Source organism: Amphiura filiformis, unplaced genomic scaffold, assembly GCF_039555335.1.
Source record: "Amphiura filiformis unplaced genomic scaffold, Afil_fr2py scaffold_62, whole genome shotgun sequence".
Classification (NCBI taxonomy): Eukaryota; Metazoa; Echinodermata; class Ophiuroidea; order Amphilepidida; family Amphiuridae; genus Amphiura; species Amphiura filiformis.
In genome coordinates, this window is record NW_027305526.1 from 48,016 (window position 1) to 120,104 (window position 72,089).

General features: G+C 37.3%; 2 protein-coding genes across 2 annotated transcripts; one reads left to right on the forward strand and one right to left on the reverse strand.

The window, feature by feature from the left end:
- Positions 1 to 3,163: 3,163 nt before the first annotated feature.
- Positions 3,164 to 9,095, reverse strand: LOC140144534 (uncharacterized; the record flags this gene model as incomplete). Its single annotated transcript, XM_072166355.1, has 4 exons — positions 3,164 to 4,373; positions 5,862 to 5,902; positions 6,589 to 6,891; positions 8,981 to 9,095. Coding segments are annotated over 4 exons (831 nt in total), but the record flags the coding sequence as incomplete, so codon positions are not given.
- Positions 9,096 to 13,654: 4,559 nt separating this feature from the next.
- Positions 13,655 to 57,520, forward strand: LOC140144544 (uncharacterized). Its single transcript, XM_072166365.1, has 12 exons — positions 13,655 to 13,891; positions 40,663 to 40,995; positions 42,313 to 42,539; positions 43,441 to 43,596; positions 44,173 to 44,225; positions 44,838 to 45,117; positions 46,148 to 46,723; positions 47,147 to 47,233; positions 51,016 to 51,192; positions 51,994 to 52,104; positions 52,634 to 52,719; positions 56,439 to 57,520. Exons 3-12 carry the CDS (start codon positions 42,335 to 42,337, stop codon positions 56,952 to 56,954), a joined length of 2,247 nt encoding a protein of 748 aa, XP_072022466.1. The 5' UTR covers positions 13,655 to 13,891; positions 40,663 to 40,995; positions 42,313 to 42,334; the 3' UTR covers positions 56,955 to 57,520.
- Positions 57,521 to 72,089: the final 14,569 nt, after the last annotated feature.

Sequence of the window (72,089 nt, forward strand, 5' to 3'; positions counted from 1 at the left end):
CCCGCAAATTTAACAGTTTTACATTGAATTGTATATATGAATTGCTGGATTAGCAAAATTAAATACCAACAAAAATGGTGGTCATTGGTAATTAGCGAAATTAAATACTTGCAAAATTAAATAGCTTTACCATATCAATCCTTACATGTACCATGCTTACCCCTTTAGCTAAATATACAACTAAACTACCTAATTACAAATTATTTCTTAAAATTACTATGATAGCCTCAAATATTGGCAAGAAATTGATTGGATTGTAATGATCAAAATCATCATCAAAATAAATATTGCACCAATTTAAAATCATCTAATTTCATTTCTGTAATATAATGTAAAGGTGCTCGTTTTCGTGTGTGCAATTTTTCACGCTTTGGCGAATTCGCTTTGTTTTTAAATTCACGATTTTGAGTTTTCTTGCATAGATCTAATACATGAAATAACACATTGGCACGTTTTCATTTTTGTGGTAGCTTTATTGAGCATGAAAATTAATTTTCCACAAAAATTTCCACTTTTACAGTTCTGTATACGCTGTTATTTTCGCAAGGATTTTATTTTTGTGAATGGACATGTAAACTTAAAGCCATATTATAACATTTTCAAACAAAATAGATTAGCATTTCTTTGCCATAAAATGTTAGCTTTTACTGTCAGATATATCCCCTTTTATTTTTGAGCTGAACAACTACGGCAAAGCAAAGAAAATTGGAATTTACTACCAGCGCACATGTCGCCAATACGTACCACTCCTTCGGTCATGTTATGGTACGACCCTTTGTTGTGTAGATCACCGTCCCGCACGCCGTGCACGTACTGTGTGTTATGAACATCGTGTATGTGTTTGACTAATAATTCCATCGTAATAATAAAACGCCGGTTCCATCGTCTTATTCAAAATCTCGGATTTTGACAAAACTACAGCACCTAGAGTCTTGATTTTTGCAGGGTATATTGGTTTAATAAAGTACAATATAATCGTGTAAAAAAAGAATTTTAAAAATTCAGTGAGGGCGTCCTCCTCAGCAAATGTTATAATATGGCTTTAAAGACAACACACAAATATACAGTATATAATAGAGTTACATAGATTCCGCACAATAAACAACATGCAACATTTCTCAAAACATGAAAATCACAATTTTTATAAGCAAAAATAACAGCAAACAGTAATCCAATCAAAAGATATACTTCATGGTAATTTGAAAAAAAAAAATTCTTACAACAAAATGAATAAATAGATGGATGAAACAGATTTTTCTTACAAAAATTACAAACACATACATTTTTTCCCAGTGGTGCAGCCAGGGTTGAGCCAGGGGAAACTGCCCTTCAACAGAAATATTTAGGAATAAAAATGGGGACGGCAAAGAGTAAAGTGTCATTAAAATGACTAAAAATGTCCTAAAAATTTACAAATGAAGACAGATATTTAGCTTTGCCCCCTCAGGCTGGCTACGCTGCTGTTTTGAATGGACACAGCATGTTTGCATAACATGGGTAGCTCTTATGTTATGCAAACATCAAAATGCAAAACTGTTAAATTCTGCTCAAATAAACTTAATGAAATAATATAAAGACTGATTTCAACAACATTTACACCATTGAGTAGGATTTAATCTTTCCTAGAGAATCCATCTTCAGAACGATCATCAGCTCTGAAAATGACACTCGCTAGAGTACCGAAAGCTCAGCCCTCTTAAAAGGACTAGGGAAAGATTAAATCTTACTCATGTTTACCGACCTAAAGTACCAAGTAATTTCAAATTTACACCATTGTTAATGATTTTTAGCATCAGTGGGCAATTCCAGTTGAAATCCATGCAGCCCCTATGGAAATCAATGGGTGTAGATTTCAAATGAAGTCACCCATTCAGGTATAACCCTATTTGACATTCACCCTCCGTGTGTGGAAGATTACATCATGGTTTTGGGGTGTATGGATTTGACAACTGAATAGCCCAATATTGAACTGAAGATGCAATTAATTTGAACTGAACATAGTGACATATTTGCAATAGCTGCCTTCAATGATTTTTATTATCATTGTACTTTATATATTACCGGCGCGTCCAGGATCTTTTCCTGCGGGGGGCTCAGCCGCTCTTTCAGATTTATGCGGGGGCTTAATGGCTAAAATTGCCAAAAAACGGCTGATTTTACATGATTTTTAACAAAGCGTGGGGGAGGGGGGCTTCAGCACCCAAAGACCCCCTGGATGGACATGCCACTGTATAATATTGTTACTTATTATATCACTCATACATAAATTCTAGACAGTTCATTGGTTGATTACCATTTATCATTTTTACTATCACCCTCTCCGTGTGATAGTCTTTACCATCATGTGCTCTGCCGTAGTGCGCCTGCGCCAAATCGTGAGCTGAATCTTTGACTCGCCGATTTAGTTATGGGGTGGACCCCAAAATGTGAAGTATATCACGGCAAAACATGGTGTTATGTTGATGAAAAATGTATTTCCTACCTTAAATAGTATTTTAGTAATAGAATTTATGCATGAGTGATATAAAACAAATATTAACTGTCTTAAATTTGTGTAATGGTCGAAATATAATCACTGGTGAAAGATGTATTGTTCCATTCCACTGCCGTTTACTCGTGGAATGGAACAATCCATTCAACTCGTGATTATACATCGTCCATCACACTCATAGACAGTTAATATTTGTATAATATTACACCATGCTTCTTTCTTTTATGAATGGACATGGGATTGTAATATTGTGATAACACTTTATACAATATTAGATGACAATAATAAAAGGTCACACAAGGCAGCCATTGCAAATACATCAGTATGTGATACAGGTGACATATCTTCATTTGTGGGCAGCAGTACATGTAAGCTAGAAACACTAAGTCAAATGCTCATCTGTGTGCAACATTTTTTTGTGTGAGTATTTGACAAAACATTTTCTTTTTTCAAAACTATAAAAGGTATAGACGTGGAAGTTTTACAAATAAATTGGGGCTGTTCCATTTGAAAACCATATTCCCACTGTGGAAAATTTTGAAATTCCAACCAAATTCAACAGTGTAAATTATTCCAGATCCACTATTTTCATCCATACAAACTGGAAGATTTTGAAATTGTCTAATTTTAGGCCAAATTGTGCAAAATTCAACTGGATGTTACAATTTTCACATAAAACTAGCCAAAATTTTCAGCTGGATTGAACATTATCAACATAAGGTTTAACTGGAATTGAGATGGCAGTGAAATCTTCCACAGGGGGTGTGTGAATATTCAATGGAATTGCCCATTTAAAGGTAACAAAATGATTTGAATACTGATAGATATATATTTTTTTCAAAGTTGCATACAGATCATTTGAACTTGCCCTGTAACAGATAGCACTTGGCAATCCAACCCAATTACCAGAGACCCTGTCAAAACCTACATGCTGTTTGGGCCTTGTTAATTTCTAATTGGACCCATCAATATACCAATTTTTCAAAGAAATTTGGACCCATTGATATATCAAATGTCAAAATTTCCGCCAAATTTAACACAAATTATCTTAGATTTACAACTTTTTCCACAAATTATTGTGAAATTTCAACAATTTTGGCTATAGTGAACAGGCAAAACTGGGCTATTTTCTAATAAAATATCAGAAAGTTTGACAAATGGACCCATCCATATACCAATTTTGACCTAGAAAAAGGGGACATTGATATACAAAAAGGCCGAAAAACGCTACTCATGTTTGCGGCAGGTCCCTGTATATATGGTCATTTGTATACCGAGTACCCCGGTGAGATTTATAATGCTCCATTGTGAAAGGTCACTTTTGACTTTGAGAACCCACCAATTTTTTTAAGGTATCTGTATGTCACACAAACTTCAGGTATGTAGTCTGCTACATGTACATTCCATTGGGTACTCTCATATCTGAATGTGAAATGTCAAATACTGGATAGCTGTAGCTGCTAGCTGGTCGCAAACCATTTCTCACAGAAACCTCTGTTGATCTTCTTTCTCATTCGTTACCTTGAACATCATCCTCACATGGTTCGATTCCAAGGTGAGCATTGATCTTCAGTGCAACGTCACCTCGATCCATCTCATCAAGCGTTTTGGCGAGTTCTTCCAATGACTTGTTCTTTTTCATCCAGCACCATAATACTCCCGACGTCGGACCTTCTTTGTACTCTGATTCTAGATAAGAGATGAAGCGACTTAATTCTAGCCTATCAGCTAGTCTGCGCCAGTCATTACCGAGTACATCAGGAGGATCAAGTGCTATACAAAGTTCCATGAAAAGGTCAAAGGGTATGGTTGGATTTTCTATTTTCTCATAACCTTTCAGTATTTCACCAAGAAAAGGTGGTAGATTGTATAGCTCCAGCAACTGTTTGATTTAAAAAGAACAGGGAAAAAAATAAAGTAAATCAAGACAGTTATATTAATATCCCCAGCAGATCAGGATATCCTTTGAAAAAGGCCTGATTGTTGGTTGATTTCATCAGTGCTACTAGTTTTTACCATATTTTTATCCAATCACAAGAGCTTAAAAGCTTATTATATTCACTGCAATAATTAGTAAACAATATTTTGTTTATTACGTAACGTCAATGGGTCAATACTTTGCTTTGTTGATTGGGTAATCTTATTTGCCTAGTTGAATTGGAGTTCAATGATTTTATGAGTCAGAAGAACATCTGCATCCAGCAATGCTGAGGTTTTCATCAGTGCTTGGGCCCCAGTTTTATAGAGTAGAAATACTCAGAGTCTCATTTCTGACAAGAAAACATTTACACAAACGTGTTTTCTACCTCGTATAATACGGTAACCTACTCATTTGCGCAAATGAAGTCAGTTGCCGATGAACAGGCCCACACTCAAAGCTATAGTTTGTTCAGCTTATAATTGGCGAAAATTATTTGTGTTTTGTACTGCATACATCAATAAAGTCCTAACATGCACTTGCGCAAATTCTCATAAGTGTGCGCCAGTCAGGCATTTTGCAATGCGCATGTAACGTAAATGCAACATCAATTGTTTGAAGAATTTACTATTTTTCGTCAGTGAGCCACTGACTTTTTTAAAGCTTGTTGTTTTGATGATCCAACAGCCGATGACTGGCGGGAAATTATGTCACTTCCGGTAGCAATCTCCAAAAATGGATCATAATTTCCCGCCAGTCATCAGTTGTTGGATCATCACAACAACAAAAAGCTTAGAAAAAGTCAGTGGTTCACTGACGAAACTGTTAGCAAAAAAATAGCAAGTTCTTCAACTGGTTTTGACAAATCAAAAAACTCTTTCACACAAACCCGATGAACCCGTTTCAAGTAAAAGTATCTCAATTGCAATACAATCGTAATTACTCACAGATCTAACCAAGTATTATAATGCCTAGCAACTGTCAATCAAAAAAAATATGCACCTGGCTGTGCTTGGCTAACCAATCACAGGCTGTGGGGAGTTTGATTGACAGAGATGTCAGCAGCCCTCAAATTACGGATCTGAAGGGGCACGGCAACTTTTTTAGGGCAAGTTGATAATTGACTTGGATTTTCACTGAAAAGGCAAGGCAGCACGGCAATTTGTAATATTTCAAGAGGGCATCATGGCAACTGTTGAAAATTTGAGAAGGGCATCAAGGCAATTTCTCAAAAGCAAAGAAAACACACACAAATAGTTTGATAGATGATTTTATAATGAAGGGGCAGGGCTGGGGCACCGACGGCAACTTCATTAGAGGGCACGGCAAGTGACTGCCGTCGGTAAAGGACATATTTTGAGGGCATTACGGCAGCTACGGCACTATGCCATGGGTGCTGTGGGTTCATTCGAGGGCTGGATGTCAGAAATTCTGTGATAACAATCCACTTACATCTCTCTTAATGTCCTGCTTCCTCTTTTCTTCATTATAACCTGTAGAATTAGAAATATAAATCATCAGCATGATAAAGCATGTGTCATAATTATTATCATAAGTAATCAGTTGGTCTTATAACAAAAACCCTAAAAGAATTCAGCAATACCTAAACAATTAAACAAGTAGATAGTAAACTATTCATCTTACATGACCAGTCCCCTTTCCAACTTCATTTGGTGGTGACAACGAGTTAATTGAATTGAACAATTATTCTTGTTACATTAATATTATAATATCACAACAAACTGCAGCAATATTTGTAATTTAGACAAATTATATCTAAAACCACAGGCATAATATTGATATTTTCCAACTTATACCCATTCAAGTAGAACTTGTGAAGTATAGAAAAGAGGGTGTTTTTGCATGTATATTTTTGATGGTTGATATACATGTTCAATTTCAAAGTTTTTAGTTTTAATAATTGTAATTTGTTTTCTGCATTCCTGCATTACGAGTTATGAATAGAAATGAAGAGAATATAACAATGGTGGATTACAATAGATTTGAAGTGTAGACTTCGCGCTAATAAACCTCAGGCGCGTTGCTAAATTTCACTTACTTCTTCTTCATATCATTAACTATCCATTATTTGTTATCTTTTTTTTTTTTCTTTGGAAAACTCGACCGAGATTTTTAATCAGCTTTCCCCTTTTCATTCAATTCTGATCCAATTACTTACCACCCATTTCTCGTATCTCCTCTGCAAGATCCCTCCTTCCGCTGTCTTCCAAAGCTTTGGCCAATGTCTTCACCATGTTGGTGTTCTTGGTCATCCCTCGTTTCCACTGGACCAGCGCTTCAAACACACGGTCTCCAGCAACTATATAACTAAACTTGATCTTGTAAACATCCATGGGTGATAAACCTAGGAATGTTGCAACTTTTTCCCATTCTGCGCCGATCTTCTCACTGAGATCACGGAGTTGTTCTTCCTCTAGAGTTTTGTTTATGTAGCTGTAACTACGTGACAGTTCTGGTCTAGCTGTAATTTGGATGTGAAATTGAGAAAATCATTACTAAAAAGGTTAGCTCTCGTAGGCCCTGCACGCCACACATCGGTAAATATACAATACGCACCCACCCCCGCAACAACACACTGGGAAGGATTAGTAACTAGGTTAAGGTTTAGAGTTAGGGTTGCATACAATTTAAAGTTAATTACAGATTATACATGTAAACAGATCATATTAATTGAGACCTGTTCTATCTCACAAAACCTGGAGCATTTTGGCAGATCTGATTTTGAAATACATACATACAAATCCTGGAGCATTTTGGCAGATCTGATTTTGAGATACATGTATATTGCAGGCCAAAGACACAGAAATGATAAAAATTAGTCACATTTAAGAAAACTGTCCTTTTTAGGGTCAATGGTTGTGATACCGAAAAATTTATCAAAGCACAAAATTATATCAGAAATAGAGGATTATTTATAAATGCCCACTGAATTTTAGTTAATAATCCCTCAGTGACAGGGTTGTTTGATCTAAATCATGCCGATTTAAATCGAGTTAAATCACTTAATTTTTTACTAAATCACTGATTTGAAAACTTTTTTCCATTTTTTACCATTTTTGATAAAAGTTAATTTCTTGCTTAAATTGACTTATTTTACTTCATAAATGCTTCTACAACTTTTGGATACAATTAAAATACCTCTATGATGTCACTTTATCTATTGATAAAAATTCATCTTCAAGGTGCAGAATTCAACAGGTTTGTTCCCCATGATTTTACCAAATTTTTTCTTTGAAAATTTTCACAAGTAAAACCATGTTTTGATTTTTGTAAATACCTGGTAGGATTATGCATATAACTAGCATTCCACTGGTACTCTTTTGACTTTATCATGGGGTACAGCAGTTCTTGGAATCAAAAAAGTCAAAAAAATTGATTTAAATCAAAAAAATCTGATTCAAATAAAAAAATCAACAACCCTGGCTCAGTGGTGTGTATCATTTTGGAAAATTCATAAGTGTGTTTCTCATAAGAAATGCATTGATACTAAATGTCTTTGAAACCTTGACAAATTAGATTATTCCAGTTGGAAAATAAATATACCCCATATGGAAGATATAACCTTAATCTTTCACACACGGAATGTGAATTTCAAATGGGGTTACCTGAATGGGTAACTCCACTTGAAGTCTCTACATCCCCTGTGAGGGAGATTAAGGTCATGTCTTCCATACATTGTAGGAGGTGTATGGATTTCAACTGAAATAATTCCTTGTATATCTTTGGAAGTATACAGCTAAAGTAGTGGGTTCTTTTTTCATTAGATTTGCCAAGTAAAATGTTTAAATTACCGTATTCGTCGGAGTATAGTCCCATGCTCGAGTATAATCCCACCCCCCATTTTTCGAAAAATTTCAGAAATTGTAAAAAACCTAGATGCTAGGATCATTCATGGTTGACCTGAAAGAAAAAAATAAATAAATAAATTTCAAGATATTTTGTATTTTTAATATGAAAATTGATACTTTGTTTTCATGTCATACTCTATTAATGATTTCAAAATGCATATAATTTGAATGCATTTTGAAATCATTAATAGAGTATGACATGAAAACAAAGTATCAATTTTCATATTAAAAATACAAAATATCTTGAAATTTTTTTTTAATTTTTTTTTTAGGTCAACCATGAATGATCCTAGCATCTAGGTCTAGGTCCAGGGACACTCCAAAACCGAAAAAAAAACTTTAAAAAAAAATAATTTTTTTTTTTTTTTTTTTTGAAATTGAGTATAATCCCACCCCCAATTGTGAAAAATTTTCACATAAAAAACGGGTGGGACTATACTCGGACCAATACGGTACTTGCTTTCTATGGAGGCTGGTCGACTGCATATCCGTCTTTACACGCTTTTCAATAAGGAATAAATGCTAACCTCTCGTGACATCATCCAAGCAGCAAAGTTCATTTCCCATTGAAAAGCGTGTAAAGACGGATATGCAGTTTACCGTTCTGTATGACTCAGTATTTTCTTTACATCAAAATAAAAAAAAAGAGGAACATTTTGATATGTTCCAGGTTTGTGGATAAGGGACACATGTTCAACTAACGTGTAGCACTGGAAGGACTAGATGCATCTGGTTCATCTTCATCTACAATGTCCCGTGATTTATGTGGTTCCTCTTTCCAGTCTTCCACTTTACACACCAGATCAACTCTATGGCATTTTCAAGGGCATCACACAAGTCCTTAAACAGATCTAATTTTTGTAGTTCCTTTGTTTCCAATTAACCAGCATGTTAAAAACACAGTCTTCAAAACCTCGGTGGGTCAGGTGTAGTTGGTCCAGCTCGGCTTTCTTGAAACCTAGGAAGGTAGCGAGCTTGTCGCATTCATGTCCTATATCATTTGCCAACTCTCGCAAGTGTACTTCTGAAGGATGGCGCTTCAGCTTTGCTATGGAAAGGAATTGCAGAAAATAAACATGATTTAGATAAAAAATACAGAGATGCAAGATTAAGAACCACATGATCTGGTCATGGTGTCACAGAATCTGATCCAATCAAATGACTTTATTATTATCATCAGCTTGTCTAGCAACAAAGTGTGATATTAAAACTGATTACTGACCCTGACTCCCGAGCATACATTGTTGCAAACGGCTCATTATGATGCCAATTTTCTTATTTTGATGTCTTTTTTCTTCCTATCTTTAAACAAGTATTTTAAAAGCAAACATAAAATATGTTACACACATATGTTTGACAAATTAGGGTGCAGCCCTCGCATTAAGGATCTGAAGGGGGGGGGGGCACGGCAACTTTTTTAGGGCAAGTTGATAATTGCCTTGGATTTTCACTGAAAAGGCAAGGCAGTACGGCAGTTTGTAATATTTCAAGAGGGCATCATGGCAACTGTTGAAAATTTGAGAAGGGCACCAAGGCAATTTCTCAAAATCAAAGAAAACACACAACAGTCTGAAAGATGATTTTATAATGAAGGGACAGGGCTGAGGCACCGACAGCAACTTCATTAGAGGGCACGGCAAGTGACTGCCGTTGGTAAAGGACATATTTTGAGGGCATTACGGCAGTGGGAATGGGCACCCACGGCATTATGCCGTGGGTGCCGTGGGTTAATTCGAGGGCTGGTAGGGTGTCCACTACCAGGCTGGGAAATAAGTGGGGGCCAGGGGCCATTTGGCTCCCATAAAGCCCCAAAAGGCCCCTGGTTCTCTTGAAGTAAATACCTGTGACCAGGGCCACCTATTTTTGTTCAAACTGGCACCTGGCCCTAATGGTCATTTTGACTAATAATTAGAATTGTGCATTTTGTTCATAGAATTTAGGATTATTTCTTGCATTCTCTGCCTGCATGTTTATCTGGTTAATGGTTATTAAGGCATTTATCATAACATTATCGAACATCAGTAATTATGTGCTTTCAAAATAGCCCCTGGTGCATTGTCAATGCACCAGGGGCTTGAAATGATTTTCAATGATTGAAAATAGCCCCTGGTTCCCTGTAAAACACTGTGACCCAGGGGCTATTTTTTTACAAAGTAGCCCCTGGTCCGGCACTTCTTATTTCCCAGCCTGTCCACTCCTGAGTGCGCCAACCTGGTGATATTTAGACATTTCAATACGCTGGCGAAGTTATGTAATAATCGGATTAACTACCATAGCAATAGGTGAGGACAATTTTTGAATATACCGCGCTGCACTGGTATGTTCACGCGGTACCTCTGCATTGAACCATATCATACTGATCACTTGCACCTGTAAAATTAATAATCTATGATTGCAGACATACACATATGATGAGTGCAACCTGCTTGTATTGCAGCGCGATATAATCAAAAAAAATTTTCACCTATATTGCTATGGTAGTTAATCCGATTTATTACGTCATTTCACCAGCCAGTGTCCGAAATAAGGAAAATCTGGAGGTTATCCCGAGGATAACTAAAGCATAAATTCTGCTTGTCCTCAATACATTTTGGTTGTCCCCATAATGTGTCATACTTTTGGAGGTAAAATATAGTGATTGTCCAGGGGATAAGTACATAGCTCAATATGGTTGTCCCCAGTGATTTTTGGAGAGGACAAGAGGATAAGTACTTATTTCGAACACTGTCACCAGCGCATATCCAAGCATAAATCAGCATTGATATGGACATCATAGAGGAATAAGAGGATGTGAATTTTGTGAACTAATTTTGATGAAAAAGAAGTTCTATTGAGATGTGCACATCATTGAAGGCACTATACAAATAATAAATTTACGATTATGAGAAATAGAAAATTGTTGAGAAATTACCTCTTTTCTCAGCTGCCATTTTTCATCTGCAAAAGAAAAACAAACAAATATTATTTAGGGTAAAAGAAAAGTACTGTCATGGTATTGAAAGTGAGCATACAGTGTGGACAAAATGAGTTATTGTAGTATTACTGCTATAATTTGGTCAATTCTAGTCTGAAACAAACAACCTAGATTCATATCTGTTGTAAAACCATAAGTTATTAGGGGTCAAAATTTGCTGATTTTAAGTGCCATTTGTGGCTGAACCACTTTAGGGGGCCCGAAAATTCTGTAGGGGGTCTAGACATTTCTCTTTTTGTTTTGAATTGGTCAAAGACAATTTGCACATTGTTAATCCATTCTGAATATAATTAGGACCTATATAAGTGCACTGTGACATTATCATTGGTCCTTCAAAAAAAAAAGTTGATTTTTAAACAGACTTGCGAAGTGCTGATTTTGACCCCCCCCCAAAAAAAAAAAAAATCCCAACGAAATTCAAAATCTATCTTTTTTGGCATTAGGCATTTCAGACACAGCCAGTGAATGACCATATTCAACACTGAAGAGGGTCATTATGTAAGAAGAAAATGCCCCTCAAAGAGCACACTTTGTCATTTGGACTCACTTAAATTCCCAATTTTCGTCAAGGTCGCCAAACTTTGACAGCCCGACATTCACAAACGAAATGGAATTTGAATTTGTTTTCTTGTGATCTCACTTACATTGTAGGGGTTCATGAAAGGTGCGTTTGATTTGAGCTAAATGAGAACAAAATCCAAGAGGGTGGGTGTATCATGCAATGATGCATGCATGCATGCAGCCATAGGCCTTTAGGTACAAATTCTTGGGAGCAGAAGACACCAAATTGGTGTTTTATGGGGGTTTTATGACCTTTGACATTCTTTTGTGGCGAGTGACATGGATGGTCTTTCAATTTCACGCCGAGTGTCCTTGACAGGTTTGACTATCATATGCTTCAGTGGTCATAAAACAATTCAAAAGATAACAGCTCTGCTCCGATAATTCCAAGCTATTGTCTGAAACTGCTCCTCGGAAGATACAATGTATAAGAACTCAGTCATCAAATGATAGTCATATAACGACCAAAAGATAAAGGACTGACTATCATTGAAGACTGAGTTCCACAGTCTAGCCCCGCGGGGTCACTCGCATACCAAAGTGAAGTGGTATGTATGCATGCTCGTCCCCAAAAACATCGAAAAAGGGTTGATTTTTGGCTTTGTGGCAGCGTCGACGTTTTTAGAAAAAAGGAAACTTTTCAGGTAAAGTTTTGACGTTTATTTATTCACCTGGATTACTACCCATGTCTCTTTAATATTTAATTATTTTATTTATATTTTGGATTTTCTCTTTAAAAATAACTTTTAATGACTACCATTTGCTACTTTCTGACTTTGATCATATCATATATAATGATGAATAAACATAGAACCTAATTGTACCATTACTTATGTATAAAATCAAACATAGTAGTAAAATAATTAAATGCATGCTCCTTGTCAAAATGGCTTGATGTAGGTTGCGACCACTTATTTTAAAATAAAGAAAATAAAAGATAATTAATAATTAATAATTAAAAGTCGCCTCATCCCTGGTTTTCAACCATGAAACAGGAAACTAAGAATTAATTGTGAAGGGCCTTACGGGGGTGTTTCTAGATCTTAGTCTCATGACGATAGCACCTTTTTTTAATGGAACTGCTATCAAAATCTCTCTGAAATACCATGTGCGGGTCTCTCATCACCAAAAAAAATCATATATTTGGGTCATGGTCAAGTGAAGTATAGACAACATATTTATGAAGGTTTCCTTCTTAAAAAGCTTCTTTTTAATTTCAATGTAAATTTGTATTGCCGGTTTAGGCCATTTTGACTGACTAACAAATGTGTTAACTGAGGTTTCCCTGTGATACCTACAATAATTCTATAACCCCCAGTTTGGGTGTTAAAAAAATTTATATAACACACCCCTCTATTTTTGGTCTGAAAATTCTCTGACCCCCGGGGGAGGCCCGAAGAAAATGCCAGCCCTAAGATCTTAGTACCGGTACTAGTAGTATTGGTAGCCCGGGTTGGTAGCATGCATCATCAGGCATCGATCATCATGATCATGATCTAATTCATGAATTCAATTGTAAATTGTAATTGTAAAAATTGTAATTTTAAAATTAAAAACAAATTACTTACCAGTCCATTGAAGTATCTGGAAACCAGGAACATAAAGATGACATTTGAAAATAAACATTAATCATCATTATTTATTATCATTTGTGACATTGTGTAATCCAAGCACGAGATTGGATTACATGCAAGGAAGCAAAGGCAATGAAGGGCAAGGCACTGACAATTCACCAGCTGCAGAATTCGGCTCTTTTCAAGGTCGAGTCTAGTCTTCGCAAAGTCATTGCGAGTGACAGTGTTTGAGCACGCTTTCTTCCACCCAACCCGCGCCAATCGTAAAGTCTGTGTGTAAGACTATTCAGAATGCGGAAGTTCAGTTCATGAAAAGTTGCACCATGCACCAGCAGCGCGGTATTATCATGACATTTGACATTGCATGACTGCAAAATGACATTGACATGAATTCTCTCAGCCAAGCAGTGTGTTTCACAGAAGAATTTGACGTTAATGTTGTTCTCTTCAACTTCAGTTCCATCCAGACTTTTCTAGATCTATATTTTCTAGATCGATGATGAGGTAATGATGATTATTAATATCGCGGGGATTTCCCCCGGGCCACTGGTTATTGACAAGGGGGTATCATGCGTGGCCAAAAAATCACGTAAAAAGGGTCTTTTTTCACGATCAGGCACTGTACGTACGTATCGTGAATAGGGTGTCAAAAACATGGAATTAGAGAAAAAGGTATCTTTTTCACAACAGATTTACGTATTTAGGGTCCGTCCAGACTCCAGTCCTTGTCCTTCATGTTTATCCCTAGACTTGACTGTGTAGTTCTCTGTTTAAGTCCATAAAGATTGCCGACTTCGCCCAGCTGGCCCTGTTAATATTTTCCCATTAACCCATTCAATGCTACACAACCCTACAACATGCAGTACATGTACAATGTACATTGTACATGCACAGCACGTGTATACTCTGATTTTAAGAGTTTTAATTCTCCTTTATAAAGTCCAAAGTTTCTCATTTCATTTTAAAATATTTTTACTATTATTTGAATTTTCTATCTTGTATTATGGATAAAAATAAAGATTTTCAAGCTAATTTTCATGTTGTATACAATTATTTAACCACAAATATCTACGGAAGAGGATTGATTGACTTGACCTGTGACCTATTATACACAAAATAAATAAATAAAACCATGCATGTTATTATCGTCAAAAGCATCAGATTTTTGTCAGAATTTTGTCACAATAAGTGATCTTGATTTTATTTAAAAAACAAATTTAAAAACATCAAATGAATATTAAAAGGTAAGATGGATATGATGCAGTATTAAAATACGTTTTTGGATTGGTATCAAATTCTGCAGTCATACACGAATCCTGCAAGTCTTGGCTGAACTGATTGAGCACCATGCATCTCAGTCGCTATTTACCGACTTATTTTCATCCTAATACTTTATTCAACTTATGAAATAATACCACTATTATTCATCCGATTCCTTCCAGAAGTAGGCCTTAATTGTTGTCATTTTAAGCTTTTAAAATAAATTATTAATAGGGGGCCTATGCACTTTTCATCTTTTCGCAATAAGGCCTAGGTCATAAAAAAATCTGACCACTATTTTATGATTTTTGTCTCACTTTGAAACATGATTTGTAGGTCTATAATAATATTTGGAGGATGGAGAATAAATTGTCGAAACTTTAATAGGGCCTACAAAAATGATATAAAAACATTTCTTGACTTCTTTTTCTCTATTTTTGTTAACTTTCTTCATTGTTGTTTTTTCTTAGAGTTTTGTAAATTTTCTTTTCATTTAATTCCCTCTTACTCTCTCTGATACTATAATTCAGCTTAAAATAATGTAACGTTTATTTTGTAATTTTAAAATAGCCATATTCTGCCCTGGTCATGCTGGTAGCAGAGCCATTCTGAGTTACTATTAAAGAAATCAATGAAAATGGAGCTTCAAGTAGTATTACTTGCTTAGGGTGTCGAAAATATATGTTTTACTTGCTAAGGGGTAAAAAAACGCCAATACTTGTTTAGGGTAGGATATTACACTTATTATACTTATTTAGGGGTGTATTTTCAGTCGTTGCACATACTTGTTTAGGGTGCTTTTTGAAACTCCATGGCCACGCATGATACCCCCTTGTCAATGACCAGTGCCCCCCGGGATTTCCCATCCATGAAACATGTCCAAGCAGCAAGTCATGCATGCAGTGAGTCACACCAATGAATGACACATAAAATTACATAGTACAGGGCAGTCATGGCAGTAGCAGCAGCCATGCAGCTTACATACATACACATGCAGCTTTTTTCTATTAAAGGAGTATTTCGTGATCCTAGCATCCTCTATTTATGTCATTTTTCATTAGATATCCATGAAAAAAACCTATTCCCAAAATTTCAGTTGATTCCGATTTTGCGTTCGCGAGTCATGCATGATTATGTGTATTACACTGCTCCATAGACAATGCGTTGTAATTTCGTTCTGGTGCACCAGAACGAAATTCAAATTTCACGATATCTTTGCTAAATGAATTAATCTGCAAGAAATATTTTGTACATAAACATTATGTAGCAAGAGGTTTCCAGTGATGTAAAAATCTCCCGGGGGGATCACTCACATAAATGGTCTGTATCGCATGCGTGACCAAAAAACAAGTAAAAGGGGTGTTTTTTTTTTCGGCAAGGCAAGGTACGCGAGTGGCGCGTTTAGGGTCTAAAAACAGTGATTTTTAAGAATAAGGGTAGTTTTCTGAAACTGGACAACTTGTTTAGGGCACCTTTTCAAATTTTTGGTAAATTATGAGTCCAAAAAGGGTACATTTTTGTTGCATTTTCACCAGCCAAAAACTCATTAGGGGGTAAATTCTACAATCTACACTAAATTATCTTATTAAGGGGCTAAATTTGCTGGTAGGGTAAAACTCGTTTAGGGGGTGTTTGAAAAAAATTTGGTCACGCATGCGTACACCGTCATATTTGAGTGGCCCCCCCCGGAAAAATCTCAACTTTTTTGAGAAAAGTGGGGGATGAGGCTGTGGATCACGAAATGCCCTTTTAAGTCTTACTATTATGAATAGTACTAGTAGTATCAACTAAATGGCTTGTCGTCGTGGTCGTGGTCGTGGATAGTCTACCTGGGGCAGAGTAGACGTTTGTCGATCTAAATTAAAAAGTAAAATGCAGCTCAATCTCATATAAATCACATGTTTTGGTCAGAAAAGCTTAAAGACCCATTCAGCAAGTGTAAAAAATTAAAATTGTTTATAAATTGCTTAAAAGTGAAGGATAGTTAGGTCATTCAAATTGTCATTTGGTATTTTTGAAATGACAAATTTGGCAAAAACGAAGAAAACAGCAGTACTGACGAAGTTGAAGCCCCATTCAAATACATGTAGCTATAATTTAGATACTGTCAGTATCTAAATTACAGATTTGTGTAAAATGTTTTATTTTGTCTTAAATACGCGGCTTTCGGCTGAACCACCCGCAGGCTAAGACTTAGTTAGCACATCTATGACAATGACAAAGGTACCAAAATCTGAATTTTGAGGATTTTTACGATCGTCCGGATGAGCAAATGAATGCTGGACGGTTCGCACCCTTTCAATTTCGGACCCGTGCACTTTCGCCCCCTTTCTATTTCGCACCCGTGCACTTTCGCCCCCTTTTTATACCGCGGGTATTGTGCTGCTGTCATGCTGTTGATTGATGCTCGATCGATTGGTTGCTTGAACTCCTGGCGATGCGGCGTAGTATGTTTATAGTACTGGGCCGTCGGGCATGCACTTATTAAGTCATGATAAACCCGGGAAGGAAGGAAAGAAAGGATATTTTAAAACAAAATAGAGGAACGATTTTTTTTCTCAGAATATAGGCCTATTACAGGCCAGATATTTTAGCAGCAGGCTTACCCAAAATAATGAAATAATTAGAATTCAATGATAAAAATAGTAATAATAATAAATAGTAAATAATAAATTTATATTTAATTATTAATTATCATATGTATAAAAACAGGGGAAATTTGTTCCAACTGACGCGCGACCAAAGGATGGATCCAAAAGGATACAAGTGTCAACAAGCAATGGATAAAATTAAAAACAATGAAAGTATGACACAAAATCCAATGGGGAGTAACACAAAACATATAAACAAAGTTAATTTAATAATATAATATGATGATAATTAATAATATGATAATAATAATAATAATAACCCCCCTCGCCCGCCAAAAAATCTTTGCCCCCCCCTTACACATGACTTTTGGGATCCCAATTTTCAAACCTTAAATGGTCTAGATATTATGTTGCGAGCGGAGCGAGCAGGATAATTTGCATATTAAAGCGTTTCCGTACTGTTTTCCTGAGCATTTTTAGAGCGTTTTATCCAAAAATTGCTTGCCTCCCCCCCCCCTTTCGGCTCGTCAAAAATTTCTTTCTTAGCGTTTCTGTGTTTAGTTGCAATTCATAATATTTGTAGCTAAGTTCCAAAATAAATACTTTAATGTGTAAGTGTAAGAAAGAAAGAAACAAGAAAGAAAAACAAAGAAAGAAAGAGAGAAAGAAAGAAAGATAAAAAAGAAGAAAAAACAAGAAAAAAAACCAAAGAAATTAAAGGCTTAATGTACGATTTCCTTCAAATTTTAAATTTGTCATTATATACTCAAAATGCTGAAATAATACTAGTAATAATGATCGGGAATGGTTTCTGTCCATTTTAAGCTGAAATAACGAGGTAACGTGAAAGAAACACTGCTTGTTATTTTGACCGTTTAACACGCAGTTCTATGGGCGGACATAAAGTCATAATTTCTTGAATTATGACTTTATGTCGAACTTTGCTCTGTTTTACCTACAAACACAACAAATTTGGCTGATTCCATTTAGGTGCAAGTTGTGACATGTGTAAACATTACAAATATGCAAAAAAAATCAGGTTTGAAAAAATTTAACCAAATTCATATTATAAGATCGTACATTATGACTTTAAGATGAACTGAACAAATCTAATTGATAGAAATAAATTATTATGTGCAGCAAGATCCAAAAACAAGACATGTTTCAAAAGACAAAGCAACTTTCTTGATAAAAAAGAAAAGAAAAAAGGCACTATAAAAAAAAAAAAGAAAGAAAGAAAGTCATCCCCTTTACAAGATCTTCTTTATTAATATAAGAAATACAATGTAGATGCTATTACATTATTGACATCTTCGAGTTCAAACATCCTGCCTTAAAATTGTCGGCATAAAGTATTTAGCGGATTAAGATACCGTGTAAGATATGCCGTGGTGTTAATGAAGCATCGTCATAATGAGTCCGTGATTGACAGGCCGGTAAACAAAATGAATCATGAACATAAATGTCAATCATTTACAATGCAGAATTGGATAGCATTTTTTCCACAAATTTGTTTATTTACTTATGTTATTTATTAAAACCATATTTATACAGGGTTACCCTTCAGATAAATCTGCTATTACAGGGGCCCTGTGTCATGAAAACAATTTGTAGAATTATACATAGGCCCTATGTAAGAATTTTTTTTAACATAAACATCAAAAAAATCATACATCAAATATATCAAAATTCATTAAAAGTATTTACATATTTTTGTTTTATACAATTTACGTAACACTTGTAGAAATATATATATTAAATTAATTAAGAACACAGACAAAATACATCATTCATTAAAAGACATAAAAGTTAAAACATTTGGTTCATTATTTACATTTCTCATTAAAACGAACAGAATACTTTCCTGATTAATAATATTTTATATTTGGCAAAGAATATGGATGCAATTGTAATATTTCTCAATGTGCAATCGTAACATATTGTTCGTAAATAAATATCTTTGTATGCATGTATTTCTTGACAAGTATACCGGCACGCGGCCGCGGGGCCCGGGGGCTTGTCAAGCAATCGATCGTACGTCACTAGGCATATGGCACTTTTGCGTGTCTGTTTACGGTACCATTGATTGAACCCACACCATACCCGGCGCTTTCCCGTAAGTCATTCATTACATAATGGGTTGAAGAAGTCACACCTTATGTATACAGTCACGCGGCCGCGTGGCCCGGAGACTTGTCAAGCAATCGATCCGGTACGGGTATGTTCTGGGACGAATATATGCGTGCTACTGCCTAGTCACCGTAGGCTACCATTGCATTGATTGAACACATGTAACGCCCGGCGCTTTCGCGTACTAGTGGCAGCTAATACTCGCAGTGAAGGAAGGTCACAGGTGGCGAAAGTCAGCACAGCATTATCGCAAAGCTGCTGCCAGGCGTTTGTTTTGCTTGTGCGCATTTGTCTTTGAGAAATTTGCTAAATATTTTTTCCCATTAGTCAGAGAAGATCAATTCGGCAACATAAAGATGGGATAAAATGATAAATTATAAGCCATCAAATTTTTGGCCATATCAATATTAGGCCCTATATAAATTTTATAGGCCATAAATAATTTAACACTAAATTATATAGCTATTAATAAAGTACTAATAAGGTAACATAATTCTAATAATCTTACTATAAATGGGGAATGTTGTGTGTATGTGTGTCCACGCAAAAGCTCCGTCAGTTTCGATCCAAATGTCGCCAAATTCATACGGGAGATCGAGGAATATTCGACAATGTGTCTAAAATTTATTTGGTTGAAAACGGTCAAGAATTGGCCTCAAAATCAGTAAAAAGTGTGGTTTTCGGGCAATTTTATAGCGGTTGTTTCTTTACGGCCTATGCTAACCAACGTGTCTACATGTCTAGCATAAACCGCGCCGTTAGCGCGTCCGCGTACACGACGCGCGCCACTTGACTTGCACGCACGGGTGCGGCGTGGGCATAGCCAACTTGCGCTCGGGGTTATGGGATATGGGATAACGGGATTAGGCCTACGAAGACATAAATATCGTAAGGGTACGGGAGGGGGAAAAGAAAAGAAAGAAGGACATAAATAGGTAGGCCTACTTTGGATGGATTACGGGTACGGGGTTGTGGTTTAACGGGATGGGGTTACGAGATTACCAAGATGATAAAAATCGTAAGGATTCGGAAGGAATGAGGAATTTTCAATGAGTCTACCTGTTCCGGCTACCTGTACAGTAATTCCTCCTGTTTGAGTGAACGCTTCCGTTTACTCATCTAGCGGGGACCTGCGCGAAGCGCGGGTGTCCCGCTAGTAATAATAATAATAATCTTACTATAAATAGGGGAATGTTGTATGTATCTATCTACATGTATTTAACAAAGTGAGTATTTGCTACTTTTGCTTAAATCAAAATACATTATAACGTCTTTACGGAAAAACTTCAATCAAGCACGAACATTAATTAATTTACTCTACAAAATGAACACTGACAACTAAGAAAACAAACAAGTAGCCTAAAGATGACTTCGTATGGGTCTTTAGAAACTTTCATAAATGGGACCAAGTTTAAAAAAGGGTGAAAAGCCACACAGGAAAGATTTTTTAAACTTGGCCCCTTTTTACGTTTTGAAACGTGTTTTGGTACATATTAATTCTTTTTTTTGAGGTAAAAAGATATTGCGCGGTAAGTGGTTCTTTGTAGCCATGCGAGGCGAAGTAGTTGGATATCCATATTTCGTGTTCTTTATGTCCTTTATGAGGAATTTTCAATGAGTCTACCTGTCCCGGCTACCTGTACAGTAATTCCTCCTGTTTGAGTGAACACTTCCGTTTACTCATCTTCCGTTTTCTTACATCTACATGTATGTATCTATCTATGTATGTATGCCTATAAAGGCTCCGTCAGTTTCGATCCAAATGTCGCCAAATTCATACGGGAGATCGATGAATATACGGGAACGTGTTTAAACTTTATTTGGTTGAAAACGGTCAAGAATTGGCTGCAAAAACAGTGAAAATATGGGTAAAAACGGGGTTTTTGTCATGAAAATCGGTTACCAGCCTACGCGTCACTGCAGCTGGCCGTCAGCGCGTCGGCGCCGTGTGCGTAATGCGCATTACGCCAATGCGCGCGTAAACGGCGCAGAGCCACGCGACTTGCGAGCCAAAGACCAGTGGACACGATAATACGGAAAGAAGGAAAAATAAAGGACAAAAAGGTACATAGACGGGTCACAGGATACCGGGTGAACACGTCCGCAGACACGCTATATTATGAGAGGACGTAATAAATACGGGAAAAAGATGTGTGTTGTATAAACAACATGAAGCGGTACTATAAAGAAAAATAAAATTAAAATGAGGACAAAAGGGTACGAGTAATTAGGCCAACGGGTTAAAGTAACTTAATGAAACGGGAACAAAACAAAGAAGGAAAGAAACTAATCAGGAAATGTAAGAAAAAAAGAAGCTAAAATAATGAGAACAGAATTAAGTAAAAAACATGGAAACGGGAAATCACAAGCAGCAAATAAAAAAAAGGGAAATGTAAGAAAGAACAGATTTAGAAAATAATGGGAACGGGTTAAATAAATAAATAACATGGAAACGGAAAATCACAAGCAGAAGAAACTATAAAAGAAAATGTATAGAAGAGACAGATTTAGATAAATAAAAATGTACCTTTTCAATGATTCTATCTGTTCAGTAATTCTTCCTGTTATAGCTATGAACGCTCCCATTTACTCATCTAGCGGGGACCCGCGCTTCGCGCGGGTATCCCGCTAGTCTTACTATAAATAGGGGAATGTTGTATCTATGTATCTACAAACAAACGTCTGTCTATAGCTCACCTGTAATGGGTTTGAGCACTCTAAATTCCAAAGTTAGTCACTTGTAAAGTATACTTGTTATCTATGTATCTGTGTATCTATGTATGTATCACAATAAAGGCTCCGTCAGTTTCGATCCAAATGTCCCCAAATTCATACGGGAGATCGATGAATATACGGGAACGTGTTTAAACTTTATTTGGTTGAAAACGGTCAAGAATTGGCTGCAAAAACAGTGAAAATATGGGTAAAAACGGGTTTTTTGTTATGAAAATCGGTTGTCAGCCTACGCGTCACTGCAGCTGGCCGGCAGCGCGTCGGCGCCTCGTGCGTAACGCACACTACGCCAATGGGCGAGTAAACGGCGCAGAGCCACGCGACTGCGAGCCAGAGACCAGTGGACATGATAATACGGAAAGAAGGAAAAATAAAGGACAAAAAGGTACATGGACGGGTCACGGAATTATGATAACGGGTGAACACGTCCGCAGACACGCTATGAGAGGACGTAATAAATACGGGAAAAAGATGTTTGTTGCACAAACAACATGAAGCGGTACTATTAAGAAAAAGAAAATTAAAATGAGGACAAAAAAGTACGAGTAATAGGCCAACGGGTTAAAGTAACTAAATGAAACGGGAACGAAACAAAGAAGGAAAGAAACTAATCAGGAAATGTAAGAAAAAAGAAGCTAAAATAATGAGAACAGAATTAAATAAAAAAACATGGAAACGGGAAATCACAAGCAGCAAATAAACAAAGAAGCTAAAGTGAAATGTAAGTAAGAACTTAGTTAGAAAATAATGGGAACGAGGTTAAATAAATAAATAACATGGAAACGGAAATTCACAAGCTAAAGCAAAGGAAACTAAAAAAGAAAGTGGAAGAAGAGGCAGGTTTAGAGAAAATAAAATGTACCTTTTCAATGATTCTACCTGTTCAGTAATTATTCCTGTTATGGTGAACGCTCCCATCTAGCGGGGACCCGCGCGAAGCGCGGGTATCCTGCTAGTAGTAATCTTACTATAAATAGGGGAATGTTGTAAAAATTATGGGGTCATTGGGTGAGAACATGACATTTTGTTTAAATGGAATCTTTGGGTGAGAGCCGAAACAGCGCAACAGAAACCTCGTAAATTGAATTTCTAGTTCTAAATGGCTTCAAATTTCTTTGTTTTTTCAAAATAAGTGACAAAATCAGTGATAAAGTTGCTGTTAAATTGAACAAGTAGGGGTCTTTGGGTGACAGATCAAATGAAAAAATAGGGGGTCTTCGGGTGACAGAGCATGTGTTAGTAAAAAATATGGGGTCTTTGGGTGACAGCGACACTGAAAAAGGGGGTCTTAACAGCCCTACATCCGCATCACCTCCAAAGTTGGAGTGCCCCCCCCCCCCCGGGTTCGCAGCTCCAAAAGACCCCCTTTTATCAGTACGCAGTCAGCTCTCAAAGACCCACCGCCTCAAAATTTCGGGGGAGCATACCCACCAAAATTTTTTGACCCCCCCCCCCGGCTGATCGATATTGCCTCGGCTCAAAATACTGGGACAAAATTGACCAAAAGTATCTTCTTTCGGCCTGGTTAGACCACAATTTTTAAACATTCTAATTTTGACCCAAAATTTCTCAGTGAATATCAACAATATTTTAGTAGAGGGGAAGCAGGAAGATTTGGAAATTTTTCACCTCTTGGCCCCTTCTTAATTCTCCCACTCCTGTAGAAGAGTTTATACCCTGTTTTTGAAGGTGGCTCCATCACCCAAACACCCCTCATATACCCCTAATTATGAGCTGTGGGGATTTGGCACTTTAAAAGAGGGGGCAGTACAGAAATGTGTGCAAAATGTCATGCTTGCTATGCTCGCAAAACTATTTATGGACCGTTCACAAACACTTGTAAGGGGGGGGGGCTGATGCAAAAAATGGGCACCATTATGTACATGTATCATTGGCCCCTGGGCACCACAACCCCTGAACTACACCACTGAACACTAATTAAAATAATAGAGTGCAATTTGCACTAATTATGTTATGCTAAATGGTACTATTAAAATGGCACAATTGTTTTTAAGTACCGCATTGTTACACCCACCCCACTATATCATGACTATTTTTACAGTATAGGCTTGGTAGGTGATCAGATCTATACCAAGTCACAGCACAGATCCTGGAATTTATTTCCAGGGTCTGTTTTCACAACTACTAATCATGCTAATAGTCTCCCACAGTGAAAACATTTAATATGGCCATAAAACTAATTCCCTTTGTTGTGCCCTCAAGTAATTTACCCAGGTCTTCCAGAAAAAAAGAGTATCTGATGTTGGAGTATAGTCTAAGAAGATTTGAATCTATAGACCTAGATTTTGAATTTACTAGGTTTAATACCTGATCATCATGAAAGATTTCTTACTTCTGTGATCATATGTAGCATAAGTGAAATATTCAACCCTAACTCTAAACCTACAACTACTATAAACTCAACTATAACTCTAGACTCAACTATAACTCTCTAATTATAACTCTCAATCCAGCTACAATTCTAACTGCAACTATAAATGCAACTATAATCCAACTACAATTATAAATGATTATAAAAATGTGATTACAACTATAACTACAACTATAACTACAATGTCAATGATAAAAATACATTTACTCAGATTGAAAGGCTCCGTCAGTTTGGATTCAAATGTCACCAAATTCACACGGGAGATTAAGAAATATACGGGGAATGCATTGCACTTTATTTGGTTGAAAACGGTCAAGAATTGGCTGCAAAAACAGTGATAAAGCGCGTAAATGGCGCAGAGCCACGCAACTTGCAAGCCAGAGACCAGTGGACATGATAATACGGAAAGAAGGAAAAAGAGGACAAAAAGGTACATGGACGGATCACGGGGTTATGATAACGGGTGAACACGACAAAAAGGTATGAGTACCGGTATACGGGTTAAAGTAACTAAATGAAAATGGGCACAAAAGAAAGAAGGGAAGAAAGAAACTAATCACGAATGGTAAGGAAAAAAGCTATAATTACAACAGAATTAAATAAATAAGATGGAAAACGGGAAATCACAAGCATCAAAATGTACCTTTTCAATGATTCTACCTGTTCAGTAATTCTTCGTGTTATAGTGGACGCTCCCATTTACTCATCTAGCGGGGACCCGCGCGAAGCGCGGGTATCCCGCTAGTAATAATAATCTTACTATAAATAGGGGAATGTTGTATCTATCTGGGTATGTCGATAAAGGCTCCGTCAGTTACGATCAACATGTCGCCAAATTCATACGGGATATCGATGAATATACGGAGAGGGTAATGCACTTTATTTGGTTGAAAACGGTCAAGAATTGGCCTCAAAATAAGTAAAAATGTGGTCCGTTGCTATCCTAAGTAAACAAAAAAAGTAATCAGTTACTAAGCTAGCCATGCGCGTCGCACAGGCTTATCTAATGCGAAGCCGCTCGCGTAGCGCAGCGATACCGCGCGGGTAACGCACCACTACGCCATCGCGCGCGTAAACGACGCAGAGTCACGTAATGATATTACGGGTGAACGACCGTAGACACGCTATGAGGGGAGGGCGTAATAAATACGGGAAAAAGATGTGTGTTAAAAAGTACAAACAACATGAAGAGGAAGGCCTACTATAAAATAAAACAAGAGCACCAATGGCGCTGTGGCTCTGCGCTTTTTGGTGACAGTGAAAGTAATTATTCTTGGAGTCGAATGGGCAACAGGTGAAATCATTTGAGTATAATGTGACAGATCACATTCCCCCAACAGGTACATCTGGTAGATTGGTAGCTATCCCATTTGCAGCGCATACAATGATACATCAATCAATTAATAGGGAATTAGCGACATAGATCGAAACGGGTGGAAATGAGTCCAAATGGGCCAAAACGGATCAAAATATAATATACAGGCGAGTAGGCCTATATGTCAAGAATAGTGTTAGTCTGAATAAGGCTTTGGCTCTAGTAATAATAATAATAATAATAATAATAATAATATATAAAAATAATAAATAGGCCTAAAATAAAATAAAATAGAAATGAAATAAAATAGGCCTAAATAAAATAAAATAACAAATCAAAAACATAATGAATACCAATCTTCAGTCGAAGCACATTTAATATATTGTAATAATATAGGCCTATTAAATTCAATCGAACCGGAGACTCCATCAACATCCCGGGTAAACATACTATTTGCTTTTGTACACGCTGGACTCAGTACCGGTACTGCAAACACAGACAATCAACACTAAACCAATACTATACACATACAATACCCCACTGTACCGCCGTGAGTTGAAGCGATCGATCGTGCATCATCAATCAACAGCAGCACATTACCCGCGGTTTAAAAAGGGGGCGAAAGTGCACGGGTGCGAAATTGAAAGGGTGCGAACCGTCCTGTTTCCGAGCAAATCACTGGGCCTTTAAGGGGGTACTACACCTCTGCCCAATTTTGTGCCTATTTTTGCATTTTTCTCAAAAATTATAGCGCATTGGTGACAAGTAAGATATGTATATTATAGGGGCAAGGATTACAACTACTGCACTGGAAATTTTATTTCAGCACAGACAACAGTTGTGGAGTTACAGTCAAAAATAAGGGAAAACCAATATTTGGCCATGGGAATTAAAGTAGTAGATTTGCGTCCAGAACTTTTTGAAATCACATGCAGCTTTTTTTCATTATTCATTATTTCTATTCTACTAGGCACAAACAAACTACCCCCATTCACGCTGTACAAAGTTAGAAGTAAAGGAGCCGGTTAGCACGCCAGGCACCACAAAGCATGCAAAGTGCATAGCATCGGAATTTTGGTGAACCCCGTCATCTTTTTTACCGTTTGAGGCAGTATTGCGCTGCTCATTAAATATTCATGAACCCAATCACGTGGTCTTAATCGGTAGCTTGGAGTGGTTGAGATTGACCAGGCATGTTTTTATGAATGAAATTATGACCTTAACAGGGGTCATGCATTAGCATTCATGTGGTTTTTTGGCTCTGAGCGGAGCTTATCAGTGCCTTTGTCATGCAACTAACTAGCATTCATTTTCAGGCCACAATACGCTGTTGGTTTTTATGCTAAGGATCATTTAATGACTGATATGAAGACTTAAGTTTCGTGTCTAAGTTTGGCTAAGTTATTTTCGAATCGATTGCACTCCAGATTTTATTGAAATTCAGGCGATAAAAGTATTATTTTTGGGTAAAAAAGACCAAAATAGTCACGATAATCGAGTTATATCTTGGTTCCCTGTGTGTGCTAGAGATTATTCTGGTCTGTATAATTTAAGATGCGTAATACAGACGGAAACCAATGGAGGTACATTTCTTAAGATTTAGTTCAGATCAGAAATTATTTGACTACTTCTTAACTTTTCTTCACTATTTCTTTATAATTTAAATAAAGAGATAGGTAAGGAATGTCAAAAATAGTCAAGAACATGTCTGAATCTTGAATAAATCCCCGAATAAATCTGAACAAATGACTTTTCTGGGGACTATTTGGCTTGCGCAAGTGCAGTACGAAAGCACTGTGCCGATTTTTTTGTTAAAGGTCACGTTTTTACCGATAAGCTGCGATGCTCAACAAACTTCGTACTTTTCTATGAGGCTATTTTGAACCAATAAATCGATTAGTTTTTCTTGATTGATGACATCACCATTTCTGAACCAATCAGCAAACAGTTTTGTGTGATTGATCGATTTTGCAGTAGTCTCCATTAGCAGCCAGTTTGGTTCCGCCCCTTCCACACAAACATTTTTGTGGAGGGAGCGTAACCAAACTGGCTGCATAGGAGACTAAGTTCACTGACCCACTGACCTTGCAAACTCAACCACAGAGAGCTACGGTGCATAATCGAGGTGAAAATACGCTAGTTTGTTTACCATTCTGAGCTCATGAGCTTCTGGTAAATGTCATTCCGAAGCATTTACGAGCATACCATAATATTTTTTTTATTAAATATAAAGATGTTTATTTAAGTTATTTGTAAAATTCAGCGATGGACTTAATATAGAAGTGGTTTGATTTTAGTTGTAAACGCGGGACTCGACCGGCATGACAAGTTGAACATGTGAAGTTCCAAATTCGGAAGCCATGTACTACTATTCCATGTACGTAGGTCTCACACGAACTGCTCCGAGGTTATACTGACTACTAGATTGTCTACTTTTGTACTTTCGTAAGTGATGAAATTGAAGAAAAAATCATGAAGTGAAATCTATCAGAAATAAACACTGATGTGATGTAGGCTAGTCCTGCTTAATCGGAGTACAGCATCCAGACCAGGCAGATCCAGATCCGAACAGAACTTACGATTGTTCGGTTGGACCGGGTTCAACACATGACACAACAGACATATGTCAGGACAGAACAGTTTTGGTGTTTACAAAAAAATGCAAATGATCTCAAGTCACAAAAATTTGTTATAAAATTTCATTTTTTGTCTCGCCTCAGTATTTCTGTCTGTCCGGGGTGTGGATGTCCGTGTGTCCGCCTGGAGCTGTATCTGGGAAACTGTAAGACCTACGCAGTACGTGGACGCTACTTGGTGGGAGGAAGGGTATCTAAGTTTGCTCCGTAATTGTATGTTTTCGGTGAAAAATAATGCAAATTAACATAGCTAATTTATGCAAAAATCAGCGCAAATTGATAAAATTTCATTTCTGAACTTTGTTCAGGATGGGACTTAGTAATCACTATTTCCGCCTGTGTGTGGGGGTGGGATGTCCGAATGTTTGTCCGGAGCTGTATCTGGGGAACCGTAAGACCCACGGGGGCGCTACTTGGTGGGAGGAAGGGTATCCAAGTTTGTTCAGTAATTGTATATTTTCGGTGAAAATATGCAAATTAACATAGCTAATTTGCATAATTTATGCGAATATCAGCGCAAATTGATAGCGGTGCATGGTAACGAAACCTTGTGACGAAACCTTGTGACAGAAAAGTATGCGCATTTAGTTGTTAAGTTGCATAATTTATGCGGAACGCTTCTACAAAATGGTTGGAAATCTGAAGAAATCCGCCTTGTGAAGCTGTTTCTGGGGATCCGTAAGAATGCTAAGCCCTATGATGATGAAACGTGGTGGGGGCAGCATGACCAGAGGATCTCGACCTGATTCGATTTTCAGCGCAAAATATGGTAATTACCTACCTAATTTGCATAATTTATGCATAATATGCAAAAACCTTTTTTCTCGGAGACTAGGGGTCGCACATTCTTCAAACTTGGTGGGCGGGTGCATCTTGACCCCAGACAGAACAAGTTTGTATTGGTTAGTGGGTGAAGGTCACTCGAGGTCATCCAGGGGTCATCTAAGGTCAAATTCCTAAAACCTGTAGTATGGGCATGAAACTTGGTGGGTACAGTTAACATTTAGAGTCAAATTTTCTGACGGTCATTTTGGGGTCATCCGAGGTCACTTAGGGGTCATCCGAGGTCAAATTACTAAAAACAGTCGTATGAGCATGAAACTTGATGGATACACTTAACATTATGAGTCAAAGTTTCGGAAGGTAATTTCGGGGTCATCCAAGGTCACCAAGGGGTCATCTGAGGTCAAATTACTAAAACTGTCGATGGGCATGAAACTTGGTGGGTACAGTCAACATTTAGAGTCAAATTATCGGACGGTCATTTCAGGGTCATCCAAGGTCACCAAGGGGTCACCTGAGGTCAAATTACTAAAAACTTGTATGGGCATGAAACTTGGTGGGTACACTTAACATTTAGAGTCAAATTTTCAGACGGTTATTTTGGGGTCATCTGAGGTCACCAAGGGGTCATCTGAGGTCAAATTACTAAAACTGTTGTATGGGCATGAAACTTTGTGGGTACAGTCAACATTTAGAGTCAAATTTTTGGAAGGTCATTTCAGGGTCATCCGAGGTCACCCAGGGTCATCTGAGGTTAAGTTACTAAAACTCGCATGGGCATGAAACTTGGTGGGTACAGTCAACATTTCAAGCCAAATTTTTGGAATGTCATTTTGGGGTCATCCAAGGTCACTCAGGGGTCATCTGTGGTCAAATTACTAAAACCTCATGTGGATATGAAACTTATTGATGGATGTATTATGCTCTGCAAATAAGATATAGCTACCAACCAGCAAGATGTATGATTGCGTGTGATCTGGCACATACAATGTATATGATTTCACCTGTTGCACATTCGACTGCAATTACTTTCACATTCAAAAAAGCACAGAGCCACAGCGCCATTGGTGCTCTTGTTTTTTTTCAAGATGGCTGTTGGCTACCAGCGTGGCCGTTGCCTGGCCTGTCATGCGTGTTGTACTTAACTACACGCCTGGGACTCAAGGTGAACAACCAACACGGGTGAACAACATCATTGCAGACTCATTTTCACGTTTTTTACGACTGTTTTACCAACTTCAAACTTGTTGATTTTATGTTTGAAAGCCATTTTTTCATGTTTCTGGTAAATAATGAAATTTTTTGCAAATAATGAAAAAAATATGCGGTAGGTTTTGGAGCATGCGGGCGGTGGACGCAAATCTACTACTTTAATTCCCATGGCCTTTGATCAATAAATCAATAACTACTTGCCTTGAGTTGCTGAATTTTCAGTGCAGTAATTGTAGTCCTTGCCCCTATAATATACATCTTACTTGTCACCTATGCGCTATAATTTTTGAGAAAAATGCAAAAATAGGCACAAAATTGGGCAGGGGTGTGGTGCCCCCTTAAGCTTACTAACTTGACATCAAGTGATGTGAATGACCACTTTATGTATCCAGGTAAATAATGATTTTGTACAGGGGGTAAACGACCTATATACCGTAACCACTTGGATATAAGCCCACCTTCGGCTATAGTATAAGCCCACCCCCTATTTTTCAAACCATTCTGAGAACAAGGGTGCAGTGCACTCAGGTATATAAGCCTGGTAGTAATTTTGGCTTAGTTCTTACAATGTAAATCATGTCAATGCTTTTCTTTCACATTCTAGAACAAATATAAAAAAAATATAAGTTAAAAATTAACATTCCATACTTCAAAAAATTGATAGATGATAGAAATTGCTGGTACTTCAGGCATATTCAAATGGGGCAGATTGTTCTTATTTTCAAATTCAACTAGACTAGCCCTTCTCCCCGGTTATACATGTAAGCCCACCCCCATTTTTGAAGTGAAATTGCCCATCTGGGGGGGGGGGGGTGGGCTCAGTGTTCTTAGTCGGTTAATTAACCTCAATCTTACCGGTTAATTAACCGGTTAATTAACCGCATCATATTTAACCGGTGGTAAAATAGGTTAATTATGAATTTTGAATTATTCTGACGTATCAAGTTTTAACATTTTAATATCACTTCAATGTTCACTGGAAATATTAAAGTAGTTTTCTTCTGGTTACATATGGCTATACATAGCTATGCATGGCTATACATGGCCATACATAGCTATCCATGGCTATACATAGCTATGCATGGCTATACATAGCTATACATGGCTATACATGGCTATGACATGGTTACATATGGCTATACATAGCTATGCATGGCTATACATGGCCATACATAGCTATCCATGGCTATACATAGCTATGCATGGCTATACATAGCTATGCATGGCTATACATAGCTATGCATGGCTATACATAGCTATGCATGGCTATACATAGCTATGCATGGCTATACATAACTATGCATGGCTATACATAGCTATGCATGGCATTTACCATGAAGTTGTTGTAGTTTTTAAGTTTCAAGTTTTTATTTGGAAATTAATTGCTTTTACATCAGTGGCACTCATCTATCCGATGGTGCATCCAAGACATTAAATATACAAACAAAACTGTATTAAACAAAATAAAATCAAAGGATACTCGACAAGCAAAAGGTACAAATAAATAAATGCCTTGAATAAAGAAATATCTTGAGAACCGTAAGTATATTTTCAAAATGCTGATTTCTGCTTGATCACAGCACTATGGTGATTTTGAGGTTTGAGAATACTGAAATGTGTTTTTCAAAGTTGGCAGCCCTGTATACATAGCTATACATGGCTATGACATGGTTACATATGGCTATACATGGCCATACATAGCTATCCATGGCTATACATAGCTATCCATGGCTATACATAGCTATGCATGGCTATACATAGCTATGCATGGCTATACATAACTATGCATGGCTATACATAGCTATGCATGGCTATACATAACTATGCATGGCTATACATAGCTATGCATGGCTATACATATAGCTATGCATGGCTATACATATCTATGCATGGCTATACATAGCTATGCATGGCTATACATAGCTATGCATGGTATTCCTGACCATAACCCATAACAAATGAGCTACAGCACCAGTGGTGCTCTTGTCTTCTTCTTGTTCTCTAGTCCTAGAGTGTCATGTAGCACATCAAAGATCATAATATGGTCTATTGTCTATGACATGTACAAAGCTATGGGGGGGGGGGTTCTTTGAAAAATTTTGTGCAAAAAGTTACTATTTTCGTCTGTTTTGTCATACAGTTGTAAATTCAATGAAATATGACATTGCTAAAAGAGCGCTAACAAATTGATGACCCAAAATGTGCAAATTTTGGCGCTTTTTGCGCATAGCACATTTTCCCTGTCTTTACCCATAGATATTCCAAAATTGCTGAAAAGGTATCCCAAAACCGTGGCACATCCCCCGTATACCTTCAACCAGGCAGAATGCCCCCTCCCCATTTGATATGTAAAATGATGCAGTTTGATGGCAAATTTGAATTCACTTAGCATACCTACATGTTAAATACTTGCATAATGTTCTTCAGTATGATGGCATATATTGAATTCCGAGCTTAGATTTATATATTTTCCAACCATAATTAACCAATCTTACCGGTTAATTAATGTTAATTAACCGGTTAATTAACCGCCAATCCGCCATTTATAAATTAAGAACACTGGGTGGGCTTATACCCGAGTGATTACGGTAATTAATAGAAATGCAGCCTTTAGAAAAGCACATAGCCAAAATACCCCGCTGCCGCTTGCTGCTGATATTAGCTTGTTTTGCAAAATGATTGAAATTGCGTTGGGGCAATGCATGGGGGATGATGATTATCAGAGGGGACAAGGGGAACAGTAGAAAAAAGCAGAAGACTACTCTCATCTACCCTTTGAGCAAGCCGCATTTTGGCATTTGGATGCTAAGTGAATGTCCGGGTCCGACAAACATTGCGAACGGTGAGCAAATGAATTAAGGAGTACTACACCCCTGGCCAATTTTGTGCCTATTTTTGCATTTTCTCAAAAATTATAGCGCATTGGTGACAAGTAAGATATATTATAGGGGCAAGAACTACAATTATTATATAATATGAAGCTTCCATCTATACCACTCATTTTTAGTACTGAATGACGCTTAAATCAAACTGTTCAGTATTTTTACAAAACTGTTCAATATATCTTGATACCCGCACGCTCATCACAATACCCAGAAGGCAGGCATCACATAAACGCAGTATTCACGTAGAGCGTTCACAAACAGTGATTGAGACTAATTTTGGTATTGTCGACTCCCTCTGATGTGCAGCAAGTCATGTTGTCCTGCAAAGCACAAAACTGCAGCTAAAATACGGCAATTTCATTGGGTATAATCTGAGTTTATCAGGATATAATATTGACGGAGCACAGAGAACATGGTTACTCGTTTCACGGCGGTATTGCAGTAGTTAGGCTTACAACATTTTCACGGTAAGCTTACTCAATTGTCTGCGTGGTGCGTGCGTGTGCATTCAATCAACACAATAACAAGGCCAGCCTAGCCTTGACTAGGCCTAGCCTACAGGGGTGCCTAGGCCTGTGTCTATAAAAAGCCTTGCGTTTCTGATGCATGAATGTTTTCCTTTATGAGTTTCAGTCAGCTTCATATTATATAATAATAATAATATTGGATGGCTTTATTTCGGGTTGTATGAGAATATACTGCACTTGCCATGAATGATATTCAACTCGCCGTACCGGCTCGTTGAATATCATTCATGGCCAGTGTTCGAAATAAGCACTTATCCTCTTGTCCTCTTGTCCAAAAATCACTGGGGACAACCATATTGAGATATGTACTTATCCTCTGGACAACCACTATATATTACCTCTTAAATATGGCACATTTTGGGGACAAGCAGAATTTATGCTTAAAGTTGTCCTCGGGACAACCTCCACATTTTCCTTATTTCGGACACTGTTCATGGCGCGTGCAGTATATTCTCATACAACCCTCAATGCCATCCAATATTATATAACTATTGCACTGGAAATTTAATTTCAGCACAGACAACAGTTGTGGACTGGAGTTACAGTCAAAAATGAGGGAAAACCAATATTTGATCAATAAATCAATAACTACTTGCCTTGAGTTGCTGAATTTTCAGTGCAGTAATTGTAGTCTTTGCCCTTATAATATACATCTTACCTAGCTTTACCTGTCACCAATGCACTATAATTTTTGAGAAAAATGCAAAAATAGGCACAAAATTGGCCAGGGGTGTAGTAGGCCTACCCTCTTAAGGTACCAGTTAATATGTTCACCCCTTTATATATCCCAAACAAAGACAAATATGTCAAAATTAAAACAAGCAACCAGTACCTGTACCCTAATAGCTCTGATTTTAAGACCTCTTTTGTTGAAATTGGTCAAGAATGAATTAAAGAACAAAGAAACAGTATTAAAGAAACAGCAATAAATCTTTAAAAAAATCTAGAAGGAACAAAATAAAAAATTGGACTAGTCAATGTGCTATTAGGGGTTGTGCAATAGTTATGTTTACCCCCAGGGTGGTGAATTCTCAAAGTGGTCTGCCAAAAATCACTTGCCCCCCCTTTGGCCGTGCCAAAAAATCTGCCCGCCCCCTTCTGATGTGCCAAAAAACCTTTGCTCCCCCCTTGATGTGCCAACAAATCTTTGCCTCCCCCCTAATACACACCAAGATTTTGGGGAACCCGAATTTAAAACCTTAAGGGGGTACTTATACACCCCTTGATAAGTAATGTGACTATTTTTGCATTTTTCTCAAAAACTAATAAAACACTGGTAACAAAAGTTATGTATAGGGTCACTCCATATCAAATCAAGGAGGCGCCCCACCTGACCCCCTCAGATTTGCTTTATATTTTAGTCATATGTTGTACCTGTAAAAATATTAAAAACCTGCAAATTTGAGGTCTGTAGCTCTTACGGATTTTCTGTGGCAGCCATTTAAAGTTGGAGTAGGGGGTCTAAATTTGGACCCAAAAGTTGCCCTTTAAATAAATTTCATCTTTGGGCGTTGTGCCTTCTTTATAAAAAGAAAGAGAGGTCTGAAACTTTGCATACACACTAACTGCATGCCCAATTTGTCAAAAAATAAAAATACAAAAATTCTATAATTGCGTTGTGTCACGGGCTCATTAAATATGCAAGAAAAAATGTTAATGTTTTGTAAACTGGCAAGTTTAGCCCCCTAAATTCACATTTTTGTCAGATTAATTATTTTTGTTGTCACCGATGCTATATATAGGATAAATACAATGCATACCCAAAAAATTGGGGTCACAACTCATTTACATTTCGAACAGCGCCCTCACGAAGATGGAATTTATTGCACATTCAACATTTTCAGGGGGCCCAAAGTCGATGTGGTCCACCTTCAAAGTTTATAAAACATCACTTTTATATAACTACAAGTCTTAAATTACAACTTTGCCAAGTCCCAGTAATTGTATAGGTTGACTTCATATAAAATGACAAGCCCAAAGTTAACCATTTTCTTATGATTGCATGTAGTGCAAAAAAGGGTGCAAATGTGCGAATTCGGAAGGTTGAAAGTCAAATTGACCCCAATATTGAAAATAAAATGGAAATAAAAGTAAATAGGGCCAATAACTATGCATCTAGTCATTTATTTTCAATATTGTGGCCATTTTGACTTTTAAACCTTCCGAATTCGCACATTTGGTATCAGTACATGCAATCATAAGAAAACGGTCAACTTTAGGCTTGTCGCTTTATATGAAGTCAATCTATAAAATTAATGGGATTGAGCAAAGTTGCAATTTAAGACTAGTAGTCATATAAAAGTGATGTTTTATAAATTTTGAAGGTTGACCACATCGACTTTGGGCCCCATGAAAATGTTGAATTTGCAATAAATTTCATCTTCGTGAGGGCGCTTGTTCAAATGTAAATGAGTTGTGACCCCAATTTTTGGGTATGCATTGTATTTATCCTATATATAGCATCGGTGACAACAAAAATAATTAATCTGACAAAAAATGTGAATTTAGGGGGGCTAAACTTGCCAGTTTACAAAACATCTTCGTGAGGGCGCTGCACTCCAACTTTAAATGGCTACCATAGAAAATCTGTATATATTGAAAACGAAATGGAAATACAAGTAAATAGGGCCAATAACTACTCATCTAATCATTTATTTTTAATATTGTGGCCAATTTGACTTTCAAGCCTTCCGACCGGCACATTTGCACTACATGCAATCATAAGAAAATGGTCAACTTTGGGCTTGTCATTTTATATGAAGTCAACCTATACAATTACTGGGACTTAGCAAAGTTGTAATTTAAGACTAGTAGTTATATAAAAGTGATGTTTTATAAATTTTGAAGGTGGACCACATCGACTTTGGGCCCCTGAAAATGTTGAATTTGCAATAAATTTCATCTTCGTGAGGGCGCTGTTCAAAATGTAAATGAGTTGTGACCCCAATTTTTGGGTATGCATTGTATTTATCCTATATATAGCATCGGTGAAAACAAAAAATAATTAATCTGACAAAAATGTGAATTTAGGGGGCTAAACTTGCCAGTTTACAAAACATTACATTTTTTCTTGCATATTTATTGACCCCGGGACCCAACCCGCATTTCCAGATTTTTTTTTTTTTTTTTTTTTTGACAATTTGGGCATGCAGTTAGTGTGTATGCAAAGTTTCAGACCTCTCTTTCTTTTTATAAAGAAGGCACAGACTCCCAAAGATGAAATTTATTTAAGGGGTAACTTTTGGGTCCAAATTTAGACCTCCCTACTCCAACTTTAAATGCCTGCCACAGAAAATCCGTAAGAGCTACAGACCTCAAATTTGCAGGTTTTTAATATTTTTACAGGTACAACATATGACTAAAATATAAAGCAAATCTGAGGGGGTCAGGTGGGGCGCCTCCTTGATTTGATATGGAGTGACCCTATATATTATACAATGTAGGGGCAAGGAATCCAGTTACTATATACACTGGAATTTCAGTGACTCAAGACAAAGTAGTTATTGATTTATTGATCAAATATTGGTTTTCCCTCATTTTTGACTGTAATTCCACAAAAAATCTGTTGTCTGTGCTGAAATAAATTTTTCAGTGCAGTAGTTGTAGTCCTTGCCCCTATAATATACCTATCTTACTTGTCACCAATGCGCTATAATTTTTGAGAAAATGCAAAAATAGGCACAAAATTGGCCAGGGGTGTACCACCTTAAATTGTCTTATCATATAATGCCAGCGCAGCAAGCAGGACATTTTGCATACATATTTGAATGTGTTCCTAATGTTTTTCCTACAACTTTTTAGGGCATAATATAGAAACAGTGCCTGAAATATATGTGCCAAAAATCGCTTGCCCCCCCCCTTTCGACCTGCCAAAAATGCTTGCCCCACCCCATTTTGGGCTGCCAAAAAATCTTTGCCTTCCCCCTATAATTCACCACCCTGGGGGTACACATAATTATTATTGCACCACCCCTATAGTCAATGACAGCACAACACTACTAGTTCGAATGTGCTAATCAATGGAAAGCACAGCACTTATTCTCTTGCTCGAAAATCAATAGAGCATGCAATGGAGCAAACTGCAACTTTTGAATTTGCATCTTCCTTGGGTTTTCAATCATTGTGTCTTTATTTCTTGAACAATTTCAACGAATGAGGTCGTAAATCTGAGCTGAAAGATGTCGCTATTGGCTCCTGGTTCTAATATGACATATATCTCATTATCTGTCTTTGTTTACTAGGATATACAGGGGTAAAAAGGAACTGGTACGTTAGCAGAGATGTCAACAAGTCATTTTTTGCAAGTCAAGTCCAAGTCACAAGTCCTTTTGTCCAAGTCCCAAGTAAGTCAAGTCATTTTGAAAAAGTTGCAAGTCAAGTCAAGTCACAAGTCATCAAATCACAAGTCAAGTCACAAGTAAGTCACAATTTGTCACAAGTCACTACAAGTCTATTCACCAGTTGGTCATGGTGTGATTTGTTGATAGGTATTCAATATGGCGGAAATCAAATTGATTTTCGGAGTACAGTAGGCCTACTAACAAAGTCTGATGCACTAATCACTATAATAGTGAAGCTTATTATAATTGTATACAATGGTCACATTGGTAGTTCAAGAACAAGTTAATTCAACTCAATTTGTTTTTGCTAAGTTTTGTGTTTCATATTTGTAGAAAAAAATATGAATTATTTAATATGAATATGTTTTCCCTTTCCCAACCTCAGACTTGCGTTGGTGACAAGTCATTTTTGTCAAGTCCAAGTCATTTTGTCTAAGTCACAAGTAAGTCAAGTCATTTTGCAAAAGTTGCAAGTCAAGTCACAAGTCCTCAAAATAGTGACTCGAGTCAGACTCAAGTCCAAGTCACACAACTCAAGTCTACATCTCTGTACGTTAGTTAATTGTTTCACACTGTATTTAAAAGTGGAAACCTTTCCAAGTAAAAAAAAAAAAAAAAATATTGTTGTGTTGCCCTCAAGTGGGAAAATGGGAAATTTGGGTCGGACGGTCGGATTTCTTTTTTTTTTTTTTTTTTTTTTTTTCGCATACGCAACGCTTAGCTGCATGCGCTGCGCATCTTATGGAAGCACCGCGAAGCACTGATTTCATAAAACCTAGCGGTCAAATGGCTCCGCTTTTAGCTGATAAAATGTGAATTTTTTCAAGTTCTTTCCCCGATTTAAACATCAAGATATGAATAGATTTCGCCAAAACTTCTCAAAGGGCTGTGGATTTACCCGATGTTCACGTAATGTAAGGTAGAAAACGAGAACTGCCGCATTCTCCTGTGAGCTTCGATCAAAGTGCAAAATATGACCACTTTAAACTTCAACGGCCTTTATTTCAATGTTCATTTTCTCGGTAAAATGACGATTTAGGTACACGATAACTCAATAAATACAGCATCTATAGGTTTATGCTCATCATAAAAAGCATGATCGACTTAAGAAACGGTTTTCTCATTTTTTTATATTTTGGTCTATTTCCGATTTTAGGCATCATTTTGTGCAAATGGGCGTTTGTGAATTTTAAAAGTTCATTTTGATGCCTTATATGGTCAATATCTCAAAAATAAGGCCAATATCAAAAACTAAAAAACCGTTTTGGAATGGTGTCTCAAGATTAAGAAAAAACAAAACAAAAATTTTTGGAAAGGGTGTTTTTTTGTTATGATGTACCGAACAAAAATTGCCAAAAACTCACTTTTTTGTGATTTTCTTCATAATTGTTGTTTTTGCACCAAATCTGTATTTATATTAAGATTCATTGATGTCTTGCCTTTATAAAAATGTATACTTTTATATGTCTTGCGTTAATAATTAAAAAGTTATGGCACTTTTACTACATGCATGTCTGAGAGTACACAGCTGCCTTAAAGACTAGTCTTTCAATAAAATATTAATTTTAAGTGAAAAACATCGAGTTTTTGAACAAATCTGTAAAAATCATCATTCAAAAAAAAAAAAAAAAAAATTGCGACCCTGATTTTTCAGGATTTAGGGTCGGACGGTTGAGGGCAACACAACAATTTTTTTTTGGCCTAACTGAGGGAAAAGCTCAAGACTGATGAGGGATGCCAATGGTGTGAATTCTGTCACTCTCCATTAGTGTTGCAAGTTTTCTGGTTTTTGCCGGATTTCTGTTTGTTTGTTTTTGGATCTCGATCCAGAAAATCCGGATTTTTCCAGAAAAAATGTTTTTTTTACATTTCTGGAAGTGGATGATGATATTTCATCATAAATAGAGCAAAAACATTTTTTTAGGGGGGTGATACCCTCATAGCCTATTCCCCGATCCCTACCGTTCTAGAGTGCTTCGATCAAGCGTTCGACTGAATTAAAGAATCCTGTCCATGAAAACCACAGCCACCATGGGCTATTCCAGTTGAAATCCATACCCCCTATGGAAGACATGACCTTAATCTTCCGCACAGGGAGTGTGAATTATAAATGGGACTATAAATGGGTGACTGATCCATTTGAAATACACATCCCCTCTGTCTGTGGAGATTAAGGTCATGTCTTCCATAGGAGTATATGCATGGATTTCAACTGAAATAGTCCAATGCTGCAATTTAATGTCATTATTTATTTACCCAAGGAGAGAGAGCAATCACTCTTTACTGCTCTCCTTAAATCTGATATAGGAGAGTGATTTTAGCTCTCCTTATTACACCACCTTACAGTCTATTGTAAATGCTCTAAACAGCTCTCCTTGAAGGCTCCAGAAGAGCTATTTAATGCTCTCCTGCAAATTCCAAAAGACAGTCCTTGTTTACCATTCTCATTCTGTTTTGTCATCTTCTATCAGATCTACAGTGCCGACATGGCTGAGAAGACGCAAGTTTCCGACCATGCAAAAGCTTTGATGGACATAAGTAAGAAATTGCAAATCATCGACAAGAAAAGACTGATCTTCCTCTGTAAAGATCACATAGCACACCAGGATCTTGATAATATCGAAACAGGACTAGAACTCTTCAAAGCTCTAGAAAGAGGAAAGCATGTACAAAAAAACTGTGATGTTTCTTTGCTGCTAGAGATACTGTATGCGGTAGGGAGGAGATCTTAGTGATGGATTAGCGGAAAGAACAAAAGCACCCAAGTTTACTAACGGGACAAAGAGACGTATTAGCAAGTACAGGTATGTCCTTATTTTTTGAATAATTATTTTAACATTTTCATTTTCAAATGTAGGGGGACAAGAAGTAACAAATATAGGCACAGAAGTAGGTAAAGTTCGATAGCCAAAAATGACCAATTCCAAAGCACACAGAAGTGTAAAACCGTGCAGCAAAACTGACAAGAATCAAGTAAACAATACAATTGAAGTGCACAGGAACAAGTGATGATAGTGACTGTGCATCTAACTACACCAGACAGGAAATAAAACTTGGGTATATAATGGAATATCAGGAAAATACTGTGTACTCCATTCCAGAAAAATACAGCACTAATTTTTTTTGATTGGAAAAATATTATCCTGTTTTGCCAAATGAAACAAAGCTAAATCTTAATCCTTGAGTTAGTTCTAACTGGCAATTATTAAAAGTCAAATTTGAATATTTTTAAGATTTCAGGTGAAACAGGCCAAAAACAATTTCAGTCACAAAATTCAAAGACTTGGCAAAGGTCTAAGCATTCTAAATTATAGTATATGAGTTTGCTCATAAATTTAATATTTTATGGTAATTTGGATAATTGGTTATAAAAGATACAATTTTTTTTCCAAATATAAGACTGTATTACCGTACCTGAAGTTAGTCTTAGTACAAGTCTTTGGGCTTGATTGTCACTGCATACCACAAAAAAAAAACACTCTCAAAACACATCTTTTCAGCCCTTATATCCAAAATTGGCGAAATATTAAAATTTGACTTTTATTGCCAGTTATTGTCGAACTAACTGAAGCATTAGGATTTATGTTTCATTTGGCAAAACAAGATAATATTTTTTTTATAGTGCCAAAAAATTAGTGCTGTATTTTTCTGGAATGGGGTCTGTTTTGACAGTCCATACATGAGTATGATACCCATCTTGGAATACAAGTGCCCCGAACTTTATTTGCCCCCCCCCCCATGCATATCAATCCAATATAGATTTACCATAGTGACAAATATAACAGGGACGTAGCCCTGATTTTGGGGGGGGGGGTGGTGGGGGCACTGGGGCTGCTAGTGGACCTTCTTTTTCCCCAAAGTGAACCTTTTCCAAAAAATGTTTGACTTTTTAGACTACATGTAAGAAAGCATTATTTTTTGGTTCCCTACGCTGGCGAATGGCAACATTTTGACTTTTTCCCCCCAAAAGCATCAAAAACAAGTTTTTTTATCCACTCGCTACACTACACTCCCGAGTGGATCTTTGTGGCCTTTGGTGATGGGGGTGGGGGGGGGGGCAACCCAAGGCCCCCTGGCTAGCCCCAGCTCACTAATTATTGTTTCCTCTTTGACTCTTACAGATATCTTCTCTTGGAGATTACTATGACATTGTCAAAAGAAGAAGTAGATGATATGAAATATATGGCATCTGAGTTATTAGGGTGTGATGAAGACAATATCGAAGACATCTTCAACCTACTCAAACAGTTAGAGAAGAACGGATGCATATCGAAGGCAAATGTCAGGTGTCTGTATGAAGACCTGATTTCACATCAACAATTGAAAACAAAGTTAAAAGAATATGAAGGTATAAAACCAAACATTTGATCATCATGGATGGGGGGGTGGGGGTTCTTGAGCATATTGGACTTTAAGGTGGATTCCTGTACGTGTGCTAGCAGGTGGAGTCGGATGCAGTGGCAGTTTCATCAGCCTTGTACGTACGCCACATGTCGTATGTCCTATTAACGACTGTGTGCCAGCAAGTAAAACAAAATTGGAGACTTATGATAAAAAGGAGACTTTTTTTTGGAACAGAATGTCAAACTCGCAACTTTTCATTACATTATAAATTCTGTATCATTTTTTTTTTTTGAGTCTTGAAGAATTAAATTTCTACCAGGGTATCAAAAATAGGTGTGGTGTAGATTTCTTCTTGAAATGGGGGTAGGGTGGGGCTGAAAAAAAATTCTCGAAGTTGAGTGAATCCAGCACTTTTAGTGACAGGTAAAAATGTTGCCATTGAAGCTAAAATGGTGAAATATGGTGCCAAGTGGAACTAATTCGCATGAAGAGTATAAAAATGGGCACTTATTAGGCTAAAATGGCTAAGTATATGCCCCATTTTTATCGCCTCCCACATCCCCCAATTACCCTCTTCCCTCAACACTCCCCTCTCCCTTTTAAAAGAAAGAAATCTGCCGCAGATAGTCGCTAGTTTCAGGTTACAGTATGTACACTACATACATACGTACATGTACATAAATTTCATATGCAATTGCCCCCATACTGCAAGTTAAGTACTGTACATGTAATGTGTATAAATGAGTCTGGCCACAGAATATTTTTGCCTGTGTACCTCAGATATTTTTTTAATAGTTTCCACAGCAGGAGGCCAGGAGGAGTTGTTCACATGTATGCAATCAATAGTAATGTTTTATTTTGAGTATATATAGTAATGTATTTTTTATTCCCATAACATTATACAGGAGCTGTACAAGTAGAGTTAGAAGAAGAGAGCCAGGAAGAAAAATCTGCTGTAGATGGGAATCTGGAAGGTACAGATGAGATTACATTTAACCAAAGACACAAAGAGGAGGAATTTAAAAAGACAGTACTGATGGTAGAAACCACCAATGTGCAGGGTAAGCACATGTGTTGTGAACAAAGAGATTCAATCAATCAATCAATCAATCAATCAATCAATCACATTAGAGCACCATACACCAAAAAGAATTTGCACTAAAATTTAACAAATTGATTGAAGAGATTTATCCGGATTGTTTGGCAATATCTGCTTCGGACAGCAAGGACTTCATTCCATGGATGCTGACATTTTTGGGTTTATCCTTAGTGTAAGAGAGCATGAAATATTAATACGATTAGAGTTAGGGTTGGGATTAGGGTTAGGATTTAGGGTTAGGGTAAGGATCGTTGGTACGCTTGTGGGGCAACCGTGAAAGAGTATTGACGTCACTACCAACTTTGAGGTGAACAAAATTATACTTGGGTTGTGTCAAGTTGCGATTGACCAATTGGTGTCATTCTCTCATAAATATGTAGGGAGGATGAGGTGTAATAATTTGAAATACGTGATATATGATCGCAGTTGCATGGATCGAGTACAGCTGTTGAAAGCTGTGTTCATTCAATTGAAATTCCCACTATAAATGACATCTCTGATGTTATAAATCCTGATATTTATTTTATTTATGATACAGGAAGAACAAGCAGCATGGAAGTAACTAGACTATCTCAACCCAGTACTAACTCTGTAAGTTTTTTTTTTTGTCATCTTTTACATTTTAATAATAATATGAATCAATTACATAAGATTAACTGCAAATGAAATTAAAAATATTTCTGGCTGAGTGCTTTCTCCATAAGACAGATTATTCTCATGGTCTATTTACCCAATTATAAATGTGCGAAAGGAAAAGAGAAAGTCTGAATTGTAATCTACAGGATGCAACCAAATTCAGACTTTTTTCCCCAATTAACCAATACCTCAGCAGTTAGCAATAAGGATAAAACTCTGAGCGGGAAAAGCACCCTGACAAACAATCTATAGGTTGATCATCAACTTTTTGATGAATGAAACTTGGTTAACTCACTGAATATTCATTTTGATTTGGGCTCACACTACTTGTATAGGAATTCTTGCTATAGTTGCTTGACAGAAATCTGAAGAAAGGCTGTCATATATAGAGAGAGTACCAAATGACAATTTGAATGACTTATCCGTCACTTTTAAGCAATTTATAAACAATTATAATTTTTTTACACTTGCGCTGCGATCACTGAATGGGCCTTTAAGACTAAATAAAAGTAGGCTTTGTGAGTTCCTTGTTCTTGCTGATATAATTTTTGTAATTACCGATTACAGGATCGGCAACCCTTTGTACTTCAATATAGTTTGCTGACCAGCTTATCAAAGTTGCTGAATTCTAACCATCCGCTGGGTAACGATTGGCGAGGATTGGCTGGTGAATATTTGGACCTAACTGCAGATGATGTGTATGACATGGAGAGAAAGGAGAATCCAACAAGAGAAGTTCTGGATTTATGGAGAGAGCGTGGAAGGACTCTTGCAGATTTAAAAACTGCATTAGAAAAGATGGGGAGGACTGATTGTTCAGATAAAGTCCAAGAACACATTGACAAAGGTATGTGTATTTGTGCAACCAGATTGAAATCTGATTTGACATTTGTTTTGTACAAAACCAAATAAAATGCAGTTGTACTCACATTTTAATGATGTTTGATTTACCACTAGTCTGGTGGTGGAAGAAGCCACTATATGCTGTGGTTCACCTCAAGTTTGGTAGTGACGTCAAATCGCCCTTGTGCACGTGCATGTAGGTTCGGTGCGATTAACTTAATGCGTGTGATTCGCTACTGTGACCAGCGAATTACACACTGCGTCGCTACTAACTTAAGTACAGTCTAGTGGTGAAACATTGCCAAAATGTGAGCAAACTAGAACTATGGGTAAATCCAATATGTTGTCACTTGCTCGAAGCTTTTGATGACAGGTTATATGTCATCTTCATCACAGATGGAATTGGTATAGGTAGTCTCATAACCGATCAAAAGCTCAGAAAAAGTGAGTAAAATTGTAGGATTTGCCTTTTATAGAAACACCAATTATTTGAAGCAATTCCACATCTCTTGAGTGTTACATTTTATTTGGAATTGCAGAAAAACTTATTCAAAGACAAACTGTTGAAATCTTTTTCTTCTTCATTCCTTATTTCACCTGGGTAAATCAGCCACTGTCTATGGTCTCCCATGAATGCCAGAGAAGGGCAAATGAGCAGCCAGGCATTGCCCTGATTGGAACTGGCTGCGAGATCTTTGTCGTCCGCTGCATCTGTCTGAAAATGTAAATTGTTCATGATTTTTGCATCCACCAAGAAATTGAACCTCTTGCACTAGAGTCAAAGTCCTTAGTGTGCCATGCTGCGCACTGCATACCAATGAACCAATGCTGGGGTATACTGTGTGATAGTTCAATAGGACATTGCTCTTTATTTATCTGTATAATTGCACATAGGCCCCTAGAGTGGAGGTGGGTAAATTATTGAATTTTGATGCTGTCACATTTTCCAACAGGATGACATAACAGCAGAATATATGTAAATTAATTAGAATCTAACATTTTTATTGGTGTCTATCTATTCTTTATAATCTCAGGAGATACGGGAGAAACTAGATATCGATTCTCATCACTATCAGCCATAGCCCAACCTACAGACAATCCTATGCCATCTGGTTTGTCATCAGAGCCAGATGGATCTCTTCAAGGATCAACTCCTGGGAACAGAGCTCGTACACTCAGCGACAACGAATCATACGACATTTTTCTGCTGTTTAGTGAGCATGATGTGGACACAGACATATATAAAGATGTTACTGGACTTTTCACCAAGATGAAGCTTTCAACTATATCCATGCATGAGTTGGTTTTAGGGAAAGATAAATTTTCAAACTTCTACATCATGCTGGAAAGATGTTCATATACAATGTGTCTTCTCACACCATGTTTTCTGAAAGATGTTTGGTGCAAAAAGTATGTTATTCAAGCTTGTGAGAAAGCAGTTAGGGAGGAAGAGACAACTGTTTTGTATGTAAAGGATAAAGGCTTCAGTGATGCTGATATCCCATCAGGACTGAAGGGTATAACAGGAACAGAGCATGGTAGTTGGGCATTTGAGAAGGTTCTGAAGAATACATTTAAACGTTATCTTAGAGAAAAGGCAGAAAAACAAGGTAGGAATACCATGCTTTCTTGTAACAACAAAGTATTTTATTACAGATATGTGCCACATAAGTTTTCAAAAATAGGATAATGTAAACCGATTCCCCCCTCCACCCCCACCCCCCACCCCATAAAAGTATCTTAAAAAGGGGGTCGTCATTTGGCTTTCAGTGTCATGCCACGTACTGCCACTCAGCAGCATGCCGCTCTGCTTGCAAAAAAGTGCAAGGGGCATGGTGAAGCATCATGATGTTCAGCGGCAAGCGGCAGAAAGTATGAAACCAGCATAAGTCATGACATACTTTTTAAATTCCAGTGGAAATACTCTGTCTGATTTATCTAGTGTTTTCTGTTTGTTTTGACTTTCTAATTTGTATGACAGCTTCGAGAATTTTTAAATCGTCAAGTAAAATATTTTTAACTTGGTTCTGCAGGACCTCAAGAGGAGGATTCAAGTAGTCACTCAAAGACTGACCTCAAGCAAGAAGATATTGTTGACGCACCTGATAACCTGGAAGAAGGTAAATAAAGATGAGAACATTTTGTGTGGATCCAAAGAGATCAGGCACCGCACCACATCGATTTTGGTCCTATAATGCTGTAGACCTTTTCATACTGAGTAATTCTGATAAAACCCGAAGCATGAAATAATTTCCCCATAAAAGTACCTCTTCAGCATCATGTACAGTGCAAAGTTCCAATGTGTAACAGGCGTCATAACTACGATGAACATTGGACGGTCAATTTAGGGACTAGAGAGGTACTTTTGCCAAGGATACTCAACGTGCAATCAAGCGTGTGGTGGTAGTGTTGTGTAAGAGCCTGACTGTGGAAGAGGTGATGCACATAAACAAAACGATCTGTAAATTTTTTAACTACAGACATTTGTCCATCTCTTTCCATTAGTATTATATTGTGAAAAACTAAGTAGCTGAGGTGTTAGCTCAATATGCTAGGAAAATATTTCTCGCAATTACCCCATGTTCACATTGGCTTAATGAGCTGTATTTTCGCGCAAAAGGGTGTTGTAATTCATGACATTTCTTGTCCGCCAGTTTGGGTACAATTTGACCCCCTAGCTTACTGAATAAATAGTGCAGTTTTCCGAACTTTTCCGATCTTGATATGAAATGGTCTATATGGTGCCTGGTTTATTACATGTAGGTAGTGATGGCTCTTTTCATGCAATAAATTGTATCAAGCATAATAATTAACTTTTGCATAATGTTATTGGTTTTCATTTGATTAAAAAAACTAAAGCACTGTGCAAATGTGTCAGGGTGCGATAGAAAGAGCCATTGGTACCTATCAGGGCACCAATAGCACTATAGGACCAAAGTAGGTGCATCAACAATATGATGCACCTACTTTGATGCATCTACCTAATAGATGCACCTAAACAAACAACTGTTGATGCACCTAAACACCAAACAAGAAATAGGTCTTTTTGGGAAAAAAATGCATATCTTCAATATGAAAGGTCAAAATTTTCAATTGATCGTCGGCTTTTCATCCCACCTACATACACTTTAAGAATAAATCATCAGATTTATAAAGTTTACTTCAAGTACTGTTTTAAAAATTGATATTTTTGATATTTAAAAATATCAAAAATATCAATTTAATGATTTGCCATAAAATGTGTATTACATTACGAATTTCAAAAAAATTCAAATTATTTGATATCAGAAGGACATTGTTCGTATGCAGAATACAATTCGATATGTCTGATGTGTTCTAATGTCCCACAATAAATACTGTCCAAACGTCCATACCCCATCCCTTAAATAGCTCTTTTGGATCCTTCAAGGAGAGCTGATTAGAGCATTTACAATAGAATGTAAGGAGAGAATGGTCAACTGAGAGAGCTAAAAATCACTGTCCTATATCAGATATAAAGAGAGCAGCAGAGAGCGATTGCTCTGGCTCTCCTCAAAAGGCAGTCCCTGGTGTTACTCATGTAGTCATGTACCTGTACACTTTGCATTGAAGTGTACATGCTTGTGATGTAATGTGCTGTGCCGAAAGTACATGTTATGTCCTGCATGCATATTATGCTCTAGTGGATTTTACGTCGGGCCAGTAAACTTCCAACAATGCTGACCAGGCGGGCCACTAGATTTGTGAGCCTGATGATATAACTCATATGAGACAAGATATACCCAGTGATAGACATAATTGGACACAGTTTCTGCTCCACTTGTCACCTGTGTGTAGTTTATTCTTATTCTTGCGTTGCAAGCATGTTGGAAATATACCTCCGCTTTTTACGGCAATAGTAGGTCTATGTATTTTACTACCAAGCTCTTTCGTGCTCTATCTGATCATGATGATTTCTAAGTTGCATTGCAAAATGCTTCTTTATTTTGCACTTTTTGCAGTAGAACATCTTAAAAAGTGTGGCCAGCAAATTTATTGCAGGGCCAGTAGATATGCCATTTCACTGGCCCGAAATCTAAGTTTGTCCTTGATATTTGCATAAGTTGGATTTCCAATAGCATTATATTCAAGGGGCTTTATATATGGCTCAGTGGAACAAAGATGTAAGTTCATCAGTTGCAGTATGAACAATTGCAGTCAGAGGCACAAAGACATGTCCATGAGCTGCCATATGAATGATTGCATCTAAACAACAGATGGGTTAGCAGCACAAAGATACATGTCCATTAGTTTCCATATGAATGATTGGATTTAGATAGCTCAGGCTTGGTGCCATGATCTGTATCTAGCTACATGTACAACCCATGGGTCAGCAGTGCAAATATGTATGTCCATTAGCTGCCACATGAATGATTGCATTTAGATACCCCAGTTCTTGGCTCTGCAAACACATCTCAAGACCATTAGGCCATCTTGACTCAAAGCCCCTGCACCTAGGTAAAATCGCCCACTGCTTTTTTCTTTTTTTCCAAAATCCACCACACAAAAAATCTCGTCAGACGTAAAAATAGCCTGATTCGTTAATCTCAATCTTGAACACAGTGAAACTATGTGTGCATATTCTTGTCAAAAAGCTTTTCCCACAGTTTGATAAAAAAATATAAAAAAAGACAAAAAAAAACCCTGTATTCTGCATTAGGTTTTCAACTTGGGAATTTGGCTTTGATACAAACTGTTAAATTAAGATGGTCTTAGCTGCTGTATGAATTGTATCTACATCCCATGGGTCAGCAGCACAAAGATGTATGTCCATTATTTGCTGTATGAATGATTGCATTTAGATAGCCCAATGCTCAGCACCACAAAGACATACCTCCATTAGCTGAATTTTGAATCTACAACCCATGGGTCAGCAGCACAAAGATGTATGTCCAGTAGCTGCTAAATGAATGATTGCATTTAGATAGCTCAGGGCTCAGCGCCACAAAGACATATCTCCATTAGCTGATAATTGAATCTACAACCCATGGGTCAGCAGCACAAAGACATATATGTCCAGTAGCTGCTATATGAATGATTGCATTAGATAGCGCATGGCTCAGCGTCACAAAGACATATCTCCATAGATGCTGTATGAATTGCATAGATCTACAACACATGATTCAGCAGCACAAAGATGTGTGCCAAGTAGCTGCGGAATGAATGCTTGCATTTAGATAGCCTTGGGCTCAGTGACACAAAGACATATCTCATATAAGCTGATAATTATATCTGTAACGCATGAGTCAGCAGCATAAAATGTATGTCCAGTAGCTGCTATATGAATGACTGCAATGAGATAGCACAGGGCTCAGAGGCACAAAGACATATCTCCATTAGCTGCTATATGAATGATTTGGTCAGCAGCAACATGTTTGTTCATTAGCTAGCCCCCATGGCTCAAAGAGCACAAAGACTGCATATGTGTATATCAGCTCGTAATCGGCGGGCCTTATAATATCGCGGATTTATATCAAAATATTTTATTTTGAGATTTGTCTTGTGACATCTCGCCAGAAACATCACAAATTATTAATTGAAGTCTTGTTCTTTGTCTACTTTCTTTAACACATAATATAGGCCAGACAGGTCAACAAATACACTCTTAACGTGGGTCTACTTTTTGGCGTAGTGGTAAAAGCCTAATATTTCCTGCTGATTAAGAGCTGATCAAACAATAAACACTTACTCCATTATAGTCATTAGATTTTAGAAATATTGTGACAACAAAAACATTAGGTTTGTTTTCGCACAAGTGTCAATGGAAAAAGGTACTGTATACTGTATTTGCCCTCTGATGCCTACTCAATTATGAAAGTCTTTGATTTATTTTTCATTTTGTTCTAACTTATTATAATAAATGCATATATATTTTTTGTTGAAGGTGACGCAAAACCTCAAGATTCATCCATTACATCAACAACAGCTGCTACTCAAAATGCCGCAAACAGCGCCTTCCTAAATGATGACACTGACAGACCATCAACTTCTGCAAACAACTCAGGGGATCAAAACCAAAGCGCTGCTTCAAACGCTGCCACTGAAAGTCCCTCAGATGACGGTAAGCTTGATTTATGAATAGTATGAGTATATGTGACGTGTCATGTCAAAAGGAGACACTTTGGGGCAGGTTATCAATTTTGAGGTTTTTACCTATCTTAAATATAGAGATAATTTGCTCCACAACGCCGTTTTCCCCAATGAAATCCGACATTCCTAAGCGAAGATATTGAGTTCGTAAGTTATGGTATTCAGTGATTGGTATTATAAAATTGGAAATTGAGATATCGGCCTTTAAAAATATTATTGACAATGTTGAGAGTAGGAATTACCTTGAAAAATGTCTCATAAAATCTATGTGTTTATTAATCTATGGAAATTATCATCTTAAAACCTTCCTGGTTAGGATTATATATATGATGACTTGGGTAAATTAAGACGTAGTGCAAAAGCTGTATTTGGGCTATTCCCGTTAAAATCCATACACTCCCTATGGAAGACATGATCTTAAGACATAATTTTAATCTTCCACACAGGGGGTGTAGATTTCAAATGGAGTCACACATTCAGGTTATCCCATTTGATATTCACACTCCCTGTGTTGAAGACTAAGGTCATGACTTCCATCGGGGTGGATTTCAACTGGAATAGTCCATTCCTAATTTTGACTTTCATTTCACGTGAAATTAATATATGGTCCAACTTACTCGCACTTGAAACCAGCCCAGGTGTACCATGTTACGCTGGTGTGCAAATGAGTTCAGTATGAATATGAAAAGTAATTTTTTTTTTGCATTACAGGCATTACAGCCTTGACACTCACAAAGTATAATTTGTACAAAACAATATTATTATATTTCAGGTGGTACCAACAACCAGCCAAGCCTCGACTCCAGCAACAATGTGGAAGAATCGTCCAGCAGTGACGAGGAGTCTGAGGGTCAGGGGTCAGGAGATGCACAAAGTGCAGGAGGTATGTGTGATCATTTACGTCATTCTAAATTAAACGTTCAATTTTAAGTGGATTTGGCACAATTAATTAAGATCTGCAATTTGTGCCTCAGACACTTTTTGCAGAAAATGTAGCCAAAATGTGGATTTATTTTTACTTGAAGGGTAAATCTTTGATTTTCAGCCTTACAACTTCTAGTTGTGCTTGAACTGCAGTCCAAGTAGCCAATTTTTTTGCTCAGTAATTGTTTCGATTCTGAGAGCATATTTTTAGAGAAACTCTTCTTTTGGCATATTGCATATCTCAACTAAAATGTAAGTCAAGTATGCCCGTCATAGAATTTTTTCTTCTAGAAATGCCTTATCAATTTATTCTGCACGCACAAACGCTCTAGCATGTGGAGTCCAGGGTCCATAGGGCCCCTAGTGGCATACTACACAGCTGCACCCCAGGAGAGGTTTAGTGCATGAAAAATGCTCTTTGTTCAGTATAAGCTTACAAAAGTTTCAAATCTCTTTCATATTTATTCACAAACATGTTTGTTTTTCAGTTGCTTCTGAAATAAAACCAAAAAAGACAATTTCAAAAATATTTGCCAGCCTGTCTTTAGTGGGAAAAAAGAAGAAAAAGAGCAAGGTAAGAGTTCTATTCTGGAAAGGTTTCTATAGGTTACAAAGTTTCCTTTTGTTTCAAAATAACAGGATGCAAGAACATCTTATGCGCACAGATTAACATTATAATATATATCACATATGCATTATTACAATGAACCAACTTATTATCAATGAAATACAAACAGGTCAGCGGTACTCTGTACAAACTGTCTATACTGATTCTGAGGACAAAAACTGTTCAACAGTTGCGATCCCCTGCTTTGTATGCAGTGGTCAGGTTACGGTCTGTTTACATGACAAACAGTGCAGGTCAGTCAGGGTCGGAGGTCAGTGAACTGTGTAACGCCCTCTAGGTGATTAAGGTCTAAGAGTCACCTTTTTTTTTTGTACCACCGATATGCAGCTGTCAATCATCATGCACAACGAGTGAGAATTACTGGGTTAAATCGGTAATAAAATAATAAAAACAAATCTAAATAGGTAAACCTACCATACATTTTGTTTTGAAAGGTAATAAGATAATCTATGAAAGAGATAATTATACTTAGAACTTCAGAAAAGATGAAAAAAAAACAACATTTTTATTGCGGCGGCATCTGCCAACTAAAGGCAGCATAAGAGTGAATGACGTCATTCTCTAAATGGCCAAGAGTCACCTTTTGGAATGGCCAGGACAAGCTCTTACACAAGGTCCGAGCTCACACTGTCCTCACTTTGCGATCAAAGTAGCGCCTCTCTTAATTTAGTACTCTCAGATACAAACTACAAAGGTCTGCACAAGTAGATGCCATTAACAACATCAAATGAGTTATTGGTTAAAGGAATGCAATATAGCAAATTAACATTAACAATGTACTACACAAAAAGAATGCATTCAATTCTATTTCACATTGATTCTTACAGCCACATGTTTTCATTTTGAATGGCAATTATACTTAGCTATTTAAATACACATTTTTCTTAATGAATACAAATAAAAGAATACATTATATCACGGGACAGTTGGTGCAGTGACCCACTTCCAGCCTAGGTTCAATTCCTGCAGGCACAGTGCCACTTAATTAAGTGAGCATGTTTACCTATCCATGACCATCCTGGTTTTTATGGTATTCCAATTTTCCTCCTGCATTGTAAAACCAGACCTTTTAATTCCCATGATCCTCTCCAAAGAGATTGGCATCTCCAGTTGAAATCCACACACCCTGTATGGAAGACATGACTTTAATCTCCCACACAGGGAGTGTGAATTTCAAATGGGTGACCCTGTGTGGGAGATGAATTAAGGTCATGTCTTCCATATAGGGGTATGGATATCAACATAAATGGCCCAATTGCCTTATGTGTTATATAATATATGGTATGGTGAATCTGCCATTTTGTTTTGCTGCTCATGGAGGGCAAATAGTGTACCTCTGGCATATATATCGGCAAGAGCCCGAAATTGAACGATAATTTGCATATTTAAGCTTGAGCATTACAAACGTTAGTGCACGTTTTTGGCGCAATTTTGTTACACGCATAAAGCAAACAACAACCCACTTTGAATCAAAGTTTGCTTGGCGTGTAGGAAAATAATCCAGAGGTACACTATTTGTCCTCCATGAGCGACACACAAACATGACAGAGATGGTACTCATTGGTTGAACCTCATTGGGTCTCTCTTTTCAGTGTGCTGTAGCTGTATTGGGCAATTCCAGCTGAAGTCCATACATAGTACACCCCCTATAATAATAATAATAATATGGAAATTTATAATGCGCAAGTATCCGACAGAGCCGCTTACTGCGCAACAACAGGAATAGGACCACAAATGGGAACACGATGAACATAGCATAATACAGAAAATATACAAAATACCATATTAAGAAAAACATTCTACACAACAAGTCATCATGCAGCAAAAGCGATATTAAACAGATGTGTTTTTAACAAAGATTTAAAAGAGTCCAAAGTAGTACAGTTTTTAATGTGAGTTGGTAGATTGTTCCGAAGTTTAGGAGCACAAATGACAAAAGAATGGTCGCCAAAAGAGTTGCTAGATCGTGGTTCCTGAAGAAGATGAAGATTGGCTGAACAAAGTCCAGTGCGCCCAGGTATATGTGACCGTTCACGGCGAATGAGCCGTAAATTCCTCCCCCGGTCAATTTTGTTTTATTTCGTGTTTAGAAAATATACATCATAAGCTTTAAGATGGTATATCATTTGACTTCAAACGAAATCCAGAAGCGGGGTTATGGTTTGTTAAACTTTGCTCCTTCAACAAAATTATAGCTTTTTTCGTTTCTTTTTCCTCATTGCTGGCAATAAATATCAAACAGTCATAATTGGCGGTCATTTCAAATCATCCCCAAGTCAACGAGGTTTAAGAAAGTTCTCCCATTGTTAATTGTTGGTTATACATACCTATTCAAAATACAATGCCTGGTAACCCACCACTTGAACAGGATTTAGCCAAAGCAAACAAAGACCAGAGCTATTAAAATTTCTATAGCCATCTAAGGTAGAAGCTTATTATCCACTTCAACAATAGGATTATTGATTGGTGTTTGACTATCAAAATGAGATAGATGTCGCGCCAGCTTAAGTTACCGATGAATACGACCTTCGTACACATTTTACACTGTAACTCTGAATACAATTTAGGGAATTTACGGCTCATTCGTGCTGTACGGTCACATATAAGTGTGCAGAAGTTCTGAAGATATGACCTTGACCTCCCATGCAGGGAGTGTGATTTTCAAATAGGGTTACCTGAATGGGTGATTTCACTTGAAATTCACACTGCCTGCGTAGGAGATTAAGGTCATGAATGGAATTTCAACTGGAATAGCTCATACGATACACTTCACAACAGCACCTTGAGATCCATTAAATTGGATGATAAGTCATGCCAAACCCGAATCCTATTTATTTTAGGTTTGAGTGATATCTGTCAACTTCCTGGCTTGAAAATTGTTATTTTTTTCCTGCAAGTGACATGTAGCTAGCTGTCACTAAGTAAATAATTGAATAACCCTTACTGAACGAGATCTCACTAAATCTCACTATGAAAACCACTGCTCGTGCACGCATTGCACGTGACTTGATGACGCAACCAGCCTAAGTCATATATGCCTAGGGAATCGTTGGCCGGGCCAACGTCACCTGTGTGGCTACATGCTGGGAATCTTCTGTGTGGCATGCGAGAGGTCCAAGGTTCGAATCCCGGGGGTGCCAAGTGACTTCTTTCTTCATCTTCTCTCCTTTTTTGTTTGTTCTTTCCCTTCCGATAGCTAAAAACCCTTGTGTTCAGTTAGGGTTATGTAGCATGTTTTTCCTAGATATAGGCCTCAATAACCCTTACTGAACTAGATCTCACTAAATCTCACTATGAAAACCACTGCTCGTGCACGCATTCCATGTGACTTGATGACGCAACCAGCCAAAGTCTTATATCCCCAGGGAATCGTTGGCCGGGCCAACGTCACCTGTGTGGCTACATGCTGGGAATCTTCTGCGTGGCATGCGATGGGTCCGAGGTTCGAATCCCGGGGGTGTCAAGTGACTTCTTCCTTCATCTTCTCTCCTTTTTCGTTTGTTCTTTCCCTTCCGATGGCAAAAAACCCTTGCGTTCAGTTAGGGTTAATCAGCAACCATTATTGTTTTTTGAAATGACCTTAGTCAATCTCATTATGATGATCAGCCAGGTACGTAGAATAAGAGATTTTTGTGTTAACAAAATTGTTATTTTTCTTCTCATAGGTTAAGAACATCGAGTTCGATATTGAGCACCCAGAAAAACAGGAAACAACGGAGGTAGATACTGCTACCATGACTAACACCAACTTGACAAGTTTAGAGCAAACAGCAGCAGCAAGCATTTCTAACACTGAAGAATATACCAATACATATGAATTCCACTGGAGAAATGCAACCGCAATCAAAGGTAGTGCTCAACTTAAAACAGGAATTCCATTCATAGCAGAGGGAAAGCTTACGCTTGGCTTAGAAAACACATTTTATATTGGACAAAAGAAATCATCATCCAATAAAAAAATTAAAGGTTTAGCATTTAATGTCAGTGTAGTAGCTGGTGCTGGAAAGGAGACGCATACCAAAGTCATCCTAAAGAAACACGAAATACATATCCCGTTTACAGCAACCTTAGAGAATGGGGGTTCGGAGAAGGGAACTTTCAAAAGTGTTCGTTATGAAGCGCAGACGATATCCACAGAAGCGAGTGCTGCTAAATCTGAAGCTGATGATAAAGATCCTTAAACAGGATTCACGCAATATATGGCCTGTGGTCCAGATCAAGATTAATGACTTTTTCAATCGGGTCCACTCAACTATACATAATTGCATGAGCTTCGAAAATGGCCAATTACGTGACACGATCGGGTCCATGGGGGCAAATTTGAATATAAGAAAATAGACATCACACAACCTCAGAACTGAGTATTGGTGTTTCCAGTAGATGATAGCCTATAATGTTTAAGGTACTCAATTTTCAAAATGACCTTTGCCCCCCCCATTGAGCAGACCGTGTCACATGTTATCTTGGTCTTTGTCTGAAAAAAACCCTGTTCTATGGGCCCAACTGACCGAAAATTTACGTTTGGAGATTTAAATTTTTTTATTTTGTTGAAATCATGTAAAATCTTTTGGGGGCCAAATTTTGGCTGGATATTCTTTGAAATTATATCCTTGCAAAATTTTTTTTTTCAGATTTGGTTACAATTTTACTGTAATTTTAGCCTCCAGAAAAAAAAAAAATGAAAAAAGGTCTGTCCGCCCGTAGAACAGGTGTTTTTTATTTGTTGCGTAATGGTAGATTACTGTATAGCGGGAAACGCGTTAGGGGAGGCAGTGGCGAATTTTAACCCATGAAAATATTTATTACACATAGTATGTAATGTGAATTTAGTAGATCCATAAAATTAGAGTTCTGGAACAAACCGTTTTTATTTTCTGGGAATTTAATCCACAGATTTATTCATGATATTTCGCCGTGAGGCCTTTATCAAAGTGTGAGTTGCGATCCGCGCACCTGAAAACAACCAAAGAAAGTATTGTTGCGTAAAGTGCGTGCGTGTGAAAAGCGAGCGCGTGTTGTGCGAGCGCGTAAAGCGCACATGCCATCGACACGCAGGAATTACGCAAAAACGAAAAAAGGTACGCAGATCGCAACTCATGGACTACTGAGCAGCATGATGAATTTAATTAGGAAGTGTCACATTTATTTATATTGAATACATTAAATTGTAGATTCATCCCGTTTGGTTTAAGTGTTCCAAGTTGGAAGATTATTCGTTGTTCCATCAGCTTGCGGTTCTTTCTATCTGAAACTTGAGTAAGTGCTGTCACTTCGACATCATCCAAGGTGTGGTCGCTTGTAGTGAAGTGCTCTGGTACTGGCCGGGAGATGTCCCGCAGCAGGATATCGCGCCTGTGCTCTGTAAATCATATGTAATGTGAATATATACATGAATTAAACACCCACTGAACTGTCCAGAAACCCAGCGAAAATATCCCCCTATGCAGTATGTACATGTACGTATGTTATGCGACTTCTTTCCAATATAATAATTGTAAAAGGTGTGCTCCGAGCCCGACATGACCTATGTATCTGCAGGGAAACCAAGTTGTGCACCCCTGGCCAAGGGCCTGCATAATTTGGGGGTTTAGAGCCTTAAGCCCCTATCTGCAATAGCTGCCCTATAGACATTTTGATAATGTCTGCATTCTATATTGTACACATCTAAAAACATAACACCTGGCAGCTATTGCAGATAGGGCAGTCTGATTCTGATATACCATTCTTTATCAAGTGGCAAGTGGGAGATGATGACCAAAGTTACAGGTAATCTATGTGTAAACATTCCAGTGTTTAGCAGGGAAGTTTGGCACTTGCTGATGCAGGCTCCCTTCTTATTGCGTAGAAAGAACCGGGTCACATCAAGGTCACGCTATGCTACTCGGCTTTTTCAGCAAATCTAATGCCAGTTTAGGTGACACAATTCAATCAACAACCCAATGCACAGTGCATGTGCTCCATCAGCAAGAATGTCAAACTTCTCTGGAAAATAATAGCATTTTCCATTGGCAATAGTTAAAAAAAGATGAGTTTGTTGTGTACAGTACTATATGTCAACAATTTAGCAAAACTCTTGTTTTAAGAAATTGAATGGACAAGACCCAAGCAAAAAACTAAGTGTGTTTTACCTTGAGTTTGGTTGTGATGTTCACTACAAGATTCCTATTGTGGACGCCATCACAGGTACACCGTCACCAAGGTACCTGGCTAGAGTACCAATGCTGCTACAGCACAGGACCCAAGAGCAGCAGCTAGTGATACTGCACTGGTACTACATTGGTACTCCCCTGGTACTGCACAGTACCATACCTTAGCGACGGTATACCTGTGCAGATGACCCCAATAGGAATCTTGTAGTGTAGATGTATATTTTGCTGGTTGCTAACAGTACTAGTATCAATTGTGTGTGCTTACCTAATCCAGCAGAGTGTGTACAGCACCTCCTGGGAGATACTGAAGGATGCTGCAGCCAAACAAAATTGTAGCCCAAGATCGCAGCCGACTGATGATGATGATGATACACGCAATTTCAAGGACAGTTTTTCGGCACACTACTACCAAACGTGAATTAACTATGTGTAGGCTAGGAGATTACCTTGGAACTTCATACATTACTTTGAGAACTTTGGTATATTGAATTGTCATTCACTGGGACCAAAAATAGGAATTTTTCGCTCAATGGGAGAGAGTGAAATGGTCTAAGGTGCTGCGCTATTGGCCGGAAAAATGGGATCTGCGATGGTTCGAGCCTTGGGCTTGCCTTTGGTGAGAATGCTCTCCCTGTTCCAAACTGTTCGGGGGGATGATATACCCCTAGTAGCCTATTTCCTGATCGTTCGAATTCACCATAAAGATTGTGCCCTGAGTCAGCGCTCTAATTCATGAATTGGATAGCAAAATTATCCAGCACTCAACTTGGCTAGCTACAACCAAAGCCTCTAGTATGTAACATGTAAAGATACATACCATTGAATTGTGATCTGATCCCACAGGTGGTAGTTGTAAAATTGATGAGATACAGGGTGTTTGTCCCTGAAAGAATTGTATCGTCCGAAATTTTTGGGTATTTTAATGCCCGCATCAACCAAAACTAAATAGTTGATGTGGTTGAGAAATACAACAGCTATCATATACTTTTTGATTTTTGACAATTGACCACTGCATTCTTGAAATATAAAGAATGTTACTAAAACACCTCATTTTCAACCTGTTCCACAGAGTCAAATACAAATGCGCAGTGATTAGCAGGTGTCATCAGTAAGATGCATGATCAGATGCAAAATGCCAGGCATTTGACACTAAATTAACTGCATACTGGTGTGTACAATTGAAGAGCTTTGTTGCAAAACCCCTTACATCCACTTTAGTAATTTTGCCGAACGTGGCAACATCCAAAAGTTACGGTCAACCTGGCAGAAACCGATTTACGATAACTTAGGTGGTCTATCCGGTAGCGATATTATCGATACGCTTTTTTGGGTCGACCTGGGATTTTTTTCTCCCAGCTTGACCCAAAACGCCACACTTAGTTACTGTACATGTTCATGATGATAACTCCAATTTCAAAATTGCCTACTTTGGCCTGATTGGATCAGATTGTGTCACAAATAGTTGTTTTGCAATCTAGAAAAAAAGGGTAATTGTCCATTCAATTTTAGGTAAGAAATAATAGTACAATCAAGAATAATAGTGTATTCAGTGATTTCATGTGATTAAATCAGCATGCATTATTGGCCATTCCATGACAAGGTAAAGCAATTGTGGAGTAGTTTACCACATACATGTACAATCACTTAGATTAGCCAATAGTTTTACAATTACTTAGATTTGCCAATAGTTTGAACACTTTGAAGCAGGCCATTCCATGACAATGTAAAGCAATTGTGGAGTAGTTTACCACAATTACTTAGATTTGCCAATAGTTTGCACACTTAGAAGTGGAACGTAAAGACTTATCTCGATCTCTAACCAGAATGTATTTAATTGCAATCTTTTCTAATAATATTGCAGCTGATTTTCAATATTATATATTATATATTGGTTGTTAACTAGCACCATGAGTGCCTCTATACAGTACTGATCAAAGGTCTTTGACTTTTCTTGCAGCATGACATGTCAGGTAAATTGACACTCATTGCAAGGCTTTTCTTGCCATGCCAATACTTAACACACCTAGACCCGCTACTTTATTTCCAGGTGTCATCAGTAAGATGTATGATCAGATGAAAAATGCCGGGCATTTGACACAAAATTAACTGCATACTGGTGTGTACAATTGAAGAGCTTAATTTGTTGCAAAACCCCTTACATCCAATTGAGCAATTTTGAGAACACATCAAAAAATCATCAAAAATATGAAAGGGGGTTTGCAACAAAAGCAGTTTTTGGTGGGATGCTCATGCTACCCAAGCATCCGGCCAAAAACTGCTCAAAATTGCTCAAGTGGATGTAAGGGGTTTTGCAACAAAGCTCTTTCAATTGTTCCATGTAAAACCTAGATCATTCATCAGTACTCTATGTAGGGATTTTTTTATCATTGACCTTGATGAATTATTATATTTGGTTTACCTGCTCATGTAATGAATGAGCAAAATGCCTTTTATTGTACTTAAATAATAATTGTATTATAATGTAGTAAGATTATGTAATGCAAATCTTTCAGGTGCTGCAAAACCATCGATGAAATAATATTAAAATTTAAATGTTGTTTATAGCCTCCAAGGCTTTTTTGCGAAGCTAAGTATATGTATCTATATATGTAGGTGATTAGAAAATATATCAAGTAGATGTTGCAAAAATAGTGTATTTTAACCTTGATCCATAAATGTCTGTGTTTAAAAAGATGTTAAAAACTTGTCTTATGTCAGAGGCATTCTGTAATTCTTAAGTTACTTTCCTTGATTTTGCTTCGATCTTTGTCTTTTGTTCATTTTTTTGTTGTTTTAGTGCCTTGAGCGCTCTTAATTGAGTGGATATGTGCCTTATTATTATTATTATTATCATTATTATTATTAGTGTTATAATAATAATAATAATAATAATAATAATAATAATAATAATAATAATAATATTAAATAATAATAATAATTATCTCTTGTCACATGAAATGCAGTTACCAATTATTGTGTACTGATCTATTTTGCAAATTTGTTAATGAAATGTGCAAAAACAACCCCTCATCTACATGTGCAACAACCTTGGTTTTGATTGCCATGACTAGTATATAACAGGGGTGTGATTCCTCAGGATTTATCCAGATTTCCTGGATTTTTTATGGTCAAAATGATCAATTTTATTGATTTTCAGCCTATTTTGGGAAATTTTAGCCCAATTTCATGCTGTTTTTCAGGATTTTCTACTACTACCTGGTTATTTCACAAGCTTTGAATCACACCCCTGATATAAATGCAAAAGTAATGAGTGCTGCATCACTTTTAAGCAACACATGACAATCCCTATAGCAATCAAGTATAACTTTAAATGTAACAATGCATATTTTATTATTATTATTGGTGCTACTAAGTGTTCGAAATATGCCTCAAAAAGTTGCAGGCCAGCCGGGCTTGACCTTAAAAAGTTACCAGCCAGCCAGGCCGGCAACTAAATGCCAGTCAGAAAAGTTACCGGCCAGGCCAAAAAGTTACAGGCCAAGTGCATTTTAGCTGAAAGGTGGGTGTATGGTCTGATTGTTTTGAATCATACCATAGAATTCCATCTACAAGTATATATGTGATGCGATCAAGCAAAATCAGTCGGAACTCTGCAATATTAAATTTTCAGTTTCTTATAGAATAGTAAAAAGCATTTGCAAAGCTGCCTTTGTAGAAAACACCATTGAAATTGAACAACCAGTTCCAAAGATAAAGATTTTCCAAACAAAAGGAAACAAAAGGAAATAATGCCTTTGTTTGGCTATATCTCAAAATCAATATTTCCGAGTTCCGACTGATTTTGCTTGATCGCATCACATATGCCTTATTATGTTTCAGCATTTTTAGTATATAATAACAAATTTAAAATTTGAAGGAAATTATACATTAAGGGATCCAAAATGAGCGTTTATTGCGTTTCGACAGTATTTTTTGTGGGACATGAGAGCACCTCAGACCTATCGAATTGCATTCTGAATCTGAAGCATGTCTTTCTGATATCAAATAATTTTCATTTTTAAAAATCACAATATAATACAAATTTTATGACAAATTATAAAAATTTGATATTTTTCAAATTTTGATATATAACAGTCCTCGAAGTAAATTATATAAATCTAATGATATATTCTTAAAGTGTATGTAGCAGGGAGGAAAAGCCGACGGTCAATTGAAAATTTTGACCTTTCATATTGAAGATATGGATTTTTTCCCCAAAAGACCTAATTTTTTTTTGGTGTTTTGGGAAAAAATCCATATCTTCAATACTGAAAGGTCAAAATTTTCAATTGATCGTCGGCTTTTCATCCCACCTACATACACTTTAAGTATAAGATTTATAAAGTTTACTTCAAGTACTGTTAAATATCAAAAATATCAATTTTTAATGATTTGCCATAAAATTTGTATTAAATTGCGAATTTCAAAAAATCAAAATTATTTGATATCAGAATGACATTCTTCGCATTCAGAATGCAATTCGATATGTCTGATGTGCTCTAATGTCCCAAAATAAATACTGTCCAAACGTTCATACCCCAGCCCTTAATGCTTTAAGATATTTTACTGTTCAGCTCATTGGTTGTATGTAATGCGCTTTATATAAGTGTTTTATTTTTATTATTATTAATGAACTACCCTGTCTATATAGAGCAATGAATTAAACTACCATGTTTTTGTTCACACTGGCCTAAACTAACATATTCCAGGCCTGAAATATCACTGGGGTTCAGTGTTGTAGTCGAGGACCTCATGTCCGAGGCCAAGGCCAAGGACTTGGTGTCCGAGGCCAAGGCCAAGGCCAAGGACATGGTGTCCGAGGCCAAGGACAACCCTCCGAGGCCAAGGACTTTTGTCTCCGAGGCCAAGGCCAAGGACCAAGGACTTTCATAATAATGAACCATACTAAACCACGCCCGATCGGAGGTCATATTGTCGTCAACATAAGGCAATTTTATATGCACTTTAAATAACGCTGCACAGTAAGCCTAAACTTTATAAAATAAACATGCCTAAAATGGACTCTTTATCCTAGTTTCAACCAACAACACCCAACTTGTTCATTATATCGATTTGTTTCTTAGTCTTAGTGAACAACCCAAAAGTTTGATGAAGTCCTATAAACGAAAGTCCTTTCGCTAGAACGCTAACCCTTCCACCCTCCCCTCTAACGCAAGTGTCAAATATCGAAAGCTCCAACCTGTATTCATAGGATACAGTGCGGTCGCTGTGGTGGATGGGTGCGACAATGCTAGGATACTAGTGATCACGTTTATGGAAGAAACAAATTCTATTTTATTTTAAGATATTTTCTTCGTACCTTTTTAGCACGAAAAAAAAAAATAATTAGGACTTGCTGGATTTTCATATGAAAAATAATCAGCTGCTTACAAAATTAACTTACAAGTTGCAGGTTGCGAATACTGTACACTATATTGATTTAAAATCATTTTGAAGCAACCACTGTAAAATTTCAATATCGTAGGCCTACTTCAGAAAATACTGAAATTTTATATTAAATCCTTAAAAAGATCAACTTTGACCAATGTTTTAACTACATTTTTACAAACGTAATCTGACTTTTCGGCCCGCCTCCCTCCCTAAGGCTGCGATCACATAGAAATATACAATATACGGTATTTGCTACACAAAATATGCTCGTTCGATCAGGCTGAGTTCACATAGGAGTATACTATGTGAACTCAGCCTGATCGAATGAGCGGATTGCGAATAGCGTATACTTCTATGTGATCGCAGCCTAACGAAGGACTTTCGTAAATAAGACTTCAACTTTTGGGCTGTTCCTTATCTAGACAAGTAGTGAAGATTACAATATAACACACTTATGTTTGATCGCATACCTACCATTTTGATGTCAAAAGCTAGACAGTTATGTGGTATATAATAATGTGTGATAAAGCAGTCTAAAATGGGCACTGATTTATCTTAAGATCAAACGCAGCAAAATGTAGCTGATGAGATTAACCAAAATAGATAAAATTCATTTGATCACAGTTAGGCCTACCCGGTAATCGAAACATGTCATACAGTAGTGTCCAATGAGTTCCTTAAAATATCTAAAGAACCTCTTGTGTCTATTCGATATTCCTATTTTAGGAATCATATTGGCTGAGTGGAATTTTAATATAAAACCACATATTTGGCCTCCATGTGCATCTTTTGCAAAGAGCAAAGATGATAGTTAAGAGTGCACCAAAATATTGACAAACTGTTTTGTATTTCAATCAGGTACAATAAAAAGCTATCCTTAACTGTCATGTTTCTCTAAAACGTTTTAATTTATACCTAAACAGCAGATTGTACTCTTTCACTCTTTAAACATTTGCCTGCATTTTTGATGATTTTGCCTGTCCTTGTCGGGTCCTTGTTGTCGAGGACCAAGGACTTTGGGGTCCGAGGCCAAGGCCAAGGACTACACGTCCGAGGCCAAGGACTACATGTCCGAGGACCAAGGACTTCAAAACCTGTCCTCGAGGAGTCCTCGAGGCCGAGGACTGTACTCGAGGACTACAACACTGCTGGGGTTATGAGAACAATATGAGCTGTAACCTATACCAAAATCTGCTTTTGAGTGGTAAAGTGCAGGATGAAGCTGTCAATTGGGTCACACACATAACCTTTTAATACAATTGTCTTTCATGTTCTTGGGTACGGGTGAATGCGGAATATTGCTTTAAACAGAAATGTTCAAAGTGAGTTATGGAGTTTAACTCTTGAAGATTAAACATTAAGTAAAAACAAACAAGCTGTTTAATGAAAAGCAAAAGACTTTCCTCCAGACAATATGTCACACATGTGTCTTAATAATCAAAATTAATATGTTGACAATTCCACCTATATTATTATTTTATTTTAATTACCGTAAAATGGGGTAACTTCGGTCAGCGGGGTAACTTTGGTCGGTCAAATATATTTTTTTAAATGGTCATATTTTCGTACAGCAATATTGTTTTTAGTCATATTTGATGTCAATTTGTTAAGAAATATGTTTGGAAGAAATAATAGTCGCTCATGTGTAATTTCCTTGAAATTTACGAAAAAAGCGGGATTTTTGACCAAAAATCAGCATTTTTTTACATTTTTTTCAGAAAAAATAAAAATCGATATTTGTGAGCAAGGATGTGTGTTTGATTAATTTTGCAAGGTGTCAAATGTCACAAAAACAACAACTTGCCCATATTCAGCGAAGATCAATTTTTTGATTTTTTTCCTTCATGGAATGTAATACTGTGACCACAGTTGTCCCAAAGGCGGGTAACTTTGGTCAGGTCATTTTGAACCCCTAGGGCACCCTTACAAAATTATTAAAAATCTTTTTCAACTTCAAGGTGTAGAAGGGAACCCCAATGTCACAAAAAAGAGTTAATTAGAAATATAATTGGTTTTGTTTGGAAGCAGTGGTTTAAAAACTCTGAAAAGTGCCCAAAGTTACCCCATTTTACGGTACGAATCATGTGTGTACTGTAAATTTGTTACAATGAAGTATAATAAATTGTCAATAATGTGGACATTTGAACCTATACAGTTGTTGTGTTTTAAACTAGTTTTATGACGAATGATGCTATGAGTGCTGATGCAAACTTTCTTAACATCTCATGATGATAAGAAAACAACCCAAAATATTGTTACGCACACACAGGCGTGTACACAGTACAAGTCGTCATGCTGTTGGCAGCTGTGTTCATTTTAAACTGATAGTTTTGTTTATATGTAATTAGTATTTGTAAATGGTAATTAGTATTTATATCACTCATACATAAATTCTAGACAGTTCATTGGTTGATTACCATTTGCCATTTTTACTATCACCCACTCCGTGTGATAGTCTTTACCATCAAGTGCTTTGCCGTGAGTGCGCCTGCGCCAAGCCGTGGCGCTGACTCTTGGACTCGCCGATTTAGTTATGGGTGGGTCCCAAAATGCTAAGTATATCACCGCAAAACATGGTGTTATGTTGATGAAAAAATGTATTTCCTGCCTTAAATAGTATTTTAGTAATAGAATTTATGCATGAGTGGTATAAAACAAATATTAACTGTCTTAAATTAGGTGTAATGGTGAAATATAATCACTGGTGAAAGATGTATTGTTCCATTCCACTCGCCGCCCGCTCGTGGAATGGAACAATCCATCTTTCACCTCGTGATTATATTTCACCATCACACTCATAGACAGTTAATATTTGTATACTGTTTCATAGCTGACCCTTCCCTCCCCATTGAAACCGAAAGTGGGTCGAACTATCATCGATGTTTTTTAAAGGAGTATTTCGTGAATTCAAATTTCATGATATTTTTGTGAAACAAATTAATCTGCAAGAAATATTTGGTACATGGAAACATGTAGCCGGAGGTTTCCAGTGGTATAAATATCTCAACTTTTTTTGAGAAAAGTGGGGGGATGAGGCTATGGATCATGAAATGCCCTTTTAAGAGCATAAAAGAAATGTAATCGACATCACATGTTTAACCCCCTCCCTCCCTAATGGAACTATAGTAAAAATTTCATTTGAATGAACACAGGTGCCAACATTGTACGCGATCCGACCGCGATTGTGTATCCCATATTTCAAAGTACAACGCGAGCGTTACAATAATGAAAATACTAACCAATCATAAGCGAATTGGCATGGTTGGATTCACTTCCACGTTACGCACAAGCAGGCATTCATCACACAGTGTACGTGGAGAATCATCACGCTGTTGGCAGCTGTGTTCATTCAAATAAAATTTCCACTATAGTTTCGTTTAAATATTACATCATCGTTCATTTGGTTTATTCCCTTAACCCTGACCGTACCGTATACTACAAAATACTACTTGATATATGCGCTGTTCATGCGTGCATCCCACGTGGTGTGATGACGCAATCGCCCTAAGTGATAGATAGGCACGGTTTCGCTAGCCAGCGAAGCCCAAGACCCGTGGCAAGGTGTCGCTGACCATGTGCTTGGCATGCGAGGGGTCTCGGGTTCGAATCCCACCCAGAGCAAACAACTTCTTTCCTTCTTTTCTCTCTTTATTCCTTCCTTCTTTCCCTTCCCGTCACCGAAAAGCCCCATGGCGGTTAGGGTTAGGTTACCACTATCGAAAATTATATGCTTCCTTAACCCTAACCGTACTTTTTTTTTTAATGTTCCGCCGACCACGGGGTTCTACTCTCGTGCATCCCACGTGGTGTGATGACGCAATCGCCCTAAGTGATAGATAGGCACGGTTTCGCTGGCCAGTGAAGCCCAAGACCTGTGGCAAGGTGTCGCCGACCGTGTGCTTGGCATGCGAGGGGTCTCGGGTTCGAATCCCACCCAGAGCAAACAACTTCTTTCCTTCTTTTCTCTCTTTATTCCTTCCTTCTTTCCCTTCCCGTCGCCAAAAAGCCCCTAGGCGGTTAGGGTTAATCAGATCTTGTGACAAGCCTATAATAGTCCATTATGAAATATCTGACATTTTTCTGTGTGTATTCTGTTGTGACAGAGACTGCGTTGTCAGTTCTCTGCTGTGATTTCAGTTTTCCGCAATGATCTTAGATTCCCAGCTGCAAGTTTCTACTCATGATTAAGGTTCTTTAGCCGTCTGGACAACTTATTACATCTGGAACTGTTCCGAGGGGGGGGGTCACTTCAATTTGAAATGGATATAGGTGTAGGGCTGACACTTACAAAGTAAGGGGCATTCGGTGGAACCTTTGAGGAAAAAGCCAAAACAGTGCCACAGGAACCTTGAACATTGAATTTCTAGTTCTAAATGGCTTCAAATTTCTTTGTTTGTTTTCAAAATAAGTAACAAAATCAGTGATAAATGAAAGTCCCTGTTCAAGTTGAAAAATAAGGGTCTTTGGGTGACAGATCAAATGGAAAAATTGGGGTTCTTTGGGGGACAGAGCATGTGTTCGTAAACAAATATGCGGTCTTTGGGTGACAGCGACGCTGAAAAGGGGGGTTTTATACTCTTAACAGCCCTACAACGCATCACCTCCAAAGTGGTGGGAGTGCCTCCCCGGGGAACTTTTACTGAATCTGATACTTCTGTACCTGATATAGCTCTGATCTGGTAGGTAGTTTTTGATATCCAATTGCCGGAAAGAGGTTTGACTCTAACCCTAACCCCACCCTAATATAAACCGAACCTTAACTCTAACTCACTGTTGCAACAAAATTCAAGCTGTTTAACACCACTTGTGTTACAGTATTGCTCTATGGCTGTGAGTCCTGGGTGATATCTACTGATATGGAAAATAAGATCAACGCTTTTGGTACATCATGTTACAGGATAATGCTGAACATCAAGCGCACCGACCATGTTAGTAATGAAAGGGTCTATGCCATCACCAACACTGTGCCTCTTATAACTCTGTCAGATCACGACAACTACGATTCCTGGGACATATCCTGAGGATGCAGGAAGATGAACCATGCAGAAGATATGCTCTCTACACCCCATTACATGGTAAAAGAAGACCTGGAAGGCAAAGAACATCCTACTTGTCTTATGTGCAAAAACTGTTGGGGGATTTCGACAACTTTCTATTGCCAGATGCCATTGCCACTTTGGCTTCAGATCGTAGTACATGGAGAAACTTTGTAGTCGCCTGCTTCGCAGCCGAATGAAATGAAATGAATGAATAACTCTAACACTAACCCTAACTGTAACCATACCTCTAACTCCGTAACCCTAATCATAACTACCCTCCAGTAATTGGAAATCAGTGTTTACTGATCTGGTACTAACGTCAATCCCATGGTGTATTGCAGCAATAATTGTTTTTTAAATTTAAATTTCAAATCTAATTTAGACCAAAATAAGTAGTAACTAGAATTACGCACTTCGTAATTAAGGTGGCCCCCACACAAATGCGTGTAAATAAGGTTTGTAAATACAAATTATAATTCTGCAAATAAGGGCACTGATATTCATAAATATTAAACTATACAGCACATCAGGTCACCATATCCTATCACCATACCAAGTTTGATATAATATTGGATGGCTGAGCATCATACCATAACATATTGGATGAGTCATAAAAATATCGGACGAGCCAACGGCGAGTTCGATATTTGTATGACTTAATCCGATATGTTATGGTATCATGCAAATAAGCCATCCAATATTATCATTATTAGGCTTTCTTAACTCCTAATAACCCTGAAAACATAATAATGAAGTTGATCGGTTATTACGTTGGAGCTGCACAGTGGATTAATGGTTTTGCTTCCGCTGGGACAAGCAACTGGACAGACAAACAAACAGCCATATCTGGGCGATAACATAAGCCCAACACATGTGTGGGGGCCAAAAATGCAAGATTTTTTTTGACAGATAGTTGTTCCAAGATTAATTATTATACACTTCTGTGTACAAAAGAATTATTTTTCTTCTTGGCATTTGATGCAGTGGAGCCGGGGAGCTTTCATGTCAAGGTATACCAGATATGCCGCCCTTAAATTGGTCTGTTTTTAACACATAACCCTAGATTTGACAGAAAATCTTTAGACATGGGCAGGGTTTCAAGCCAGCCCTTGCAAAAATAAAGGAATAATATAGGAACATTTTGAATGAATATATAGGACAAATAGGACAGCAAAGTCAAATATAGTGGTATCAGAGAAAAGTCCTAAAGATACTTTAATATTTGCATGATTTGTACATCATTTTGGACTGGTATGATGTCTATAAATAATATAAAAAGTAGAGGCAATATAATATCTACCCTTTGACCTGCAGGAAAAATACGACAACTGAACGCGAAGCATACAGAAATTGTCAATTTTATAATTATAAACTTCACTAGTGTAAGTGAAAAAAACCCTGTTACTTAATATGGGAAAATATAGGAATTATAGGACATTTTGTAACAATATAGGAAATATAGGAAAAGTTCAAAAATATATGGGCCTAGGAAAATTAGGGAATACTGATAGGGCCACTTAAAGTCCTGCATGGGTCCATGTTTCGGAGCAATTGCCCTAATTCATGTCAATTCAGTAAAATCACTCTTAGAAATTGGGGGATAGTTTTGAAGCCTGAGTGACACACCCTATCATAAAAAATAACGCAAGTATCCCCCGGCTCCCACCCGTGTAGTTGAACAAAATTAATATTATGACTGCTCCTTCAGCATCTGATATTAGCTATCTTCAGGTCATAGCAACATTAACACATTCTCATATGCGCTGTCTTCAGTAGATAGCAACATTATCTGATATGAGCTATCTTCAGTAGATAGCAACAGTAACACAATCTGAAATAGCAACGTACATTAACACAATCTTATATGTGCTGCCTTCAGAAGATTGCAACATTAACACCATCTGATATTAGCTATCTTCAGTAGATAGCAACATTAACACAATCTGATATTTGCTGCCTTCAGAAGATAGCAACATTAACACAATCTGATATGTGCTGCCTTCAGTAGATAGCAACATTAACACAATCTGACATGTGCTGCTTTCAGAAGATAGCAACATTATGCATAGCAACATTAACACAATCTGATATGTGCTGTCTTCAGTAGATAGCAACATTAACACAATCTGATATTTGCTGCCTTCAGAAGATAGCAACATTAACACAATCTGATATGTGCTGCCTTCAGTAGATAGCAACATTAACACCATCTGATATGTGCTGTCTTCAGTAGATAGCAACATTAACACAATCTGATATTTGCTGCCTTCAGAAGATAGCAACATTATGCATAGCAACATTAACACAATCTGATATTTGCTGTCTTCAGAAGATAGCAACATTAACACCATATGATATGAGCTATCTTCAGTAGATAGCAACATTAACACAATCTGATATGTGCTGCCTTCAGAAGATAGCAACATTAACACCATCTGATATTAGCTATTTTCAGTTGATAGCAACATTAACACAATCTGACATGTGCTGCCTTAAGAAGATAGCAACATTATGCATAACAACATTAACACAATCTGATATGTGCTGTCTTCAGTAGATAGCAACATTAACACAATCTGATATTTGCTGCCTTCAGAAGATAGCAACATTAACACAATCTGATATGTGCTGCCTTCAGTAGATAGCAACATTAACACCATCTGATATGTGCTGTCTTCAGTAGATAGCAACATTAACACAATCTGATATTTGCTGCCTTCAGAAGATAGCAACATTA

What these genes read in the sequence shown, in the direction of transcription:
- LOC140144544 (XM_072166365.1), top strand. Translation starts at nt 42,335, where the DNA reads ATGACATTGTCAAAAGAAGAAGTAGATGATATGAAATATATGGCATCT. An exon ending in TGAAAGTCCCTCAGATGACG is followed by an intron (nt 51,193 to 51,993) that starts GTAAGCTTGATT and finishes ATTATATTTCAG; the next exon opens with GTGGTACCAACAACCAGCCA. An exon ending in AGATGCACAAAGTGCAGGAG is followed by an intron (nt 52,105 to 52,633) that starts GTATGTGTGATC and finishes TTTGTTTTTCAG; the next exon opens with TTGCTTCTGAAATAAAACCA.